Source organism: Littorina saxatilis, linkage group LG3 (genome assembly GCF_037325665.1).
Source record: "Littorina saxatilis isolate snail1 linkage group LG3, US_GU_Lsax_2.0, whole genome shotgun sequence".
Lineage (NCBI taxonomy): Eukaryota > Metazoa > Mollusca > Gastropoda > Littorinimorpha > Littorinidae > Littorina > Littorina saxatilis.
Window position 1 is genome coordinate 16,591,175 of NC_090247.1, and position 72,089 is coordinate 16,663,263.

General features: G+C 41.1%; 2 protein-coding genes and 2 long non-coding RNA genes across 4 annotated transcripts in view; 1 reads left to right on the forward strand and 3 right to left on the reverse strand.

Annotated features, from left to right (window-relative positions):
• The window catches only part of LOC138961740 (E3 ubiquitin-protein ligase TRIM56-like), a 20,982-nt gene extending 8,655 nt beyond the window's left edge, over positions 1-12,327 (reverse strand). Inside the window, exon 1 of the mRNA XM_070333411.1 lies at positions 12,219-12,327. The gene's annotated coding sequence lies outside the window, so the exon portion shown is untranslated. The remainder of the gene's footprint in view (positions 1-12,218) is intronic.
• A 14,904-nt stretch (positions 12,328-27,231) lies between these two features.
• On the reverse strand, positions 27,232-50,212 carry LOC138961743 (E3 ubiquitin-protein ligase TRIM56-like). Its single transcript, XM_070333412.1, has 3 exons — positions 50,033-50,212; positions 30,743-30,854; positions 27,232-29,901 (listed from the first exon to the last, which is right to left on the reverse strand). Exons 2-3 carry the CDS (start codon positions 30,759-30,761, stop codon positions 28,259-28,261), a joined length of 1,662 nt encoding a protein of 553 aa, XP_070189513.1. The 5' UTR covers positions 30,762-30,854; positions 50,033-50,212; the 3' UTR covers positions 27,232-28,258.
• On the forward strand, positions 33,133-36,910 carry LOC138961741 (uncharacterized). The gene is made up of 2 exons (XR_011454296.1): positions 33,133-34,607; positions 35,430-36,910. It is a non-coding gene; the product is annotated as an uncharacterized lncRNA (long non-coding RNA).
• LOC138961742 (uncharacterized) lies at positions 39,912-44,022 on the reverse strand. The gene is made up of 2 exons (XR_011454297.1): positions 42,222-44,022; positions 39,912-41,237 (listed from the first exon to the last, which is right to left on the reverse strand). It is a non-coding gene; the product is annotated as an uncharacterized lncRNA (long non-coding RNA).
• Positions 50,213-72,089: the final 21,877 nt, after the last annotated feature.

The window sequence follows — 72,089 nt, forward strand, 5'->3', positions numbered from 1 at the left end:
AACAACTACGACGACAACTACAACGACTGGGTTATGATGACATCACCAATGATTTAAAGGCCGTTAAAAAATCGTTAAAACCTATTTCTTCACTGATTCTTATGAAATTTTAAAGGTAGGTTTGTTGTCCCCAACTTATTTTCACTCCATACTTTTCCAGAAGAAAAACATAATTTTGGCAGTTAAAAACCGTTAAATTTCAATTCTTCACCGATATTTATGAAATTTTGTGGGTAGGTTCGTTGTCCCCAACTGATTTTCACTCTATACTTTTCCAGAAGAAAGACATAATTTTGGCAGTTAAAAAACGTTAAATTTCAATTCTTCACCTATCTTTATGAAATTTAGTGGGTGGGTCCGTTGTCCCAAACTGAATTTTAAGACATACTTTTCCAGACAAAAAACCTTATTTTTGGCAGTTAAAAACCGTTAAATCTCAATTCTTCATCGATATTTATGAAATTTTGTGGGTAGGTTCGTTGTCCCCAACTGATTTTCACTCCATACTTTTCCAGAAGAAAAACATAATTTTGGCAGTTAAAAACCGTTACATTTAAATTTTCACCTATCTTTATGAAATTTAGTGGGTGGGTCCGTTGTCCCAAACTGAATTTCAAGACAAACTATTCCAGTCAAAAAAACTTATTTTTGGCAGTTAAAAACCGTTAAGTCTCAATTCTACACCGATATTTATGACATTTTGTGGGTAGGTTTGTTGTCAGATTTGACATGATGGCAGAATTGAAAGTGTGAGATATCCTGATGTTTCACAATTTATGCTGCATAATTCAGCCCCATAGGCGCTTGAATTTTAGGTGGAGTTGGGTTTTTTTTCAGCCCAAACCAGTAACCCCCACATGGTTTTCATGTCCCTTTCTGAGAGACTTCAAGAAGTTTCAATTTGACGTCATGATTAGCCTGCCGCATTAGCAAGTATGAAAACACGTCATCGATGACACATTTTAAGACAGAGAGAGAGAGAGAGAGAGAGAGAGAGAGAGAGAGAGAGAGAGAGAGAGAGAGAGAGAGAGAGAGAGAGAGAGAGAGAATCATGTACACACAGATGGACGACTTCGCTTGGGGTATGTACTGCCCGGCAGTACACATCTACTTTATTATTATTAATATTTGTTGTTTAGAGCCTCTACGCTTAGTGATGGGGGTGGTTTTAGATCCACATCCCATTTTGGTACAATCCCATTTTGCCGCCGTCCCATTTTTTGCCCCATCCCATTTTCGCGACATTTCACAAGCCAAGCGTCATTTTACTAACATGTCATAACAATAGCGCGACATCCCATTTTGACACCATCCCATTTGGCCGCCATGCCGTTTCGCCGCCCCACTAGATCCACATCCCATTTTGGTGCAATCCTGTTTTGCCGCCGTCCCATTTTTTGCCCCATCCCATTGGCGCGACAATACACAAGCCAAAGCGTCATTTTACTACCGTGTCATAACAATAGCGCGTCATCCCATTTTGACACCATCCCATTTGGCAACCATCCCATTTTTGTTTTATTCTTCTTGCCAAGCCTCACACTATGCTACTATACTGCGTCATTCAACTAGGGAGACATTCCGTTTACGCAAAATCTCATTTTGCCACAATCCAAAATGTCGCGAAATAGGGATGGCGGCGAAATGGGATGACGGCAAAACGGCATGGCGACAACATGGAATGTGGCGCTAGTGGTATGACACGGTGGTAAAATGACACTAGGCCTGTGAAATGTAGCGAAAATGGGATGGGGGCGAAATGGGATAACGGCGAAACGAGATTGCGCTAAAATGGGAGGTGGAGCTAATGGTACCCGGCATGGTGGTAAAATAACACTTGGCCTGTGAAATGTCGCGAAAATGGGATGGGGGCGAACTAGGATAACGGCGAAACGGGATTGCGCCAAAATGGGACGTGGATCTAATGGTACATGACACGGAAGTAAAATGACGCTTGGCTTGTAAAATTTCGCAAAATGGGATGGGGGCGAAATGGGATAACGGCGAAACGGGATTAATAGATCCCTTGACTTTGGGGTAACGCGACTCTGTTACTGCTAGCTTTCCACTCGAAAGTCCACGCGGAATTCCGCGGGGACATGGCCTATTTGGTGTTCCATAGTGTTGGACCACCTTCTACAAATCGAAGAAAATAAAAGCTAAAGGCTATTTTCATTATTTCATTAAGAAGCTTGCTGAAAATAATCTATAACTTGCCCCCGAGAATAAACATAAAATCAAATAGTCTTCTTTTCGTGGAAGTTGAGAATTTAATTTATTTTCAGTCTAGATTAGCTTCTGTAGTTTCCTGTTTTGCTTCAAATAATGCTCTCATCAACCCGAAAAAGATAAATCTAAGGCATATATATTTATTTTTTTTAACATTTTTGTCATTTACACTTATTTATTTTTTACAAATACAACACGAGCAAACATTGAGGACATTATGAACGTACTACCTGCTTAATAATAATAATACAGTCAGATAATAATACAGTCAAACAAACAACAAAAAACACACAAAAAAACATCCAAGCAAAAACAAAAAAAGACATATATATATACACAAATCATCACATCTCTGCACAACCTAGCGTACTACCTAACCAACTCTTCATATGGGGACCATAATTCTACAAATTTGGTAATGTTACCAGCATTGAAACTGGAATATTTTTCTATTTCAAATCTGTATTTCAAATTTCTTAAAAATAGTTCTAACAGTGGCCTTGTCTCTTGTAACTTACTCTTATAAATATAAAACTTTCCAAACAAAATGATAAAATCCCAAACCGCATCTACCTTAACATTGTTCATACACCCAAACAAATCACATTCTTCTGTAAAAAGAACATTTGCGCGGTAAATACCACTTCTGTTTAACAAATCGTCCAAATCAGTCCAACATTTTCGACTAAGCGGGCAGTACCAAAATATATAGGAAATTGTTTCATTTTCATTTTTACAAAAGGCACAAAGGGGACTGTCAAAAATCTTTTGAACAAATAACCGGCTATAGCAACACCAAGAATGCGATGAGGCAATCTGGTCTTGAACTATCTTAACCGTGTGTCCTTAGTTGGTTTAAAACACTTATCAAAAATCTGTTTCCAGTTCAGGTTGTAAAAATACACATTCCATCTGTTCATGCCTGCAGGGTTATCATCAAATTTTGATTTCAAAAAAACTTCTTTAATTGCCTGTTTGCCTCTACAAATAATCTGCCACGGTTTATAATCCCTAAGGTATATTTGAATTAGTCTGACTTACACACAAAGTGGCATCATGTTATTTTGAAGTATTGGGGGCTTTTTCAAGTGTTTCGTGAAAGCCTTTTCACTGGTCCATATCAGGCGCCAAGTTGTGAATTTCATGTTTGCTTCATGGCTATCAAAGCTTATTCACTAATTAGGCCTAATGGTTAACCGAAGGGAAAAGAACTACCAAACACAAAATGAAACTTCATTGCAAGAAAACAAGCTAGTTATCAGCAAGAAACAAAACGTGGTCCATATTAGACAACCTTCCCCTACTCAAAATGGTGTGTCGTTCGTACAGTCATTCTCCTGACACACTCCGGGATGTTCCCCCGGACAAGATTTTTAACTTTTTAAAAGAGATCAAGATTTTTTACAAGATTTAAAGTACCAGAAGTGAAAATTATTAATTTTTAGAACCTTCTTTTACAGTGATAGATTTGAATGTAAATAGTCTGAAACGTAGAACTTGCCATATGAAGGGAAAAGAAAATAACTGCATCGGTCTCGAATAGCAGCTAGCATCTGCTGAAGAGACATTAAACCCCAAAAACCAACCAACCAACCATCCTGACAAACAGCTCGGTTTCGCTATCTTAGATTGAGCCAAGACTTTTCCTCTTTCCTTATCAAGTTTTGACTAAATGTTTTAACATAGAAGATGAATCAAGACGAGGGTCATGGTGTGTGTGTGTGTGTGTTAGTGTGTGTGTGTGTGTGTGTGTGAGTGTGTGTGTGTGTGTGTGTGTGTGTGTGTGTGTGTTTGGATGGGTGTGTGTGTTAATAAATGTCTTTGATGACGTCATATCCGGCTTTTAGTGATTGTTGAGGCGGCACTGTCACACCCTCATTTTTTAACCAAATTTACTGAACATTTGTTGAACTTGAAGCAATCTTCGACGAAGGCCGGACTTTGGGATTGCATTTCAGCTCGGAAGCTTAACAATTAGTTATTTAGTTTGCTCATTAAAGTTGACATTACAAACGAGTTTTCCTCACAGATGAAAAAATCACTGAATCTTGAATTATATATAGATACGTTATGTTTACTTGAAAAACGCGCTCAGAATAAAGGAAATAGGTCGATTTTAATTAATGTGTGCATGCTTCGCGGAGACGAGCGTGACCCGTCTCGGTCTTCGGGGAAGTTAAGCCGAGACTATCTGAATGCAGTCTTAGGGTTAGGGTTAGGGTTAGGGCTAGTCTCGCCGATGATTTTGTGTGTTATTGATGCCTACAGATTGACTAAAATGTGTGTATATCGCTTCACACAAACTTGTTTTAAATATGGGATCAGAACAATTCTCCACTTGAACACATACCGACAATGGATATCTCGACTGATTCCTGTGCAGATTTTGATTTCACACTGAATTTGTCATCAGTGGCCAGAGATTAATTCAAAATAAAAATTCTATTATGCACAGGAAGATGTCAGGATATTGATTTTTGGCATGTATCCGAGTAGCGTGATGATCTTATTGCATGCAAAAGCCTGACCAGAGGTGCGTTGCATAGAGCGTTTCGATCTGTTCGCGAAGAGACACACAGTTTTCATGTTGTAGGAAACGCTATGTTCGCGGCGAACTGTTCGCGGCGAACTCAATTCTACCCTCTCTACCTATTTTCAAGTAAATGGACCCATCTCTTCGCTGACAGCCGAGTCAATGCATGTATATTGGGGGCGATCATCCGAACAGTCGCTTTGTACTTGGAACAGCCCTCCCTACCCGCACTGACAAAAGTAGACGAGTCCAATCGCTTACAGCTCAGTCCATGAGTACATTTTAGGGGTGACGGTATGCAGTGGCCCTCAGGATATCTGTGTGTGTGTGTGTGTTTGAGTTTCGTACCCCACGTGGAGAAGCAGGGCCTTTCCTTTTCTTTTTTTTGGTGGTCAGATTTGACAGTTAGATTTCTTGTCGAGTCCGTGGAAACGCGTTGTGGTCTGCATTTCATTCAATAAAGGTGAATGTTTAGGAGTAAAAAGCCCGTGTGCGCGGGCTCTCTCTCTCTCTCTCTCTCTCTCTCTCTCTCTCTCTCTCTCTCTCTCTCTCTCTCTCTCTCTCTCCTCTCTCTCTCTCTCTCTCTCTCTCTCTCTCTCTCTCTCTCTCTCTCTCTCTCTCTCTCTCTCTCTCTCTTTTGATAAACTTGTGGGTAACAACAAAGATGTTTCAAAAGTCTGGCGCGCCCTGAACACGTTTTTAAAAGGCAACTCCTCAAAAAATAGTAGTATTCCTCAGAATATAAAGGCCAACGACTTTAACGATTATTTTTTGTCCGTTGCTGAATCACTGGTAGATTCTCACTCAAAATCTCCAGGAACAGAACCACATTCCTGTTGTGAACGCTTGCAGATGTTCTGTGATGAAAAATTAAGAAACACGGATGCGTTTGTTATTCCGATAATGGCCATCCATGAAGTTGGCCAGTACATAGCAAGGTTAGAAAATAAAAAGTCTTCCGGACTTGATGAAATAAGTAATAAATTATTAAAATTGTCTACTCCTTATATAGTAGAGTCTCTGACTTATGTTTATAATTTATGTATTCAACACAATGATTTTCCAAAAGAATTTAAAAAAGCGAAAGTCATACCTTTGCCAAAGAAAAAAGGTTCTCAAGACTTAAATGATTTTAGACCTATATCTTTGTTATCTGTATTATCTAAGCCTCTTGAAAGGCATGTTCAAAAACATCTGGTTACTTATTTGGAGGACCACAATCTCTTGCATCAACTTCAGTCTGGTTTTCGCTCTCAACATTCATGTAACACTGCCCTTGCCAGATTAACTGATTCATGGTACTCATCCATCAATAGGTTAGACATTTCTGGTGATGTTTTCTTGGACCTAAAAAAAGCTTTTGACCTCGTGGATCACGAGATCCTTCTACAGAAATTAAAGTGTTATTTGAAAAGTTCTAGCACTGTCGCTTTTTTTTACTCTTATCTTAAAGAGAGGGTTCAATCTGTATACGTACACGATACGTACTCTTCTCAGGGCACTGTGAAATGTGGAGTGCCACAGGGGTCTGTTTTAGGACCTGTATTATTTTGCATGTATATAAATGATTTGCCCTTGTACCTACAGTCCGAATCTGTTGAGTGTCATATGTTAGCAGATGATACTACCTTACATGCAACAGGGAAAAGCCCTGCACAAATTCAAGACAAATTACAACAGAGCCTAAACGATGTTTCTGAGTGGTGTTCTGCAAATCGTATGCTTATTAATCCAGTTAAAACAAAGTCTATGATAATCAGCACTCGCCAAAAACATCAACTTTCAGAAATGACTCTGAGTCTGTCCCTAAATGAGCACTCCATTGAGCAAGTAGCTGAGCACCGTTTACTGGGACTTACTGTTGATAATAATCTCAAATGGCAGACTCACATCAATGGAATCTGCAAAAAAATTGCTAAAAACCTGTTTCTTTTGTCAAAGTTACAAAGCATTATTAATCTAGACACAAGGAAACTATTTTACAATGCCCACATAAAACCCCATATTGATTATGCTTCCATAGTATGGGACGGGTGTAGTGAAGTTCACTTGAAGAAGCTGAACTCGCTCCAGCGTAGAGCTGCTAAACTAGTTCTGCCCAGTCCATCTCTTTCTACAAAGGAAAAGATGAAAAGTATTGGGATGTTAAGCTTAAAAAAGCAGCTTTTGTATAATAAATGTTCATTTATGTATAAAGTCGTCTATAAGGACGCCCCAACATATCTTATACAACTCTTCAAATCATCTCCGTCATATTATTCAAACACTCGAAATAACCTTGCCTTGTCAAGGCCCCGCATCGATTTGTTTAAAACTAGTTTTTCTTATTCTGGTGCGTTCCTTTGGAATTCACTACCTGTAAATATCAAGTCATGTCTGTCATTATCTTCTTTTAAAAGACAGCTCCGAAAGCACCTCTCTAACGACTAAGTCGGTGTACAATTTGTGCGAGTGTGTGTGAAAGAGAAAGTGTATAGTATGCTTCCATTAACAAGCACACTTTTGAATTTTTTATTTTTATTTTGTTATACTTTTCCCCACATAATTTTGTTTTATTTGATTTTTTGTTTAAATGTTTTCATTCTTTATATTTGTTCTTTGTTTCATGTGTGTATTATAGTAGGGACTAGCTGTAAGAAAGGACCATATGGACCTAATGCTATCATCCCTCGGTAATAAAGTTTTCGAGTTCGAGTTCGAGTTCTCTCTCTCTCTCTCCGTGTCTCTCTCTCCGTGTCTCTGTCTTTCTCTTTCTCTATCTGTTCGTCTGTCTGTCTCTCCTTCCCTTTCTTTTTCTTTCTCGATCTCTCTACCTGTCTCTCTTTCTCTCTCTCTCTCTCTGTCTCTCTCTCTTTCTCTCTCTCTCTTTCTCTCTCTCTTTCTCTCTCTGTTCGTCTGTCTGTCTCTTCCTCCCTTTCTTTCTCTTTCTCGATCTCTCTATCTGTCTCTCTCTCGCCCCCCTCGCCCTTCCGCACACACGCGCGCGTATACACACACACACACGCACACACACACAAACACACACACACACATACACACACACACACACAAACACACACACATATATGTTTACATACACACATACACACGCGCGCACTCACTCACTCACACACATTAACATAAACCAACAGTGATACACACATAAACACAAACAAGCACGCACACACACACACACACACACACACACACACACACACAGCCATTGCCATACGCACACGCAAATACACCCAGACACTTCATTGCACGCAGATATGAAGGTGGGGGAGGGCAGAGAGAGAGAAAGAGAGAGAGAGAGAGAGAGAGAGAGAGAGAGAGAGAGAGAGAGAGAGAGAGAGAGAGAGAGAGAGAGAGAGAGAGAGAGAGAGAGTTCTTTTCCTCTTTATGCCTCATCACAATAACACGCAAGTGTCACTATCTGCACACATTCTTCTCGCTCTGACTTTTTGTGGACGTCAGCCTTTTAAAACTTGACTCTGTCCGATCTCGTGAAAAAAGCAGACAACGCGATCTTGCAGCAAATACAAAATGACACATGCAGTAGCGTATTTTACTACCAAAACACACACAAACAAAATAATACACCCACACAATTCATTACACGGAAATAGGAAGGTGGTGGGGAGGGGAAAGAGAGAGAGAAAGAGAGAGAGAGGGAGAGAGAGAGCCGAGCGAGACAAGAGACAGAGACAGACAGAGACAGAGCAGAGAGAGACAGAGACAGACAGAGAGAGACAGACAGACAGACAGACAGAGACAGAGCAGAGAGAGACAGAGAGAGAGAGAGGAGAGAGAGAGAGAGAGAGAGAGAGACAAGAGAGAGAGAGAGAGACAGAGCAGAGAGAGACAGAGAGAGAGAGAGACAGACAGACAGACAGACAGACAGACAGACATAGACAGAGCAGAGAGAGACAGAGACAGAGACACAGAGAGAGAGAGAGAGCCAAGAGAGACAAGAGACAGAGAGAGTTCTTTCTCTCTTATGCCTTATTATGGGGGCGAGGACGCCCCCATTCTATACGGATAGTTTAGAGGTTGACCATGGGCAGCGCCATTTTGTTGTGAAATACGTCATCAGTTTGTGTACACAGGAAGTTGTGACATCCGTCACCCTATGGGAGGGGTGAAGGCAACATTGTTCATCTGTAGAAAGTTGTGAAATCCGTCACCCTATGGGAGGGGTGACGTCAAAATTGGTCATCACAGAGTTTGTGTAACACAGGAAGTTGTGAAATACGTCACCCTATGGGAGGGGTGACGTCAAAATTGTTCAACAAAAACATGATATGTCGCATTGTGCAGGGTCAACTGCAACAAACTCAAACCGAGCCATTCATACCTAGCTGTATTTGAGTGACTTATATACCCGACATTTTTATTTCTTATTTTTAGCACAGGTGTAGGAAAAATCATGAACCAAAATGTTATTTATTTTCTAATTTAACATTTTTTTTACAAATATGACCATGGTCTTTTAAACATACAGTGACATTAAACATTGTTATGTTAAAAAAAAGAAAAAAGAAAAAAAGCTTTTGTGCACAAATCAGAAAATACATTGTACATTTTACCTACAGGCCAAACAGTGTCTGTTGGCGGCAAAGGGCCCAGCAAGTTGCTATTTTTAGATCGATTAAAAGTTGTCAAGAACAGGCGCTTACATTTGGATGTGTCCACTGATAGTAGGTTTGGTTGTGATCAATCAGAATGATGTAGGAATAAAAATGTATGACAGTTTGGTATGATGACATGTAATTCAAATATGCTGAAATGTAATATTATACATGATATAATATTATTATGGCTGTTGCCATGACCATGAACCCCAAGAAAGGTTTAATGTTATGTAAAATCAAAATACCAAAATCAAGCACCTACTGCGGCTTGGACCTAAATTAGGATGGACACGCAACTCGCTCAGCCAGCCAGCGCTGCGAGACTTACAGCGGCCAACTTCGCCGCGGCGCGCTCATTGGCTCAGTATTGAACTTGCGTCAAGGCCGATGCGCGTAGATTCCCAGAATGTTTACTTTCGGTTAGATTCTTCGACAGCATTCGCAGAGGTGACTGCCGTATTGTGTACCGCAGTCAGAAGTAATTTATTACTTTTGGGAGTTTAGTAACGTGATATCAGTTTTCAATTGTTCGTTCACTTATATTGCTTTCAGATTTAACACACAAGAAACAGTAGCACGGTTTTCGTTGCGAAAATGTGCATTGGCAGTGCTACGCGATCGAATTGTGTATTATGTACACGCGGTGTTCTTCTGGAAAAGTCGTTCAGCCCGCGAGCGGTGGGATGGGGGGGGTTCACATGGTTTGTTTGTTTCAGAACCACACCCATATACACACATTTCACATGTAAACCATTTGTCCGCCCCCTGTCGATATTTATCGACTAAGTTCCTTGTTCTCTCTTATGCCTTATCACAATAAGCCACAAGGGTCACTTTCTGCACGCATTCTTCTCTCTCTGAATGTTTAGGGTCGGCAGCCTTTTCAATCATAAGTTCGATCTCGTGAAACAAGCAAGACACACACACACACACCCTCACATACACATGCACATATATTCACCCAGGAACACACACACACACACACACACACACACACACACACACACACACACACAACCTCAACCCCCCCCCCCCCCGACACACACACACACACATCCACACACACGAACATAATACTTTCACACACACACACACACACCACCCTTAACAGACACTCATATACACTAACGCACACACGCACACACACACACGCACACACACCCACTCACAACACACACAAACAAACACACACTCAATCAAGCTAACACTCTCGCACACACACACACACACACATGCATTTATTTATAAAGGAGATTTCTATAGCGCATAACTAAAAGCAGGCTATGCACACGTGCACACACACAAACACACATACACACACACACATGTATACACACACACCCACACATGCACACGCACGCCCTCACTCACACACATTAGCATACACGCACACACACACACGTGCACACACACGTACACACACACACATACACACACATATACACAAACACACATAAACAAGCACAAACACAGAGACACTCACACATACACTAACGCGCACACACACACATGCACACATACACACGTACACACACGCACACACACACACACAAACACACACGCACACATACACGCACACGAACACACACACTTACTACACACACGCACACACACACACATGATACTCGCACAATCACACGCGCGTGCGCGCGCATACAAATACACACAGACACACACACACACACACACACACACACATGTATGCACACACATATATATATATACACACACACACACATGCCCAACCACAAACACATACACATACACACACACACCACCCTCAACACACACACACACACATACATACCAACGCACACACGGACAAACACACACGCGCGCGCGAACACACACACAAACATGCACTTACATACACCCAGACACATACACACACACTGACACATCCAGACGCACACACACACACACATACACACACGCACAACCTTATACACACACACACACTCACACACACTCACACACACACACACCACACACATAAAACACACACTAACACACACACACACACACACACACACGCACACACACGCAAATACACACATGTATGTATGTGTGTTTGCGCGCGCGCGAGTGTGTGGGTGTGTATGTTTGTGTGTGTGTGTGTGTGTGTGTGTGTGTGTGTGTGTGTGTGTGTGTGTGTGTGTGTGTGTGTGAGAGAGAGAGAAAGAAAGGGAGAGAAAGAAAGGAAGAAAGAGAGAGAGAGAGAGAGAGAGTCAACCGGAAAGCTCAGTACAGTGCAATAGTTTTTGGCGTGCCACCTCTCAGGTACGTTACAGAATGCTCCAGAATGCTCCCCGCAAACCCCCGTTTCCTAGACCATTCTCGGCGAGCGTTCGCAATTGTTACGCTATAGTACCGAGCGCTTGCTAACGCTCGCGAGCGCCACAACAAAACTATGCGTTGCATAGAAAACATTCGCAAACGTTCTGTGGCGCTCTGCCTATGCAACGCACCCCAGAAGCACATGAACCTAATGGACACATTTCTATGATGTTTAAAATGTAAATTCTGTAAGATGATATTTCAAATAAATCATTTTTGTTCGTTAAACACCTTTGATGACGCTATATCGATCGACATTTTTGGTCAGTCAGGACAGGCTCAGACATTTCAGTTTATTTTTGATGTTTAGGTCAATACATTGACACACATTTGGATATTGTTGTACAGGACTTGTTTATTAATTTCACACACACACAAACACACACACACACACACACACACACACACACAAAACACACACACACACACTCCTCTATTTCCTCCTCCTCCTCCTCTTCAACATCCCAGACAGCCACTTACTGACACATTAAGATCAATAATCTTACCTGTCTCTTTCGCGACTTGGAACAGTCAGTAATCATCTCGAGTCGACACCACTGAGTTATTTCAGCGGTCGACCCTCTCCTCAACAGCGACAGTGCCCGTATGACGCTGCTCACCGCAGCTGTGTTCGTGGCTAGCCTGTTTGTATGACGGCTTACTAGCGCCAAAACTAAAAATTAGTAATTAACCCGTGAAAGTTACTAATTCTCACGAGAAAATTACAATTATGACGTGTGTTAATTACTAATGTTCAAGTGTTAATGTCTAATTTTCAGTTTTGGCTTGCTTCCTGACGGCTTACTAGCGCCAAAACTAAAAAAATAGTAATTTTCACGCGTTAATTACTCATTTTCATGTGCCTCGTGACTGTGGGGGCTCAATGCGCATGCGCGACTGTTACACCGGCCAGAGCGAAACATCCTTCAATTCCAAACTTTTCTGGTCCTAGTTCTTTAATCCGATGCAAATTAACAATAGGAGCTGAGCGCATGTGTATATAACCGTGACATACAACTGTCTGTCCGGCAACTTGTTGAATTACGAATTCTATCAAACGATATTTGTGAAAGTGTGTGAGTCTCGACCGAAGAAATCCGTCTGCTTGTGGTCGGACCTTTAGCACATGTCCGGCCGGCCGCCATTTTTCCTCTCTCGGTTCGAACATGTTCGGATCGATTGTCCTTCACTAATACACTTCAAAGCAAATTTATGAGTGTGGTAGTGAAAACAAATAATTATGAGGTACGGCTGTCTGCCCGACAACTTGTCGAATAAGGAATTATATTGAAAGATATCTGTGAAAGTGTAAGACCACAGCCGATCAAAAGTCCGTCTGCTACGAACAGCTTCGATTCGAAAGTTTTCGGGGTCGATTATTCTTTTCTAAGATACCCAAAACAACGTTAAGGAAAGTGCTATTGCAGAAAACTGTGACATGCATCTTCCCGTCGGATAATTTGCTCGATAAGGCCTTCTAATAAAAAATATTTCAGAAATAGTGTGAGAGTGATGTTTGCCGGACGTTGAAGCCTCTCAGTGCTGACTCTTAAAGTCCGACTACTGTGACCGAAAACGAGGCAAAAATGAAAATTAGTAATTAACACTGTTATTTACTAATTTTCACGTGAAAATGGTAACCCTTGGTTTTGGCACTAGTAAGCCGTCATATTTTTGGATAACTGCGTGCAGTCACTGTGGGAGGCCTTACTGCTGTGTTCGCAGCTCGCCTGCATGAATGTGTTGTATGACTGAGTCGGTGGCGATATACCAGATATCACTTCTTGGTGCATGCTTTTCTATCCTTAAAGGCACAGTAATCCTCCCGTAAACCACCACAGATACTGTCAGGCTTTTACACACATTACAAACACCCTTCCATTCGAACGCTCACCAAACGGGAACATCCTAGGTGCCCTACGTAGAGGGCCCCAAAGGGTTTAAAACCGTGATCGTGATTGGCGTTTTTTGACCTTTCTGTGACCGTGATTGCCGAAATTTCCATTTCTGTGATCGTGATGGGACTTTGCCCGTGATCCGTGATGACAAACAAATCAAGTCTCGTGATCGTGATCGTCATTTGTTTTCGTGATCGTGATGGGCATTATTGCAAAGCATTTTATTTTCAACGTACATTTTTCACAGCTGTATTACACTCTATGATCCTCTAGTCTATTCGGTAAGGAGCCAACCCCGATTGAAGGGAAGCAACAACACATTCAGAAATATGATTTTGAGAGCGATTGCTTCCCTTTAAAAGAACCAATTACACACTGACAAAAAGAGATCCAATCAGAAGGCAAATTGCAAAAGTCTGCCAAACTTCATCCAATGGAAGGGCTTCGTGCAAAAGTTTTAAATGCAATTCGAATTCGAAGATCAAAAATGGCGTGCAGCGGTACTGTCATCGAACTTCTGTTATATTTTGTGGATTCAAGCCAGACCAAAGCAGGCGGCGAGAATGCCTTCCTTGGTGGAAAGGTCAGGCTACGGGTCGGTCTTTCTGAAGACGAAATATCAAGGTATGTTGATCTATGTTGCTCTATGACTGTTCTGAATGTAGGCAAAGATCTTGAAATTTGTTCAAGATCTTTGAGTTTGAGTGAGATCATTGACATTGTCGACATTGCCACGTCCGGCTGTCACTCGCTCAGTGTGACCTCGACTGGCTCGAGATCGAGTCTGCGTTTAGCCAAAACCGAAACTAGAAATGTGTTTTTCATCCCAGCAACGTGGACACGCTTGGCATATATTCTAATTGTCGCTTCTTTGCATTAAGCTTGGATTTATTTTAGCGCCTGTAAACTTTAATATCAACAATGGGTTAAATTCAGAAACAATGGCGGGGAGACGCGCCAGTTTGGGTCACTTGATCCTCATGTCAAAGACGATCAAAGTCATGTTCGTTGGGGATTTTGTCAGGCATGCTACTTTTCCGGTAATTGCCGGAAATCCGATAAAGCCGTTTTCAAAATCCGGTAAAGTCAAATTTTTTCCGGTGAAGTTGAAAAATTTCCGCAAAAACGATCCGTGTGAATATCGCGCAACGCGACCGGGCGCCGGTCTCAATGAAGCCAGCGCACAGTAGTGTTGTTTTCACCAGTTTGGAGGTGTGTTGAATGGTGGTGAGGGGAGGCTAAAATGGGATTTTTAACAAGATCACAACACTATTACAACCCCTAAAATGATGCCCAGAATGCACCAGATTGCACAGATTTTAACCGTTTTTTGAAAAAATTTCCGGGGGGGCATGCCCCCGGACCCCCCTAGTTGGCTCGCCTGCTTCGCAGGCTCAGGCTTGTGGCTTCGCTACAGGTACTGCGCGCTTCTTTCAGGTAAAACCGTTTTTGGCCTGTAGCATTCCTGTTTTTTATTCAAGGCCATGGAACCAGGCGATGGTGTACCTCAAATTGTACGGCAAAGTTGAAAATAAAGAACCCATCACACATACATGTACTTTAATTTCAATCCACCCAATAGTTTTTGAGAAAATGGGTTTACAAGATTTAGCTCTGGAAATGTGAAATTGTGCAAGTATATATCCATGTGAGTGAGGGTGTGGAGGTTGAATGTGTATGAGTGTAGAGAGAGAGAGAGAGAGAGAGAGAGAGAGAGAGAGAGAGAGAGAGAGAGAGAGAGAGAGAGAGAAAAAAAACCCAATGAAAACAACATTCTTGTTACTGATTACAAATCATGATATGTATTTCTATGTGTGTATGAAAGAGAATTCAAAAAATAATTATAAAAAAGTGCAACAGTTGTCACTTTGTGTTGAATAAACAATAGATCCAGAGGAGCGAATTACTGTGTGGTTGTGTTTACTTTGACACGTGCTTTCTGTACATGCAACTTTTACCGTGACCGTGATTTGCCACTGGTGTTCGTGATCGTGAAAACAAAAATCAAGGTAACTGTGATCGTGAAAGCGAAAATTTCCCTTCCCGTGATCGTGATGATACCCCCCCTTTGGGGCCCTCTACGTAAATAGCTAGCAATTTTCAAAGAATTAATTTTGCGGATTGTCTGTCAGACAATCGGACGGTGCTTTTTTGGGCTTCTGACCTGACTTTTGAAATATAAATAATAAATTGACAGCTTGTTATACAAACATTCTTAAATCATAAAAGAAATATTTTTTTCATCAAGACAAGATCAAAACAATACGAAGTTTTGAAAGTTTAAAAAAAGATAGCCCGGAAACAGGGTCACGCAAGGTCGTGGTTCTCGAAGCTGCTTGGCGCCAGCCGGTTCCTCTGAACCGTTAACCGCCACTGGTCTAGTTTACAGCCGTTTCAATGTTGCACTTCAGATTCAAAGGTACACACTAACGTGCTATTGCAGATAAGCTTACAGAGATTTGCATTGAAATGACAAACTGGCGGCTAAATTGTGAAAAAAAGGGAAACTGGATTACACGGGTTCACGATGGCTCAGAGGTAAGATAAACCACGCAAAAATAAATTCTTTGAAAATTGCTCGCTCTTTACGGAGGGCACCTAGAATGTTCTCAAGCGGTGAGTGTTTAAATGAAATGGTGTTTGTACTGTGTGTATCTGTGATGGTTTACGGGAGGCTTACTGTGCCTTTAACAGGCCAATAACAAAAGGTTCTATGGACTAGCTTTTTGTTTTCTCCATAACTAAACGTTCCGTGAACTAGCTTTTGTTTTATCTATAACAAAACGTTCCATGAACTAGCTTTCGTTTTCTCTATAACAAAACGTTCCATGAACTAGCTTTCGTTTTTTCTATAACAAAACGTTCCATGAACTAGCTTTCGTTTTCTCCATAACTAAATGTGTTCTTCGTTTTCATTTTCTTCAGCCAAGTTTATCTGCGATGAAAAGGCTAACAAGGTATGGAATCCTGATTGATCAGACTAAGGGCCTATAACCCACCTAGACTTATGTGGAGATAGGAGCAAAGCAGTTACTCCCCATGAGCAGTAAAGACTGTTAGCGCTTGGCGTTTTGAGTTGTGTGTGTGTGTGTGATTTGTTTGTTGTAAGTTTATCATCCAGTGAAGCTCGGCTTCGTTCATTTCTCTGAAGTAGGAACGTATTTTCCTTTGCTTTTATGACTCTAAATTGTTAGACCTTTCCTCTCTTTCTATGTGGTGCAATACTTTTGCCGGCCACTGTTCAGGTGGTTTGACCCGGATAGTGTACAGTCCCAATAGTTTCATGGAGACACGCACCTTTTTTTAGGATGGTACTCGCACTCTGATATTTCTAATTTTCTATGGCAGATGGAGTCCGGTCCCTGAAATCACCTGTCCACTGCATAAACCATGGATGCGAATCAGCCCCGCTTCATGTGCTGGTATTGTTCCGAAAAATGTGAAGAATTCATCACCGCTATCGATCATGCTTTATCATTACACCCCACTGAAAATGTGAAGCTTCGCATTCTTCGGCTTGACGATAAAGCCGGGTTATTTAGATATTGTTCAAAAGACTTCGAAGTAATTCCAAAGACAGTAGCAGAGGGATACCACATTGTTGGCCATAAGAATGAAACTATCACAATAGAATGCAAAGCCGACGAATGCAAAACTGTCGAATGCAAAGCGGACGAGAACAAAACGGACGAACCAGCATCAAATTAGGACAGTGATGAATCAATCGATGTGAATGATGCTTCGTCTGCCGGGATCGGTGGGGGGTGGTAGCCCGCTACCGTGGGGGTTGGGGGTTGCAGAGAAGCAAAATTTGGAGTTATCGGATCGTAAAAAAGCACAAAACATTGGCATTAAAGGTGGTGGGGGGCAATAAAAACATAACAAAACAAGAGCTGAGACATTCACCTAATATAACTTGATATTACGGGCAAATTTAGAAGGACAATGTCCCATGGTGCACAACCGCTGGCAATCAAATATTGTCGCGACGTGCAACCATGCTCTTCCATGGTGTACAAACGTCAAACTGTTTGGTGTCTTTACATATCCGTAAAATATGAAGTAACCATGTAACATTAGCTAATAAATAACCCAATGGTCAATAAATAATCATTGATTACATCTTAATTGTCTGCAGCTTTGTCCGAAAGCTTGATTTTTGGTGGTGAAGGTTGAAAGTCAAAATGTACAAAAATGCGCTTGAACAAGTGTAAATAATCACAGTTCAACATTCACACGTAAATGCAATCAATGAAAAAAAATCGATGATGTGATGCTACAATACCTAAGTTCAAAGTGTAAACAAAAGTTATATGATAATCTACTAATTAAGAGAAGAGATGTGTAATTTTGTGGAGAAACTCACCTCGCGTGTCCTGATCCCGCGGCTTTTAGTCGATGCAACCGTTTATACGGCGTGAGTATGCTTTGGTACAGATTTGGAAGAACATTTTATGAAAACAGTACCACTGGTACTCGTGATTATGGACACGTAGTGTTTTCGGTACCCGCTCTTTTCATTTCCCTTGTGTTATTTTATTTTTTCTGTCAGAAGACAGACAGATATAAACAAGCACGCACACACACACACACACACACACACACACACGCACATATAGACACAGACGCTTCCTCTATCTCTCTCACTCATTCTCTATCTCACTCAATATCTCTCTCACACATTCTCTATCTCACTCAATATCTCTCTCTCTTTCACTATCTCCCCTCCCCCCCCCCCCCCCCCCCCCCCACACACACACTTTATGCGCCTATCTGCCCTGAATGAACCCAGGACTTGAATGCAATTGTTCAAGCCTGAATTAGGTTGTACGCTTCTGTGACCTTTAATTGTTGCACACACTCTGTCATTTTCTACTAAACGCTTACTGCAGCGGCCGGGTCACCCGCTGTGAATGAGTGAAATTACGTTTCAAACGAAGACAGTGTTACGATAAGAAAGTTTCATATGAGTAAGTCTAGCCGGAGATTGTTTGTGAATTTAGCATCCCCCCCCCCCCCCCCCCCCTTACTGGGACCGGTAGTCACCTTTCCCTTCCAAATCCCATTTTCTTGTTTCAATAAAGCTAAACATTTTGATTACCTAAACACACACAATGTAAGGTGACAGTTGACTTTGTTTTTCTAATTTTGAACATGCCAAAATCTTAAACGAAATGAGGAGGAAAATAGCTTGTTTATCCCCGAGTACGCTAGTACTTGGGCTCAACAGACTTTAATTGTGCGTGTGTGTGTGTGTGTGTGTGTGTGTGTGTGTGTGTGTGTGTGTGTGTGTGTGTGTGTGTGTGTGTGTGTGTGTCTGTCTCGACTTAACAGCTTATTGCTGGGAAACTACTGGGAGCAGTTCGTTCAAAAGTTGATACACTAACTTGATAATAGGTCCGATTGATCGTATTAAAACTTCATAATGTTACCTGGGACCTAAATGCGAATTAAACCACAAAAACGACTTGGCGGTGGGAGGAATTCACACGGAGCAAGAGCCAGCCAGGCAGCCTGATAGAACAGCCAGCCAGGCTTTGCGCGTTGTGTGTTTGAATAATTTGATTTTTTGTGTACCCCTTTTTCTACCAAGCGTTGGTTGCTCGGTCGCGACTGCGGTGGTTTAGAGGTCGCGATTTTGTGTTTTGATTCTTTTCATATTAATTTGTATTTTTTCTTATGGTTTCCTTTGTTTACGTATGTTTCAGTCTTTTACCTTTACTTTACATTAAAGGCACAGTAAGCCTCCCGTAAACCATCACAGAGCTCCCCGAGCGTCTAAATACAGTACAAGCATACTTCCATTTGAACGCTCACCGAACGGGAACATCCTGGCTGCTTTCTGTCGAGCGTGAGACATTTTCCAAGAATTTATTTTCGTAGACTTGTTCCGTTAACAACAACGGCGCCTCGTTTTTGCGCTAGACCTAACTTTTAAAATCTAAATAATAAATTGACAGCTTGTTACACAAACATTCTTTAATCATAAAAGAATTCGTTTTTCATCAAGACAAGATCAGAACAATTCGAAGTTGTGAAAGTTTAAAAAAAGAAAAGCCCGGAAGCAGGGTCACGCAAGGGTCGTAGCAGACGACGGCCGGTTTATCAGTGCAAATCGCCGTTCCTCTCAACAGTCAAAAGCCATCGCTAGAGTTCTTGTGAACCACAGCCGTTGTTTCGTGCATAAAAAAACGTGCTATTGTAGATAAGCTCACGTCGAGTCGCATTCAAATGACTAACTCTGACGACTGCATTGTGAAAAGGGAAAACGGATGGCTCAGGGGTAAGATAAACCACGCAAAAATAAATTCTTTGAAAATTGTTCGCTCTTTACGGAGGGCACCTAGGATGTTCTCAATTGGTGAGTGTTTAAATGAAAGGGTGTTTGTACTGTGTGTAAAAGCCTGACCGTATCTGTGATGGTTTACGGGAGGCTTACTCTGCCTTTAAAGAATTTGGTAAAACTGCCTGGGGCGTGATAAATGCAAGAATCCGCGAGCCAGGACAGTAAAAGAACTTCGTGGGCCACCAGTTCACCAGTTATGAAGAAGGTCGGCAGTATATTTTTCACTGTGATCAAATAAAAGAGAAAACCTGGCACATCCTCGACTCGCATGCAATGTATTTATATAGCAAAGGGAATGCCTGTAATTCACACAGAGCAATCACTTGGTCTTAAACGTGCACAAGACAAAAACTTTCATATTGGGGGAGCGAGCCAGTCTGAAGAGTACTCGGGTCTAGCGCGAGCGTTTTTTATTTCAATGCTTGTTATTCTCTCAGGTGCCAGGAGAATACGTTTACTCCATTGGCATTACACTACTATGACAAGAGCGCTTACTTCCCTTCGGTTATCAGATCTACATGCTGCACTGAGAGGCTTATTGTTGATAAAACTGCTACATAGATAGCCAGCACATTTAAAACTGGTGTCCTGGCCCCATAGGGTCAGGGGCGCGCATGTGCTCTTGTGTCCTGGATTTACAGAAGTGTGCCAAATGTTGGTATCGATAAACTATGTTTTACGTGCAATGTGTCGGTTTGAGGACCTTGGTATACACGCAATGGCCACAAGTTCGTTTGTTTTCGGTCAGAAAAAAAGTGCAAGTCAGGACGAATGTAAAATAACATTAAGGCACACTCTTCTCGTGAAAACAGTTCGGCTGACCATCTCAGATATAGCCGGCAGTTTACATGGAATGAGACTGTCCCTTCAATTGGACAAATACCAACAATTAACACCATGCCTGTTTGACGACGACGACGAGGATGACGCCTAACACAGCAGCTTTTACAACATTATATTCAAGAATTCGGTTTGGCGAATATCCAATCAAATCACATATATCTTGATATGATAATATATCTCCCGAACGTACAATGTCAGTTAATACCAATACACCTCGTTGTATCCAACTCTCAAAAAATAAAACGTTGCCAAGTGCTATACGTTATGCATGCATTATTCCATAATAAAATCGGCCCGATTGTCCCACGATCGTAGTGGTTATTATCCAGCCAATATTTTAATACTGCTTTCCAAAAGTGTGATTTCACTAGGTCTAACCCTTTAAATCTTGCACTGTTTACATTCGATAAGAAACATTCAAAATGTTTTCCAAAACGCAAATACATCCAAAATGATGTATTTGCGTTTTTTAACCCTGTTAGTTCAGTCCAGAGGGCGGAGTCCGGTATATCTTTTAGACACAAAGTCAGGTTGGTTGCTCAGACCCCGGAGGACAACTTAGAGATGACAACAAATACTTCCATACTTGGTTGGGACCCTCCCACAACCGTTCGGTACTCAGGTTGGGACCCTCCCACAACCATTCCCAAAGAAGCAATGCTGTAACTCTAAGTGGGAAGTCCGGTATACCCTTCAGACACAAAGTCAGGTTGGTTGTTCAGACTCCCCCCGAACCTCAAACTAACAGCTTATATACCTTCCATGAACAATGAGAAAGGACTGGAACATACCTATTTTCAAACCATTTACTAAGGGAAAGAACAAATATGATTTTAGAGTGTGAATCTTAATTCCACACCGTTTCAATACTAACTTAGATAATATAGTCTGCTCTCTACGCCTTCTCTTCTTCTCCACTCTATATACTTTAAGAAGAAAATTGCATATGGAGAAAAGACAAATTATTCCTGTAGCCGTTTTTCTCCACAATATTCACCAAGCAGCAAGAAAATATAACCACCCTGAATAGCTCATTGGGTGCAATCGCGGCTTGTTTTGGCTCCTGTTTTTGTGTGTGATTGATAAGTTGAACACTTTCAACTGCACAACTCCGGTGCGGTCAACATAATAAAACATAACGCATTTAGAGTAACCCAACTAACTGCTGTGTAGTTCTCTTTTAACGTAATTCTGCTGCCGTGCATTCCGTTCCTGGCTGCGTTGGCAGGCTGACAATGAATTTTGGATCTGCCCAAAATTTTGCATAAAAGCGCAATTTTGTTCAGAGCAAAACCTATACTGATGAATTTTCTAAGATTCTATACAGTGTATATGTAAACAAATCGAAAGTCAAATTATCATACCTGAAGAAGAGTGGACAACATAGAAGGGACACACACACAAACCCACAGAATTATACTTTGCTTGTAAACTGAACACATTACAACTTTGTACCATCTTTTGAAACTAAATGTCAAGCATGACACATTAACAAACGTGACATTATACAGATAAAAGTAATACAACATTTTATCACCGCCGAGGTTTAGTTTACTTTTAACCACAGTATAAAAATACGAATACCCCTTAACGTGCTAATGTTAAACTAAGGCGCTTTAACTACCCTACCCCTTTTCCATTTTGACAGATAACAAGCTTCTAGTCTACGCCTGAGAAAAAGTATATAAAAGAGGCATTGCATGCTTTTATGTAAGTGCAAGGATTGCTTCCAAATAAGAAGAAAATGAAGTGTTAGTAAAGTTGAGCCCCTATTTATAAGATGATGTATGGAACTTGATAATGTGATATTAGACTTTTACACAAGATTGACGACTGAATAAATGAGTTAAATTGAGTAGAATAATCGAATGTGATGGTTTAATACCTTGTTGTAATCTTCTTCTTTTTTATTTTTTTTATTTTTTAATTTTAATTTTATTTTTATAAATGCTGTCTATGTTTTTAATTTGAGACTCGTAAATGGCGCGAACAACCTATTATAGTTCTGACGCCTGTCTTCAGCTCGCACCTTTTCGTGATCCGCGAACTTCGACCAATGTTTTTACATTCACGTTGACTCGGCGTTAAACCTGTTCTTATGTTGTTAAACAGTGGGATAAATTACACGAATTGTGTAGCTTATTGAGTAAGTTATATTTGTGTTGCAAAATAGGGTAATTTGCAGCTGTACTTATGTTACTTGGTGGATTGGCAACATTCTTTAATTGCGTTACACAGTGGAGGAAATTGCACCTTCATCTATGTCACTTGGTGGCTTTGGTAAGATCCCTTTATTTGCGATATACATTCGGGTTAATCTTTAGGTTACTTGGTACTTTGGAAAACATTCCATAGTGCAATACAAGAAAGAGTAAATTGCACACCTGTCTAGGTTATTTGGTAAGTCAAATAACATTCCTTATTTGTGTTAACAGTAGGGTAAATTGAATACATGGGTAAAAGAAAGATTGATAGAAAAGCTTTGTCTACTTCACTTGTTAAGTTTAAATAACATTCCTTGATGTGTAAACAGTAGGGTAAATTGAATACATGGGTAAAAGAAAGATTGATAGAAAAGCTTTGTCTACTTCACTTGTTAAGTTTAAATAACATTCCTTGATGTGTAAACAGTAGGGTAAATTGAATACATGGGTAAAAGAAAGATTGATAGAAAAGCTTTGTCTACTTCACTTGTTAAGTTTAAATAACATTCCTTGATGTGTAAACAGTAGGGTAAATTGCATTCGTATTTATGCTACTTTGTAAGTCAAATAGCAGTGCTTAATTTGTTAACATGAGGGTTGATTTGCAGACCGATATAGGCTGCTCAGTAAATTAAATATCATGCCGTATTTGTATTAAACAATAGGGTTAATTGCAGACCTATCTATACTTGGTGAGCTTAAACACATTTTGTGTCAATTATTTGCAATAAAGCAAACATCACAACTATATCTACGGTTAGTTTCTCATTTATGATACTCAGTGAGTTAAGGTTTATGTCGGAACAGCTTAGGCTACTAATCAGGATAAATATGGAAACCTTCGTATGATAACAAAGATTATGTTCCGCTCATAGCACTGTCAAAGCAAAGGTTTACCTTTTTTGTCGCAACTAAGGGTCTTTATAAGCAGTCAAAACATTTACACACCTATCCCACAGATATACACATATTTTAGTTCTGCCAGCGAAACTTTATGCGGTTTGTCAGTTCGGATCCCCCGCCAAAATATAATTTCCATTTCCCGTGATCACGTTCTGGGGCTAAATAATGTGTGATGTATGCCAACATGGGCCCAACTAACACCTTTAAGGCACTACTAGCTGGCGGCGGGTACAGATTTCATGATTTTGTTATTCTGGCATATATCAATATTTCTCAATCCAATTTGGTATGTTTATGTAAAATTGACTGAAATTTAAGATGAAAGTGTTAGTTTGTCTCTAAACAGCACACAACAGTCCCAAAAAATAATATAATGTATTATGGTAAAAAAATCCCATGCGCAAAATACACACAGTCACTCCCTGATATTTTCATAACCTATCACTGTAAGTCTTTCATTTTACATCTGAACATCAATAACTGACCACACTGTAGTATGTACCAGAACTAAAGCTGTACTCTACAAACTTTTTGTGATGCGGGCCTACCTAAATACCCAAAATAAAGCTACATATAAATATCTTGCAACAATTTGAAAAATATATTTCTACTAGTACTAGGGCTAAAATTCTGGTACATACCATAGCTATGGAAATGCTTAGTAAGTATGCACAATTTCAGGCAGATTCATTGAACAGTTTTGAAAATATCAAGGAGTAACTGATTTAAAACGCTGATTTTTGACAACTTTTCAACACAAAATCTCAGCCTATCTGTCTCTGTTGAATTAGTATCCCCCAGCCTGGTAAGGGAAACCCTCTGCCTCAGTATGCTGCTCATTTAGTCTCAGTCTGGTCTCTCTTCTGGCTCCATGTGAGGCTTTCTGAGCTTTTCTTTGAGCGTTTTTAATTCGCTCACAACACTGTACATCAATTTCAATTTCTTTTCAGTAGTTGTGGGCGTGGCACTCGAAATTGGGGCTGTGTTTTCATTCTCAACAACAGGTATCGAGCGCGCGAAGATTCGACTCACAACTTGTAGGCCTATCGTGTTCGACAGCTTCGTCGGTGATTGTTGCCTTTTTTGCAGCTTTGCTGTGTTGATTCCCACGGAATGTTCGCTTTGTATGTGTATTTTGGCTGTACTTCCTATCAGAAGGCATGATTCTTGCTAATAACAACTAAAACTTTCAAGATTTACCAACAAACACGCTCAAGAATGATTCAGCGATCACAACAGGAAGTGACAAAACATAGCGGTAGTGATTATTACCGCAAACTACTGTAAACATAGCCATACGACCGTAACACAAGCGAGATCAAGTATCTATCCACGAAAGTACGCAATTTGACAAGGCAGAATCTTCAAAACATGCCTGTTTGAGAGCAAATATCTCGAAAAGTATTCATAATATCAGAAAATAATAGCTGCACGATAAAATTCAGCCATTTCTACATATATATGGACTATTCATAATTTTGAACGAAATAAATCGATTTTTTTTCACAAATCCAGCTAGTAGTGCCCCCTTAGGGGATGCTTGCACCTGGAAGTGACAAGCACACTTAATTTAATGATACCAGGTGCTTCCATGACTTAGTCTTCTTGTTCACTTAGACAGCTAAGTACAGTGTAATTACGGTGTAAGGTGGGCATGAAGGCACTTGTAATGTGTAAGTGCTTAAATGTATACTCAGTTTTTGTGGCTTTCAAATTGTCAAGCAATAATACAGGAAAAGCGGTGTAGCTCTGGTAATAATAATATATTTAAATCAATAGGCTTAATGTGTACGTGTGATTATAACGATGCATAATTTTAGATAGAGTTTAATTATAAAATTCTTGTTTAATTGCACGGCTACATTTTGTGAAAGCAAAAATAGTAAATGATTTTTTCAAAGTGGTGTTACGTACATGTGCGCGTATGTGTGTGCGTGTGTGTGTGCGTGCGTGCGTGTGTGTGTGTGTGTGTGTGTGTGTGTGTGTGTGTATGTGTGTGTGTGTGTGTGTGTGTGCGTGTGTGCGCGTGTGTGCGTGTGTGCGCGTGTGTGTGTGTGTATTAGGTCGTGACATCAGGGACGTTGCATTCGATATCAAATGTCATTTGGAAAACCTGTTCAGGCAAATGTGAGCTAAAACCGAATTAAGGCTATCTTAACAATCACAGAATCTGTGTAATTGCAAACCCCCAGTTGACTGAATTGCAATAAAATGTGTCTTTTGACTCTCTGACTCGCTCACGTAGAAGGGAAAGTTCTTTCAACCAAGCGAAACAACTACGTATGATCTTTGGAAATTGTAAATGCCGCGTAGTCTCCCTTTATTCACCCTGCCGGGATTTGATATTTAACAGAATGTCTTTGTACTGCACTATTGTAAGAGGCAATTCGACAAACATACAGACAGGCAGACAAACAGAAGCACACACGTACACACACACACACACACTCACACACACACACACACACACATACACACACACGCACACACATACACACACACACGCACACACGCACACACACACTCACACACACACTCACTCACACACACACACACACACACACACTCACACACACACACCCACACACACACACACACACACACACACACACACACACACACACACATTACCATCATATTCTCCTCAACACTGTCTTGAACAAAAAAGAACCAATTATCTTTCAAACCTGTGATTCACTCGTTTATTTGTAATTTGGGCACTTGGTTACGCATTCATGTATTTAAGCCTTCAGTGAGCACACTTTTAAACAAAAAGTGAATATAGCTGCTGCCTTCTTTCCAGACAACGCATCACTGCAAGCCATCAGTCTCGTGTGCCGTCGCGATATAACCTTGAATGGTTGAAAACGACGTTAAACACCAAATAAAGAAAGAAAGAAAGTCTCGTGTGATCAACGAAGACAACGTTCAAGACATAAGTCTTCCACCAAACGGATGTTACCAGGATTTGTCAGGAAGATTTAGCCCATTTTGGGGCAGCGTGACCTTTCCCCCACCGTGAACAAGTTTGGCAGCTCTGCGACGTTTTCCTCCGTGCTTTCAAACACTTATAATCGTGTTGCCGATTGCCTATAATGATGATCTTCCACAACGACTATTGGTTCCTCGATTAACCTTCAAGAAATGTGTTTTCCTCTTTGGTTTTGTTGTTGTTGATGTTGTTGTTGATGATGTTGTTGTTGTTGTTTTCTTTACTAAACATCCTTTTGCTGCCACCCCCCTAACCCCCGCTGGCCGGCTATAATTATAAGCTTTACGCAATGGCTGTCGCCAGACAACACGTGGGATGTATAAAATTAATGCGTTTAGTGGTCATGTACAAATGTCCGAATAAATCAATCAATCAATATGAAGCTTATATAGCGCGTATTCCGTGGGTACAGTTGTAAGCGCTTGTTGAAGAGTTGTCAACACAAGACTAACAAAGAAACTAACGTCTTCAGACGGACACGAACCCTATCACACACTAGCAAACCCTGGTAAACAACTGGATAAAATGATGTAAGGTAAGAAATGAAAGCTGTGACCCTCAAAAACAAGCAACACATAACAACATTAAAAACATAAAACATAAAACGGGGATAAGAATATTAACTGTGTTTTTTCAAGCATACGAAATTACCGTGGTTGTGCATATAGAAAATACAACATTATTTACATTAAAATTTATAATAACATTACCTAATACAAAAAAAAAACTATTCAGGACTGAACACCTCAATGCATAGCACTCTCGCCATTAAGATGTAAACAACTCATACGAAAAACCCACGGTCAATTCATCTCAAAAATCAACTACTACAACAGGAGCAATGTACAACTATATACTCGAAATTATCAGCAGCATAATGATCGCAGAATAGAAAATGTAGTGTTTGTTTTAAGAGTGTAATTAAACATTGTTTAAAACTCTTCCTAGCACTGACGGTTCTTACGTTTGGTACATGGAACAATCTGCGGGAAAGCAAACGTTCGTAGAAGTGAGCAAGTACACTATGTGTCTTGTAACTCGCAGTCACCCCAGTCTTTTGCACCACTCTTCTTTCTTGCAGCGCAGTCAGTCATAATCTTGCACATTATCATGACTCTGTCCAGACCATTTTGATTATTGATTCCCAAACAACTAAACCACCAAACAAAGCCAAAAGTTTCCACAGACTTAACATAAAACTTCTGTAAAGAGAGCATGAATCTATGAGTTCACACATGAAGTGATCTTAGTTTCAGTATTCTGCTTCTGTCTGCCAAGCAGACTGGAGCGACTGCATCTACAAGCCCATCGCCGATATTTCATCAGGCAAGTTTTGCCCTTGTTCCCACCCTGTCTTCTTTCACGACAGCAACATTTGGATGGCGCCAATCTCACTGGTAATCTCGCTGCAGTAACTTTTTGTGCTGACGTTTTTTTGCTGTCCGGGCGCTGCCCGCTTTTGACGTTGTGTCGCTGCAGTATAGCCTAATTCAAGTGGCGTGCTATCTCGATCCTCTTGCGAGGGGTGAGATCTGGTCACGTGACCAATGAAGTGAGGAATGGCGGTCTTGATGGTGGTCAAGGGGTCACTGTGTGAACCAGCATGATGTGCGCCGCAACCTGGACATCCATTGTTACCGTTATACATCCTGCGGTAGTTCTGGAAGCTCGCGTTGGCACCATAACCATAGTCACTGGCACCACTGCCGTAACCATATTTTCTGGTGTTTCTGCCGAAACCAGCGTTGCATTGGTCTCCAGGCGGATTTTTAGCGCCGCATTGTGGACAGCAGTCCAAATCTTTGTGGTACTCGCATGAACAGCCATAGCACTGTGCCTTTTCCTCAGCTTCTTCAAGCTGGATGACTGTATTCCATTCTTCGCTGGTGAACGACTTCAGCTTGGAGGCCGGTACAGCTGATTCCATTGTTTGTGTCACGTCAGCGTTCCGATGTGCAATCCGCAGAAGATTTTTTTTTCTGGCCGTTCTTGCCACTGGATGAGTTTGCATGCTACAGTACGCCTGGACGGAACCACCGTACGGTAGGGCACAAGCCTCATCGCTCGCAACGCCGAAAAACTGCTTCATTTCGTTAGGGATTTCCAAGACATCTGCGTCACATCCGCTCTCAGCAACGCGCTGCGCATGCTCCGTGAAACTAATAAAACATGTTAATTCTTGAGTCATGTGATCTATGCACTGCGAGGCAACGCGGGCCGCATCGCTGGCTTCTTGGCTGAGCTTTTTTTTGGCCTTTGCCAGGCTCCCGTCAATCTCTCTTTTTAGCTCCTCCGCGCGTCGCTCAAGTGTGCTTTCCATTTCCTTCTGGTTTATCTGCACTGCCGCTGTGTGACTCGTGGCGGTTTGCAGCGCTGCTCTCAACTTAGGCTCCAGGTTGCTGTGCGCCCTGTTGGTGACTTGAAGAATCAACGACTTCGCCTCAGCGCTCTTTTCCGACAGATCGGTGCTGATGTGACCTTCGTGCGACGTCAGCTTGCAGTCTCGGCAGATGACAGCAGAACATTGGGTGCAGAAAAACCGGATCTTTTCGTCTTTGTGGGTTTTGCAGAAGCGCTCTTTGCTGACTGTCAGGCCGGGCAGGCTTCCCGAGGCCTGTTGAAGGTTGAGCACAGTGTGAGACCTGGTCGCCTTGATGGAGGCGTGGATCGCCGTGCAGGCGTCGCAGGAAAGCTGGTCGCAATCGCTACACTTGTGGCTGGCCGAACCTTTGCCGCACATCTCGCACGTGCTAACTTTTTCAGACGTGGATCGCTGACCTTCGACCTCAGCCTGGATGTAGAAATTGACTTGGAACTTATCCACGCCCCCCGCTGGGATCTGGACTGAGGTCCTGCAGGTCGGGCAAGGGAACGACCCGGACTTTCCACGTTTGTGGACCAGTTGTTTCAGGCAGCCCACACAGAACGTGTGGAAGCACGGTAGGATTCTCGGTGACGTGAACACCCCCAGGCACATGGCACATTCGCGATGACGGGATTGTGCTATAAACAGAACAATGAAAGCAACATATGATTTTAACATAAAGAAGACCAACACATACACAAGCATAGCCAAGCTTGGCTGTGATTGTCTGATATGATTTGGATTTTGCGATCCGGCCACTGAGACAAACTTGATCCTTGAATCTTTGGTTAATCAAGTTTCCCAACGATAAACTCAGGAGACTGAACTTTTACATAGGCTTAATCCACATGTTTATTTTAACACCAATGGTCGATAACAAAAGGTTTTCTTCTGGAATTAGTCGCTGCTACCTGAAAAGTACCGGCACGGTTGGCCTAGTGGTAAGGCGTCCGCCCCGTGATCGGGAGGTCGTGGGTTCGAACCCCGGCCAGGTCATACCTAAGACTTTAAAATTGGCAATCTAGTGGCTGCTCCGCCTGGCGTCTGGCATTATGGGGTTAGTGCTAGGACTGGTTGGTCCTGTGTCAGAATAATGTGACTGGGTGAAACATGAAGCCTGTGCTGCGACTTCTGTCGTGTGTGTGGCGCACGTTATATGTCAAAGCAGCACCGCCCTGATATGGCCCTTCGTGGTCGGCTGGGCGTTAAACAAACAAGCAAACAAACAAACAAACAAACAAACCTGAAAAGTGCATCTCAGCTCGTTTACTTGGTATTGTGTATCTGTTGGATTGCATACAGTGAGAAGCTGCTAGCTTGATGTTTGTAGAAAGTACACATTTCTCTGTGAAACTTCGCCTCCCCCAACCCGCCCGAATCCCAACCCGTTTCTAAAAGAGAGAATACAGTCGTACGTCGTTGCATCTACGTCTATGTTGGTGCTTTCTGTTGGGTAAGGACTGTGAACCAGCCACAAACCTGGAAGCAGCGAAGCCATGATGCATAGTGTAGTCGGATGTTCCAGGAATCGACCAAGGCTCTACCAAGACTGCAGACCTGTATCCGCTTCCAGAGGTACGATTCCTGTCGGCTGAATAAAAAAAGAGAAAAATGAACAAAACAGTTTTTTTCCCTTTGATAAATATGCACAACACGCTGTTACACAGCCCTGTTACAGCGTGTGCACGATAAACATATATTTGGGTCACGAAAAGCTAAACTTTCTCTTTTACCCTTGTTTTTTTTCTCGCAATCGTTCAACTTTGTATTTCTTTTTTCTCCTACTTCTTAACTTGTATTCATTTTTCTTCATTTCAAAGCTTTTGATTGGTGTATGGAAGATCGAACTAATCAAAGGGTTGCATATAACTGTCAATTATTTTCAGTACACGATTTCCGATAATTAACCATTCTATGTTTAGTAACATCGGCTTTTGTGAAAAACCCAAGTTCTGTTCAGCCAACTAATTGATACAATGAAATAAAGTCATCTAGAGTCTAGAACATACACATTGAAAAATATTGTAAGGTGGGAGATTATGGCGTCACCTTGCGACGTCCTTTTGCAGGCATGGTGAGACTTTAGCGTCAAAAGTTGTTTTTCTCAAATTATCTTCGGCTGTCTGTCTATCTCTCTGTCTATCTCTGAGAAGCGTAGCGCTGAGTTCAATAATTATTTTAAAAATGTCCTCTATAAATCTCTTAGCGCACTGTGATTGTTTCAACAACGATATTGTCAGTTACTACAAAAGATTAGAATGTTTGACAAGGCACACTTTCTGCGGGCGAATGGATAACTGTGGACCGGTCGAGTTAGATCTACCGTAAAATCCCTAGTATAAGCCCACCCCCCCCCCTGTGCACAGATTTAGGGCAAAATTGGGGGGTGGGCGTTTGCTAGGGATAGACCCCTTTGCACAAAGTAAGTTTTGTGCTCAACCGTGTAATTGAGTGAATACAAACCCAGAAAGCATGTAAGTTAGGTCGTGTGAGTAGAAGTGAAGGAAAAAAGAAAAAAAAGGACTTTGAGGCAAAGAAGGCCAACCATGAGAGAGAGAGAGAGAGAGAGAGAGAGAGAGAGAGAGAGAGAGAGAGAGAGAGAGAGAGAGAGAGAGAGAGAGAGAGAGAGAGAGAGAGAAAAGGACTGGCTCTTCTGAAAACAACACGAGCATAGTCATTCATATAAATTTATGAGTAAAAAGAAAATCGCCAGACCTTTGCAAGGACAAACAATAACAACACAATTCCGGGAAAAAGAAACTTGATGAAATGTCGAAATGTCAACACCAATGAAGCCCTTTCTTTCTGTACAGGGAAGAAATTACACGATCGTCTTTGGAAATGAAACGTTAACTGAACTTGGATTTTGTCTTCAAAAGGCCCAATCTTTCTGAGAAAGAAAAACCCACAAACTTAGGAAAAAAAAGAGAAGAGAAACTCGAAAAAACATGAACGATGGGTGGGAGTGAGGAGAGGGGACAAAGAATAAGAAAAAAGGAAAGAAACACGAAAAGGTAAAGAAGGGGAAAAAGATGACTTTTAGAACAGTCTGCACAAATCCTGGTGAAAGTGAGCCTATAGTCTCTTTGAAAAAATCAGGGTGGGCGTTTGCTAGGTAGTTACCCCTGTGCACAACTTTTGGCCCAAAGTGGGGGGTGGGCGTTTGCTAGATGGTGGGCTTATGCTAGGGATTTTACGGTACTTGTGTGTGTGTGTGCGTGCCGGCTTTGCCATGCCTTGCAAGCTTCTCGCAACAGTTGCAAATTTCGGGGGTATTGACGGTTTTATCGCCGACCATCAATTTTTACAATTTGATGACCCTCTGCACCGTTTTATCGATTTGCAACTAATAGTATGAGTTACAGTTATGCTTAATGTACCTGTAAGCATATAGTTTCACTTTTATATTAAGATTATTGTTGGTAGAAAAAAAAACACCGGTGAGGAGGGGGGGGGGGGGGGGGGGGGGGGGGGGCGAGAGCGTTTTGTTCACCGCGCGTCTGTACATTTGTTTATCATAGCTAGCTGAGGATCGTACTTTCCTGTTCTGAATTATAGCCGCATGCAGTTGAGTACGCACTATCTCTGTCACAGTTAGCTAAGGGAATCTAGCACAGTGCTTTGAAACCACGTATTACACAAAAAGGCCACCGACATTCCCGACTAGGATAGCACACACTGAATGTGAAACACACCTTCTGGCGCCTTGCCAAGAGGCGACAGTCCTGGACGTCACAATCTAGACAACACGGAGTAAAGTAGGGGAAGGTTGCCTAATATGGACCACTGCCTGCACGCACACAAAAGTAAACAAATTAATTAGAAAAAGGAATGGACACGGACTGTCAACATGCAAGTTTAAGGGGATGTGCGGGGGTGATTTTTGAGCTTTTGGGCAGATTTGGGCATTTAGACATTTTGACTGTTTGGAAAACTGTGGTCATTTTTCTTTCAATTTCTGCCGTTGATGTTGCATATACATGTTTTTTTTGTGCAATAAAAATAAATTCAATACACCAACCCTCGCCTGATTGCGTTCATTTGTCTTGAACTTGCCTTATTATTGCCGATTTTCAACACCTTGATCAGCAAATTTGAGCAGACGACAGGGCGAACACTGCATGACGTTGCTTGCTACATAGCCTCCCCTGTTTGCATGTGACCGTTGTTTCGTTATTTTCCGGACTACTTCGGCTCTAACGGAACATTTTCAATGTAGGTCAATCTACGCCAACTTCCTTATACGGAGAGTATGACGTATGATGTGATCTTGATTCGTTCAACCGGGGTCACGTGGTACAACAATGGCGCTTGTTTACAAGCAGTGAAAGTACACGCTCCTGTGCAAAAATGGTTCGCACCAAGCCATCAACAACCAGAGGAGCCCCAAAATCTACGAAAAAGAGGACAGATCAAGTGAAGAATCAATGGAAGGCGAAGAAATCAGCGCAATCAGCTTCTGTGCTGGCTGACGTGGCAGAATTAGTGCCGGTTTTGGGGTCGTCTGCTAGTGCTACATTTTCCGCGTCGATTCCTTGAGTCGATGAAAACATTCTCGGCACGAAGACAAGAAGTGAGTTCAAAAAAGAATCGTATGAGAGGTTTGTGTCCGGTGGAGTTGACACAAAGTCATCTGCTGCTACTGAAACCCTGGTAAAAACCCAGAGGGGTGTTGTAGACTTTGCCGAAGTAGACAGTATGGTTGCAAGTCTGTGCTGTCCACAGTGTAACAAGTGCTTGTCTCTTTGCACAGACTCCAGACCAACAAGTGGCTTGGCAGTATTTGCCCAGGTGAACTGTTCTTCGTGCGAAGAGCGTGTATGAACAGTATCTTGCGACAAAATTTAAGGCCAAGACAAAAGTGTTCGACATGAACAGACAGGCAGTGTATTCCTCACTTGCTTGTGGACTGGGAGCCACCACATTCAGAAATTTCTGTGAAAACATGGATTTAGCTGGACTTCACCACAAGACCTTTCATAGTCATACTCATGCCAGCCAAGTATTCACACAACTGGAGAAATTCCGGAAGCATGTGTTCAGTGACACTGTTGCATATGTTCGAGAAGTTCATGCAAGATACTGTGGCACTACTCTTGGTGTCGACGACACCCTGAACATTATTGTGAGCTATGATGGCACCTGGCTTACTCGTGGACACTCTTCGCACATTGGAGTTGGGTGTGTTGTGGACTTACTTACTGGACTCTGTGTTGATGCCCATGTCATGTGTACCTACTGCCAGGTGTGGAGTCTACGGGGCAGAAGCTGTTTCAGGAAAAGCCAGAGGAGTATGCGGCCTGGCTCGTGGACCACTTAGACAAGTGTGAGGTGAACTATAAAGGTAAATTATATCTGTTTGCACAGACATATTTGAATAGAGTTTATTTCAAATTTAAGCAACTTACTCAAATAATATATAGCAAATTACAAGTAAATGTAATAGTGATGAGTGGATATTATTTTCCATGCATTCCAGTGAAACTGAAAACCAAAACCAAAGGCATGGATGATGGATTAAAAAAAAAAGCGTCATAAAGACAGATCATCAATTTATGATAATAATAATGAAAGTTGTAACACATGCGTAAAAATCCAATTTGTATCTTGAATAGTTCAGGGCATGGGGGAGTGCATGTGTGTGATGAAAATAATAAGAAAACACACACAGATAGATAGACAGACAGACAGACAGAGAGAGAGAGAGAGAGAGAGAGAGAGAGAGAGAGAGAGAGAGAGAGAGAGAGAGAGAGAGAGAGAGAGAGAGAGAGAGCTGTATCTACAGCATCAAGAGAGATTCACAAGTCTTCAGAATCAACGGGCTTCCCAGAACTGAGGGAGCTAGAATAGTGGTCAGGGGATGGCAAATAGTACATGTATGTGTGGCACAATACAAGTGTATTTAAAAACGTTCAAATGGTATCAATTAATGCATTATGCTTAACGTTTACAATCTAACAATGTTCAGTGCACCTATACCTGCTGCTAGAAATTTAATATTCAGTAATTTGGTAATTCCATGTTTATTTCATTTTTTTCCGCATTAATTATAATTGAAGTATTAGCTGGACAATGACTGTGAATAACACATGCGCGCACACACACACACACACTTAAAAAATACTCTGTTTGCAAATTACATTTCTTATTTTGTTCTTGTTTGCAGGCTCATCAGGATGATGGAGGTGGAAGCAGCCCGTGTCATATGGCGTCGATCGGTGAACACCAACAAGCTTCGCTACACAACACTACTGTCGGACGGTGACTCCAAGACTTTTACATAGCTCAACGACATCAAGCCCTATGGTGAGGATATTCACATTGACAAGGAAGAGTGTGCGAACCATGTGAGTAAACGACTTGGTACAGCTCTTAGAGAGTTCAACTTTGGACCTGCTGCTGCTGCCGACTCTGCCCAGTTCTTCGGATTCTAGACTGGACATCACATGAAGAGGCTTGGAGCAGCCAGGATGCACAAGAGGGTGCGGAACAGTCTGAAGGCTGTGAGAGACAAGCAAAGTAAAAGGAGAGACAAAGTGCGGGCAGCCAAGTCAGAGAGACTGGAAGAACTTGTTCATGCAGCTGGAAGGTGGCCCTGCATATGCTGCAGGCATGTTCTAAGTTTTGACTAAATGTTTTAACTTAGACGGGGAATCGAGATGAGGGTCATGGTGTATGTGTGTGTGTATAAAGTGATTCCGAGGAAACTACTGGACCAATCTTGACAAAACTTAACGAGAGTTCCTGGGTGTGATATCCCCAGATGTTTTTTTCCATTTTTTGGAAAGATGTCTTTGATGACGTCATATCCGGATTTTTTTAGGCAGTTGAGGCAGCGCTGTATCACCCTAATTTTTCAACCAAATTGATTGCAATTTTGGTAAAGCAATCTTCGACGAAGTCCGGACTATAATATTGCATTTCAGCTCAAAATCTTAAAAATAAATTAATGAGTTTGCTTGTTAAAGTTGTCATTAAAATCTAATTTTTAGTAACAAATTAAACCTTGACTGCATTGCATTCCTCATTTTTTCCTGAATTCAAAAATATATAGAAATGTCATGTTCACTCTAACAATGTGCTCATAATTACAGAAAATAGGTTTAGTAAGTACTACATATATGGTCTCATGCTTTGCGGAGACGAGCGTGATCCGTCTCGGTATTGTTAGCCGAGACTATCTAAATGTATCTCGTAGTCTTGGTGATGACTGGTTTGTGGTGTTGATATTTAAGTTTCATACCGATTGACTAAATGTTTTTATATCGCTTTAGGCGACTTGTCATTGTTATTGTGGTTAACATTATTCTCATATATATTGTGGTTATTGTACGCGTGCAATTGATGACTTGGGTACGTTTCGTAATTTGGAGCTAGCTTGTGTGTGTGTGTGTGTGAATGTGAGCGAGTGATCGAGCTTTTTTTGGTGTGCATGCTGTGATTGGGAGTGTGTGTATGCATTGTTTGTAACTCGGAACAAACAATTTTCCAGGTGTACTGCACATGTTTGAAATAACTTATGTTTTATGTCTTCCCTAACTTTTAAACGGTGTCTCTAAGGTGTGAAAAACATTCCTCAGTGTGGAATTTGGTGATACATGTATGTATTTTGGGTTTAATTACAACTATCAATGGTTTCAAAACAAATTGTGTGCGTTTTTGCCTTTTCCTCAGTTTGCATGTTTTGACATTTGGGAACAACATGATTTCAAATCTACTGGTTAGATTTCTGTGAAATTCTGCATACTTGTACTTTTACATACTATCTACAGAGTTACCATTTGAATAATGAATCGGAAAAGAAATGTTGGCTTTACGATTTTTTTAATATTAAATTTTACGCAAAATTTCAACATTATGATAAAAAAATTTTTTTTTAAATAACTGTAATACTCACAGAAAAAATAAATGGTAAATCTGTAGATATGATCTAAATCTATATTTATGCAAAATATTGGACAGAAATCGAGCATTTGGATATGGAAAAAACGGTTCCTAAAATCCAATATGGCTGCTGTTTACTTTCCTGTTTCTATAGCAACGACATACACAATAAACAAACACATTAACGTTTCTTAATTCAGAGACCATCAGTATTATAACAAAAGCGACACAAACAGTGCTGATCATCATATATGGAAAATAGCGATTTGGCCCTCACATGGCCTTAATAGGAGGTAGGGGAAGGTTGCCTAATATGGACCACTGCCTAATATGGACCACTTCATGCTCTGACAAAATAACGTCGCTAGAGCGCTCAACACAATGTCATTCTCTGTACTCACCCTCTCTAAATACCTTGCACATGTCAAAACAAAAACACAAACCACAAAACCGTTAGGCTTTTTATCTTTTTACATTTAGTCAAGTTTTGACTAAATGTTTTAACATAGAGGGGGGAATCGAGACGAGGGTCGTGGTGTATGTGTGTCTGTCTGTCTGTCTGTCTGTCTGTGTGTGTGTGTAGAGCGATTCAGACTAAACTACTGGACCGATCTTTATGAAATTTGACATGAGAGTTCCTGGGTATGAAATCCCCAGACGTTTTTTTTCATTTTTTCGATAGATGTCTTTTATGACGTCATATCCGGCTTTTTGTAAAAGTTGAGACGGCACTGTCACACCCTCATTTTTCAATTAAATTGATTGAAATTTTGGCCAAGCAATCTTCGACAAAGACCGGGGTTTGGTATTGCATTTCAGCTTGGTGGCTTAAAAACTAATGAGTGAGTTTGGTCATTAAAAATCTGAAAATTGTAAAAACAATATTTGTTTTATAAAACTTCTTCTTCTTCTTCTTCGTTCGTGGGCTGAAACTCCCACGTACACTCGTGTTTTTTTGCACGAGTGGAATTTTACGTGTATGACCGTTTTTTACCCCGCCATTTAGGCAGCCATACGCCGTTTTCGGAGGAAGCATGCTGGGTATTTTCGTGTTTCTATAACCCACCGAACTCTGACATGGATTACAGGATTTTTTTGTGCGCACTTGGTCTTGTGCTTGCGTGTACACACGGGGGTGTTCGGACACCGAGGAGAGTCTGCACACAAAGTTGACTCTGAGAAATAAATCTCTCGCCGAACGTGGGGACGAACTCACGCTGACAGCGGCCAACTGGATACAAATCCAGCGATCCAAAATTACGTTCATCTTATTCTTCATAATTTTCTGATTCCAAAAACATATAAATATGTTATATTCGGATTAAAAACAAGCTCTGAAAATTAAAAATATAAAAATTATTATCAAAATTAAATTGTCCAAATCAATTTAAAAACACTTTCATCTTATTCCTTGTCGGTTCCTGATTCCAAAAACATATAGATATGATATGTTTGGATTAAAAACACGCTCAAAAAGTTAAAACGAAGAGAGGTACAGAAAAGCGTGCTATCCTTCTCAGCGCAACTACTACCCCGCTTTTCTTGTCAATTTCACTGCCTTTGCCATACGGTCTTGCTGCGTTGCATTGTGTTCAGTTTCATTCTGTGAGTTCGACAGCTACTTGACTAAATGTTGTATTTTCGCCTTACGCGACTTGTTTTCTCACTTTTGGCCGCGTTCATTCTAAATTCGACGCCTAAACCGGACTCGTTTCTGTCCACAGCCAAAGCTGTTATCACACAAAACTGGCTATATACGACAGCTAAGACTTTATTTGTTACATTTTAGCAGCGCTGACTCCGAATTTCTACTGCAAACAAAAAGTGATAGCAAGATATATCTAAACTCTCCAAAGTACGTGTGTGTTGCCTTATATGGACCACCTTCAACAAATCGAAAAAAATAAAAGCTAAAGGCTATTTTCATTATTTCATTAAAAAGCTTGCTGAAAATAATCTATAACTTGCCCTCGAGGATAAAAACAAATCAAATAGTCTATACCTGAGGCCAAAAATCCTGGAACGCCGAAGAAGAAGAAATAGTCTTTATTTTCGTGGAAGTTGATAATTTCATTATTTTCATCCTGTTTTAGATTAGCTTCTTTTGTGTCCTGTTTTGCTTCAAATAATGCTCTCATCAACCCGAAACAGATAAATCTAAGGCATATTTGAATTAGTCTGACTTACACACTGAGTGGCATCATGTTATTTTGAAGTATTTGGGGCTTTTTACAGTGTTTCGTGAAGGCCTCTTCACTGGTCCATATCAGGCGCCAAGTTGTAAATGTGTCTTTATCCCCGAGTACGCTAGTACTAGGGCTCAGCAGACTTTAATTGTCTGTGTGTCTGTCTCGACTTAAGAGCTTATTGCTGGGAAACTACTGGGCGCAGTTCGTTCAAAAGTTGATACACTAACTTGATAATAGGTCCGATTGATCGTATTAAGGTATTAGAACACACCTGAAAGTACGCTGGAGTAGCCTCCCTTCCCGGATTTAGAACGCGTTTCGTGTCGTAACAGATTATCCACTTATTAGCAAAGAAACTACAATGGGAAGAAGGATAACTTCCTCATTGGGCATGCTTAGAAATGAGAATGGCTAAATACGAGTTATTCCCCTTTTCTACATGCTGACCAGGCTGTCTCCTGCTTTGTCATGACGAGTACAGTCGATCTTTCTCATGCTGTGACTTGCTTTATTTTCACATTTTCGGTATTTAAAACAGCAAACACACACACACACATAAACTGAAGAAGTTTCCATTCTGATTCGGTTATTTTATTTGGTGCTATATGTTTGCTTCACATTGTTTCTTCTTTTACATTGCTAAACACATCCATAATGCATGCATGGCTCATTCGAAAGAGGGCAACTGAATAACTGATACCCAATAGCAATAAATACTGAACAACTGAACAATAAATAGCAATAAATGATGACAGCGCCAAGTTTTTAAGTACAAAGTGAAATCATGTGACTGGACAAAGGCACAATTACAAAATACAAATAAAAAAATCGAGGCTCATTTTAAATTAAGTTCTCAGCTCATGGGGAAGCATAAGGTGACCCTAGAAACCGAAATTAGGAGACCTCCCGCCCCCAGGGCAGACTACAAAAAAAAAAGGGGGGGGGGACTAATTTGTGAAAAAGTATAAAAGGAATCGAAAACTGTATACATGTATTTAGTTAATACCCCAAAAATTGTATAGTATATACAATGTCAGACCCTAAAGAAAGTTTGTTAGTCTTTGCTTAGGCAAAACAAAGCAAAATAGCCTGTTTACGGTATCCCGACCAACCCTATTTTTCTAGACCAACCCTAGACTTTTTTTTTTGGCATTTGGAAAAAAAGAAAAAGAAAAAAAAATCAATTTTGTTCCTGTTTTTTTGCAAAATAATTTAAAAAGATGGTTATAAAATTTTTTTAAGAAAAGCCGACCTACCGACCCTCTTTTTGTGTGCCTATGTTACTGTAAACAGACTAAAAGGTACATCAGAAACAACACACCAGGGAGGGTCCAAAATTGTATCAAAATATAGATGGTAGGGAATTCAAAATAAAAAAGACAATAGACAAAACATGTACTTCGGCTCATAGAGCCTTCTTTAATTTTTGACTCATTAAGTCCATGCTCCGAGAGTCCTTTTTTTAATTTTGAATTGCCTACCATCTATTTTTTTTATACAATTTTGGACCCTCTTTGTACGGAGAGAGTTGGCAATTGTTAATCACATTCTCTCATCTCATTGACTCTCCTTCAGCTCCTTGGTAACATGCGTTCCCGTCTCTGCCAGGATTGGACACAGCAGCAGATAACCGGTAAATATGTAACAGGCATAAATGGCAAAATAGCTCGCCTCGCCTGATAATATATGAGACAACTGTTCTACTACAAAGTCTTTCTTGGGAGGCTTGGCTAATTTACTCGCTCGTTTTACACGGGGTTCCATCGTTTTCTTTTCTAATCGGAAAACCTTGCTCCTCAGTTTGTTGACCTTCTGCCAAAGTTCCGCTTCACGAGGGGATGGGGAAGATGACGACTTTGATGCTTTACATCCTATGTCCTCCAGGATCGCCTGAATGTCATCTAAAAAAGAAAACACACATAAAATAACATAACCATAACAAGTTACAACCTGGAAGAAATTAAAACACGTGTAATTAAATCACAAAATGAAAATAAACAATAGCGTAGGAAGGCAGGCCAGAAATGAAGTGTATTAGCAACTATGGATACGATGTGGAACAATGATGGAATTGACCTTGTTTGGTACTGAATGGGTGAGGCCATTAGAACTGTACCCACGGAATACGCGCTATATAAGCTTCATATTGATTGATTGATTGACTGATTGATTAGGACAACAGTACCAGGTAAACTCCTCACACACCATGCCTCTTTCTTTCTTTCTTTATTTGGTGTTTAACGTCGTTTTCAACCACGAAGCTTATATCGCGACGGGGAAAGGGGGGGGGGGGGGGGGAGATGGGAATAGAGCCACTTAATTGTTTCTTGTTACACCATGCCTCTAACAGGATATGTTTCCCATCTTTACGTGTTGGAACTACAGGTACAATTTCATCCATCCATGCATCCGCCCTATACAGCTTCTTCTTCTTCTTCTGCGCTCGTGGGCTGAAACTCCCACGTGCACTCATTTTTTTTGCACAAGTGGAATTTTACGTGTATGATCGTTTTTACCCCGCCATTTAGGCAGCCATACGCCGCTTTCGGAGGAAGCGTGCGGGGTATTTTTGTGTTTCTAAAACCCACCGAACTCTGACATGGATTACAAGATCTTGTGCTTGCGTGTACACACCAAGGGGGATAAGTCACTAGCAGGTCTGCACATAAGTTGACCTGGGAGATCGGAAACATCTCCACACTTAACCCACCAGGCGGCCGCGACCGGGATTCGAACCCTCGACCTTCCGAGTTAATAGACCGACGTCTTACCACCCCGCCACAGCGCCCGTCACCCTATACAGCAATTATCAACTATGTAATGGATTGGATGGGTTTAAACATTTTTTGATGTCAGGGTGTTCTTCATGGTTAAAAATCTCTTACCTGGTTGAACAATTTGTGCATCAGGCGACAGGTCGGTGCTGGCTTCATTTGTAGCTACCCTTTGCGATGGTGGCTTCCTCCCACTAGCAACCTGCAAATGCACAGCTCTTTAACTGACAAACTCACAACCAACACCCAGTCACAATGAAACAATTCTCCCAATTTCATGGCATTGGTCTTAGGCCACACAAAAAAGTGTATGTTTCTCGTAAGGCAAAACAAAAAATAATCTGTTTACAGTATCCGGACCGACCCTATTTTTTTCCCACCGGCCCTAGACTTTTTTTGGGGCATTAAAAAATGAAATTAAAATATTCAGATGGCTAAAATACAAAAATAAAAAGCCGACCTACCGACGCTATTTTTGGGGGGCCTATGTTACCTTAAACAGACTTTTTTTGTGGCCTAACATGACTAAAGGTGGAGATTTTTTTTCTAAACTTTTTTTTTTAAACCATCTTTTTAACTTATTTTGTTGAAAAACAGGAAAACAATTGATTTTCGAATACCCCTTTTATTTTTGAAAATGCAAAATAAAAGTCTAGGGTCGTCGGGAAAACATAGGTAGGGTCAGGTGACCAGAAACATACAACTTTTTTGTTGTTGACGCCGACCCTATACTTTTTTTGCCATTTGGGGCTGTTTTTTGGCAAAATAAGTTCATCATATCATCATAATCAAGACGTCGATCCAAAATAAGTAACTTTTTTTTGTTGGCCTTATCATTTTTTTGCGCTAAATGCAAACAGGCATTATTTGATGGGAACAATGCTGGTTTTTTTCAATTCTTACATCAGCCTCAAACTTGTCATTACTCAACCTGCATTTAATAGTGTGCTTCATTGGTTTGCAAAAACCTAAAACCAATAAATAAATAACCTTCGGTGGTGGATTGGGCACTGCAAACAATGTCGGGACAGCATTCCACACAAGTGATCCTCTCTGCAGGATTGTTTTACTGGTTGGCCTCAAAGTGATCAGTACAAAGCTTGAGACCTTGAACATCAGCTGGCTGCAGCTTTTCAAAGTCCTCTCGCCTTGTGAATTGCATCCATATTCTGCACCTAGTTTGACAATAAAAACAACAATGTTATTGTTAAACTAAGCAAAAAGGAAAGACAAAAAATAAATCAGATCTTCAGTCTAAATCTAACGCTCTGCCTGAACGCAAAACGGATGAGTGATGTACCTTTGTACTGTAGTTTTCCCGTAAGCAAGGTTTGATAAAGATTTCGGCAAATATGATCACGGGTAGTTTGTCATCAAGTGTAAACTGTTGTTTTGTACTGACTGCTGACTCACACTCACAGTCGTAAGTACAGTGTACACAGGCACAGATACACACGCAGACACACGCGTACATAGTACAGCTAGTACAGAAATCTCAGGATGAACCGATCCATGCTATGTTTGTAATATTTCATTTGCATATTAGTTCTATAAATACTGTAGTATCATAGCAGACAAAAATGCCCAGAGACAGTTGGCTTATCTGAGTGAGTTGACTCGAGCCATTGCATTCTCATTCTGAAGAAGGTAAACCTGATGAAATAATCACTGCACAACCCACCTTTTTTCTTCTTTAGGGAACTTGTGGAAAGTTTTCCCGAAGCAGCTCTGTTTGTAACGGGCGTTCTTGCAACAAAAAGCCGAGCACAATTTACCACCACCTCGCACGCGATCGGTACCTACGCGATCCGCCATTTTGTTTTCGCCGTCAGCATGTGACTAGGGACGATAACCCACAAACACTTTTTCGCATTTTCTTCGCAAGTTCCACGTCTTCCTTATGTACAGTGTTTGTTATTAGCCATATCCGTATGCAAAATAATGAAATAAACATCAGGAAATGGCAGAAGTTTACAACTATCGACATTTTCTATCAGTGCAATAAAAAACAATCGCTAGAACTTGCATTTACGACATGTCGTGCGTGAGAACGTGTCAGTAAACAAGCACTTCTCTTGCCTGGCTGAAGAACCCTACGAGTCAATCTAAAACAGACGACAAGTAATGGAAAGCAGTCTGCGGATAAACATAACAAACTGCTGATGAAATAGTGTGTTCATCCCTGCTCTGGATAAAAGACATCGGACTGAAATGACAGCGTGGCAGCGTTCACGCGAAAATAATTTTTTCAGATTATCGCTTCTACATTTTATTGCACGTAGGCTACTTGCCACTTGGGGCAGATCTGAATTTCACACTGGAAGATGACAAATCGGTCTTGTGAGTTGAGAACCACATGTTCTTTGCCGACAGAAATCACGATGGGACAAGATGCAGATTGTGTTGAAGAGATGTTTGCAGATTATCGCATCTAAATTTTATTGCTCAGATCAATGCACGTAGTTGGGGTAGATCTGAATTTCGCAAGGGAATGACACATCGGTCTTGTGAGTTGAGAACCACATGTTCTTTGGCGGCAGAAATCACTATGGGACAAGATGAGGATTGTGTTGAGGAGGTTAATACTGACTGACTTTAGATGAAGAGTTTCTAGACCTGGTTTTTGTAGAGAGGCATCATGATGATATCCTGTGGTTTTTTTTTAACGTTCTTAGTGAACGTAACCTTACTATGCCCGCTGTGACATTCACGAGGATTATTGTGATTATTGGACAATCGTGTGCCTGTGCTGGACTTGCAGGAAGACAAACGGAGTCGGAACGGTATACGTGCTGCAAAGTGTGCACGCCCAGAGTGCAGTGTGAACCGAGAGTGAGTGTGTCATTGTGTGGAAGTTTTGCTTGATTGATTTATTCATGATTTAATTTGCTTTTTGGTTCAATAGAAAAATCTGTGTACGTTATACTTTGTATTTTGTGGTGTGATTCGCCCGAGTGCGAGACCCCCATCCCCGAACGCCTGGCAGGGCCGGATCTGGGGGGGGGGGGGGGGGGGTCCTGGGTTCCGGACCCCCCCCCCCCACCACCCCCTGGCCATCTGATGTACCTCTCAGAGAAAAAAATAAAAAAATATGTGGACTTTTTAAGCTCTTCCCCCAACTCCCTTAGTTTATTTGGTCTTCTAAAACTATTTCAAATTATGAACAACATCAATTTTGATTCCCAGTTGCAAGGAAAGACCAAAAAATGACCTCACAAATGCAACATTTCCTCGGCTTCTGGGAGGTTTTGCCGCCCAGACCCCCCAAAGGGGCGTTTCCCCTGCACCCCACCGGGGCCTCAGCGGCCCCTGGACCCCTGCCTTCAGTTGGACCCCCCCCCTCAAACGAACTTGGTCCGGCCCTGTGTGGGTAGAATTGTATACTTGTGTGAGTGACGTGAGTGTGTAGATGAGAATGTGAAAGTTGTTTTGGACCCAGACACACACAGCAGACTTCAACGCAACAGCTCCAGTATATTAGGTATTACTCTTAGCTAAGTTTCAGCCTGACAAAGAAATTCGAGTGACACAGCTAATGGCTGTACTTGTTATTTCTCTATTAAAACAAATGTATCAAGATCTTCAGGCCCAAAAAAATAAATTGTCTGTTTCTAATAACATGGCTAAACAAAATAGGGTAGGTAGGTAGGGATTTTTTAATTTTTTTTGCCAGGATAGAATACTTGATAATAACTAAATGACACAAAGAGACAAGACTCGCTATAGATAGATTTATTAAACAAAACCACAAATGTGACAAAGGATATAAAATGATTGTTTTACCTGGTCTGGAATCTTCAGTAGTAATTGCATAAAAAAGTCTGATATATCAATTATCATGTTAACTTTTTTTTTAAATAGGTGCGTTAAATCCTAGTCGGTTTGTTTTTAATGGACTAAGCAATCAACCCTTGGACTGACAGAAAAGATGTACTGTATTTTAAAAATGTCCAGTTGCTTAAAATTACTTATTTTTCTAATTGGAAGAGAATATGCACTCTTTAATTTGTGTTCAAATGGGTAGGGGGGGGGGGGGGGGGGGTAGTAAAAGGATCACAGTTCAAGATTGTGCGCGACAAGAGGTGTGTTTCTTTTAACTGTGATGAAGAGGGATAACTCAACTTGGTATCTAACACTATTTCTGAACACTGTAACCACTTTAGCACTTTTAATTTATTTTTTCTGTCTTCCAAACTTCTAATTCAGCTTCAAAAATGAGAGAAAAAAAGGTGTTTTTTTCTGAAGTCAACAACTAAATCACTATGTTGGATAGTCTATTTTGCTTCCCTATTTATCGTCTTAAGTTTTTGATCATCTGATTACTTTGCTTTTCTATTTGGAAGATAATATGCACTCTTTTCTGAAAAATGGGTAGGGGGTGGGGGTAGTAAAAGCATCACAGTTCAAGATTTTGCGTGACAAGAGATGTGTTTCTTTTTACTGTGATAAAGAGGGATAACTCAACTTGGTATTTAACACTATTTCTAAACACTGTAACCACTTTAGCACTTTTAATTTATATTTTTCTGTCTTCCAAGCTTTAAATTCAGCTTATAAAATGAGTAAAAAGGTGTTTTTTTTCTGAATTCACCAGTTAAATCACTCTGATGGTTGTTCTATTTTGCTTCCCTATTTCTGTTCTGAAGTTTTTGATCATCTGACTACCTTGGTTTCCTATTTTGAAGATAATATGCACTCTTTTCTGAAGAATGGGTAGGGGGTGGCGGTAGTAAAAGCATCACAGTTCAAGATTTTGCGTGACAAGAGGTGTGTTTCTTTTAACTGTGATAAAGAGTGATAACTCAACTTAGTATCTAACACTATTTCTAAACACTGTAACCACTTTAGCACTTTTAATTTATATTTTTCTGTCTTCCAAGCTTTAAATTCAGCTTATAAAATGAGTAAAAAGGTGGGTTTTTTCTGAATTCACCAGTTAAATCACTCTGTTGGGTGTTCTCTTTTGCTTCCCTATTTCTGTTCTGAAGTTTTTTTATCATCTGATTACCTTGCCTTTCTATTTGGAAGATAATATGCACTCTTTTCTGAAGAATGGGTAGGGGGTAGGGGTAGTAAAAGGATCACAGTTCAAGATTTTGCGTGACAAGAGGTGCGTTTCTTTTAACTGTGATGAAGAGGGATAACTCAACTTGGTATCTAACATTATTTCTCAACACTGTAACCACTTTAGCACTTTTAATTTATATTTTTCTGTCTTCCAAGCTTTAAATTAAGCTTATAAAATGAGTAAAAAAGTGGTTTTTTTCTGAATTCACCAGTTAAATCACTATGTTGCATGTTCTATTTTGCTTCCCTATTTCTGTTCTTAAGTTTTGATCATCTGACTACCTCGCTTGTCTATTTGGAAGATAATATGCACTCTTTTCTGAAAAATGAGTAGGGGGTGGGGGTAGTAAAAGCATCACAGTTCAAAATTTTGCGCGACAAGAGGTGTATTTCTTTTAAAATTGGTGAAGAGGGATAACTCAACTTGTTATTTAACACTATTTCTGAACACTGTAACCACTTTAACACTTATAATTTATGTTTGACTGTGTTCCATGCTTCAAAATGGGCTTCAAAAATGGATACACAAGGTTTTTTTTCCAAATTCACCTGTAAAATCACTATGTTTGATGTTCTATTTTGCTTCCCTATTTCTCTTCTTCAGTTTGTGATCATCCGATTGTTTTTTGTTAACATATTCACAATACAATATCACAAATTCTTCAGTAGGGTTTGCGTGAAAAAATCTCATACCTATGCTCAAACTTCAGTCGTTATCTCAAAATGTTGCGCGACAAGCTCTATTCATTTTGTTTTTTCCTGATAAACAAAACACTGAACTAACATAAAAACAAACCTTTAAAACTGCCTAACCACTTTGAAATATGGCCTCAGGTGTGTTCTCCAGCCTTAAAACTTCATAATGTTACCTGGGACCTACATGCGAAATAAACCACAAAAACGACTTGGCGGTGGGAGAAATTCTCGGAGCAACAGCCAGCCATTGAGCTGATAGAACAGCCGAACGCGTCACACAGTGAAGAGAAATATAGCGTCATAAAAAGATTACGTCACGGTCAAAAGTCTTTGACGTCAATTAATGCATCATGATGTCATGCCTCCCTGTAGTCTTTTTCTCTCGCGCAGTGTGTGTGTTCATGTGTGTGTGTGTGTGTGTGTGTGTGTGTGTGTGTGTGTGTGTGTGTGTGTGTGTAAGAAAGAGAGAGAGAGAGAGAGAGAGAGAGAGAGAGAGAGGGAGTGAGGGAGAGAGAGTGTGTGTGTGTGTGTGTGTGTGAATGTGTGTGTGGATTTTCACTGTGATCAAATAAAAGAGAAAGGCCAGTCACCACGCACATCCTCGGCTCGCATGCAATGTATTTATATAGCAAAAGGAATGCCTGTAATTCACACAGAGCAATCACTTGGTCTTAAACGTGCACAAGACAAAAACTTGCATACTGGGGGAGCGAGCCAGTCTGAAGAGTACTCGGGTCCAGCGCGAGCGTTTTTTATTTCATGTTTGCTTCATGGCTATCAAAGCTTATTCGCTCTAATTAGGCCTAACGGTTAACTAAAGAGAGGACACAAAATGAAACTTCCTCGCAAGAAACAAGCAAGTTATCAGCAAGAAAGAAAAAGTGGTCCATATTAGCCAACCTTCTCCTACTCAAAATGTTGTGTCATTAGTACAGTCATTCTCCTGACAACAGCTCGGTTCGCTATCTGAGATCGGGCCAAGACTTTTTCTCTGTTTTGTTCTTCTCCTTTTTACATTTAGTAAAGTTTTGACTAAAATTAATGTTTTGAGGTTATTGTGTTTTTAAAGTTACTGTGTTTTTGAGGTTAATGTGTTTTTGAAGTTACTGTGTTTTTGAGGTTAATGTGTTTTTGAAGTTACTGTGTTTTTGAGGTTAATGTGTTTTTGAAGTTACTGTGTTTTTGAGGTTAATGTGTTTTTGAAGTTACTGTGTTTAGAGGTTATTGTGTTTTTGAAGTTACTGTGTTTTTGAGGTTATTGTGTTTTTGAAGTTACTGTGTTGAAGTTACTGTGTTTTTGAGGTTAATGTGTTTTTGAAGTTACTGTGTTTTTGAGGTTAATGTGTTTTTGAAGTTACTGTGTTTTTGAGGTTAATGTGTTTTTGAAGTTACTGTATTTTTGAGGTTAATGTGTTTTTGAAGTTACTGTGTTTTTGAGGTTAATGTGTTTTTGAAGTTACTGTGTTTTTGAGGTTAATGTGTTTTTGAAGTTACTGTGTTTTTGAAGTTACTGTGTTTTTGAGGTCATTGTGTTTTTGAAGTTACTGTGTTTTTGAGGTTAATGTTTTTGTTGTTACAGTGTTTTGTTGTTACTGTGTTTTTGTAATTGTTGTATTTTACTTTGTTGTTGCTGGTTGGGTACCAATATTCAGCTTTATTTGCGAAAAATACATTCTGTGTGAGCGTTTGATTATCAATCTGTCTGTATGACTGTCTATCTGTCAGCCTGTCTGTTTGCGAGTGCATGCGTATTTGGAGTGCGATTCACAGAAACCTAATAGACACATTTCTATGATGTTTAAGATGTACATTCTTTTAGATGATATTTCAATTTTTTTTTTCTCGTTAAACGCCTTGGATGACGCTTTATTGACCGACGGTTTCGGCCAGTCAGGACCGGATCAGTCTCGGTGAAGACATGTCAGATCATTTTTTATGTTTAGGCTGACATATTGATACACATTTGGATATTGTTGTACGGGACTTGTCTATTGAATATTTCACACACACACACACACACACACACACACACACACACACACACACACACATGCACACACACACACACACACAACACACACACACTCCTCTATTTCCTCCTCCTCCTCTTCAACATCCCAGACAGCCACTTACTGACACATTAAGATCAATAATCTTACCTGTCTCTTTCGCCACTTGGAACAGTCAGTAATCATCTCGAGTCGACACCACTGAGTTATTTAGCGGTCGACCATCTCTTCAACAGCGATCTTAGCTCCAGTCACCAACTCATGTCCCAAATAGAAATAGTTTCTGAGAGGACGTAAACTCCCCCTTCTAGTTCAACAGCGACAGTGCCCGTATGACGCTGCTCGCCGCAGCTGTGTTCGTGTCTAGCCCGTTTTGATAACTGCGTGCAGTCACTGTGGGACTATGGAAAGCCGTTTGGCTCATAACCTATACGCGGGAAAACGCGTGTAAGAAATAATTCATACGCGCGTAAGAAATAATTCATGCGGGTGTAAGAAGTATTTATAACACGTGTATGACTTATTTTTGTAATAAATACTTTTATGTTTTACACGAATTATTTTTTACGCGCGTATGAATATTTTTTACGCGGGTATGAATTATTTCTTACACGTGTATGAATTATTTCTTAGACGAGGTAGCAGTTATTTAAGCTAGCAAAATCGAACTTGCCCTGCAGTCACGCAAGGTCGAACCACTTTCCCTGCCACCAAGGTGGACGTTTGGCAAAAAATGTGCACTACGAAAGTTGTCTCTATGCAAGTCGTACATTTTCCGATTCAAGTTTAACTGCACCGCTGATTTCTTACACGTGTATAAATTATTTCTTACACGCGTATAGGTTATGAGACATACGGCTTTCCATACGGGACAGGGCTTACTGCTGTGTTCGTATCTCGCCTGCATAGATGTGTTATATGGCTGAGTCGGCGGCGCTTTATCAGATATCACTTCTTAGTGCATGCCTTTCTATCCTTGGCACAAAGGCAATTAACAAAACGCCCAATAAACTAGCTTTTGTTTCTTTCATAACTAAAGGTTCCATGAACTAGCTTTTGTTTTCTCCATAACTAAGGTTCCATGAACTAGCTTTTGTTTTCTCCATAACTAAAGTTCCATGAACTAGCTTTTGTTTTCTCCATAACTAAAGGTTCCATGAACTAGCTTTCGTTTTCTCCATAACTAAAGGTTCCATGAACTAGCTTTTGTTTTCTCCATAACCAAAGGTTCCATGAACTAGCTTTTGTTTTCTCCATAACTAAAGGTTCCATGAACTAGCTTTTGTTTTCTCCATAACTAAAGGTTCCATGAACTAGCTTTTGTTTTCTCTTTAACTAAAGGTTCCATGAACTAGCTTTTGTTTTCTCCATAACTGAACGTTCCATGGACTAGGTTTTGTTTTCTTCATATAACTAAACGCTCCATGAACAAGCTTTTGTTTTCTCTTAAACTAAACGTTCCATGAACTAGCTTTTGCTTTCTCCATAACTAAACTACTTTCCATGAACTAGCTTTTGTGCGTAATTGCGGCATGATTCTTCCCTGCTCCCGCACGCTTTGTTTGTATATGCGGCATGATTCTTCCTTGCTCATGCACGCTTTGTTTGTATATGCGGCATGATTCTTCCTTGCTCCTGCATGCTTTGTTTGTATATGCGGCATGATTCTTACTTGCTCATGCACGCTTTGTTTGTATATGCGGCATGATTCTTCCTTGCTCCTGCACGCTTTGTTTGTATAATTATGCGGCATGATTCGTCCCTGCTCCTGCACGCTTTGTTTGTACAAGTATATGCGGCATGATTCTTCCTTGCTCCTGCACGCTTTGTTTGTATATGCGGCATGATTCTTCCTTGCTCCTGCACTCTTTGTTTGTATAATTATGCGGCATGTTTTTCCTTATTGCTGCACGCTTTTTGTGTTTGGTTCGGCTAGGTTCCTTATACTGACTCAGCTTTTGTTGGTACCATTCTCATTTCGGGGCATTTGATGAAGCACGTTTGTTTTTCTAAAGCGCTATGTGCGTATTTGTTTTGAGAGGGAGACAGGAGGGGGGAGACAGTGAGAGAGAGAGAGAGAGAGAGAGAGAGAGAGAGAGAGAGAGAGAGAGAGTGTGTGAGAGAGAGAGAGAGAGACTGAGAGAGAGAGAGGGAGAGAGAGAGAGATAGAGAGTGAGAGAGTGAGATATATATATATATATAGAGAGAGAGAGAGAGAGAGAGAGGGAGAGAGAGAGGGAGAAAGAGAGGGAGGGAGAGAGAGAGAGAGAGAGAGAAAAGAGAGAGAGAGAGAGAGAGATAGAGAGTGAGAGAGTGTGTGAGAGAGAGAGAGAGAGTGAGAGAGAGAGAGGGAGAGAGAGAGAGTGTGAGAGAGGGAGGAAGGGAGAGAGAGAGAGGGAGAGAGAGAGGGATAGGGAGAGACAGAGACAGAGAGACAGAGGGAGGGAGGGAGAGAGAGAGAGAGAGAGAGAGAGAGAGAGAGAGAGAGAGAGAGAGAGAGAGAGAGATGTAATATTACTACACTAAGTGAGTACAATAGCATTATATGAATTGTTAATTGTGAGTTGCAATTTGTACTAATATGGTATTGACGTGAAGAATGTGTATTGATTTTTTTAGGATAAATAATAAGTCTGTATCCTCTAAATTCTGTGTGTGACGTGGATTGAGTTAGAGTGAAAGAGTCAGTTTAAATAGATAGGGCAGAGCACGCATTAGCACTTTAAAGCAACAAAAGTAACTTCCCTAATTCCATATTCCACTTCATGACAACAAGCAAAATGTGCACCAGTGGTTATACGAATTTGAATATGTGGCAGTGTATGTATCAATCATTTGTCTGTAGACATGCGAAGTCATCATTATTTTCACGGACATGAACACTTCTATGACGGGGTTTCCAGAATATTGCCAATTGGAGAACACCTGCACAAATACCTGCTGCAAACAGTTTAGTACAGGGTGACCCCCCTAAAAATACAACCCTCTAAAACGCTCATAACTTCTACATCTGTTGAGCGAATCATTTTATATTTATGGGAAATACATTTCAGCCTTTGCACGACCTTTCCACAAAGTGGCAATTACACAAATCAAAGGGTCTGACTTTTGTACACGTTCTAAAAATGTTTCCAAATTCGGCGATCGACTCAACAAGGTTTGACATTGAGCGGTAGCACTACTTCCTGATCTAAACACTTTAGACTTTTACCTTTTGGATTATCTGAATGTCTGTGTATACACAAACACCCCCTCACCCCTTAGATCATCGGTGACCTGAAGAAAGCAGATACAGCTAGGTACAGGGCATTTCCTAGTTTCCGTGCCATTGACAATTTCGGAGCTGTAATTTGGAAAACAATTTAGAGTAAAGGTAAATGTCGGACCATTTTGCCTACAGACTCGAAACTTTGTAGAATGGTCATGGACGAACTGAAGTTCATTCACAACAACTATGAAAAGTTGCACTTGCGCAATGTCGCGCAAAGTGCATCAATGACATAGACGCATTCATCTATGGGAAACGCCCTGATCCTACCTGTATAATGCTGTATTCAAGTGACTGATTGTCGAATGTTGATTAAGGTATACTATGTCATTCGATTTACACCAACGGAAACAATCTGGGTTAGATTGGCTACCGCTCAATTTCAAACCACGTACTGCTTAGTCAATCCCCGAATTCGGCCACTTTTTTTTTTAAATTGCACAAAAGTCAGACCAATTTACCTAAAACAAAATAATGGTCACTGTATGGACGGGTCCCGCATGAGCTAAAATGTATGTATGTCCCCCAAGTATGAAGTGTTTCGGCCAACAGTTGTAGAAGTTATTAGCCTTTTTGAGGGTTGCATTTTGTGGGGTTCACCCTGTATGTAGGCGTTGTATTCTAAAAGTGTCAAAGCGTTCCACCTGGTCATTGCTGAAATTCGGCGCTTTTTGTCATGGGACCCCTCATAACTGACGCAAAACTCTCCGCTTTCGCTCGGGAAAATCATGTACACTGTACCTAGTACGACACAGCAAGCCATGTAGTATTGTTTATTAATGAAACTCAGCAAGCTAAGGTGCATCATAGCTTAGGCCACCTGGGCTCGATAATTACAAGAACTTTTCTTACGACACGAGTAGTAAGTTCAATTTGGCAGGCTAACGGCTCAGTTTTGTGTAAAAATAGTAAAGTGTTATATGCATGCTTGCTTGCGCGTGTGTGTGTGTGTGTGTGTGTGTGTGTGTGTGTGTGTGTGTGTGTGTGTGCGTGCGTGCGCGTGTGTGTGAGTGTATGCGTGTGTGTGTGTGTGTGTGTGTGTGTGCGTGTGTATGTGTATGTGTATGTGTATGCGTGCGTGTGTGTTTGTGTATGCGTGTGTGCGTGTGCGCGCGTGTGTGTGTGTGTATGTGCGCGCGTGTGTGTGTATGTGCGCGCGCGTGTGTGTGTGTGTGTGTGTGTGTGTGTGTGTGTGTGTGTGTGTGTGTGTGTGTGTGTGTGTGAGTGTGTTCGTGTTTGTGTTTTGCTCGTTTGATTTTATCCAATCAAGAAGTTTTAAAATGTCAAATAAAGTTATGCATAGAAGAACAAATAAATTTTGTCAGAATAGGTTTTCGTAGTAAGACATTAAGCCCCGTTTTGGGGAGACCTTGCCTTATTACATTCGCAAGTACAACAACAACAAACACAAACAACAACAACAACCACAATCACAATCACACACAACTACAATAATAACAATAAAACAAAAACAACAACAAAAACAACAACAACAACAACAACAACAAAAGAAAACAGCCGTTATTCGTGACAAAAATATAAAACAATACTTCTTAACTAAACATTTGCAAACTGCAATACCACACCGGTGACACTGTGACGGTTCCCCTACGCTTTGTGTCCGGTGCCCTGACCCTTTGTGTTCGGTTCCCACTCGGTTCCCACACGCCAAAATTCGCGGACAAAACATCCATTTATGGTAGTATTACGCAATGTTGCTCTCTGAGAATGGTCTTGTTAGATCTGTGAGTGTTTACACTACATGCCTAGGTGCTGTTGGATTGAAGGTTTTTGATATTTTAGCCGTTATTAGGTAGAATGCCTTCCACTTTACTGCAAAACTGCATAATTCGTAGCATCGGCAAGAAATATCCTACCAAAAAATGCCTGCTTGGAACTGTCGTTGGTCCAGCACAAAGTTCAACATGTCTGTAGCAGACAGCCCAAGTTTCAAGATTGTAGGGCCATCCAAACAGCCGTAATAATAAAAACAACAAAAGTAGTCAGTGAAATTGGCTGTGTTCGGTCCCCACACACTTTTGTGACGTAGGCGTGACGGTTCCCATAATTCATTGTGTCGGTCCCCACTTTCTGTGTCGGACCCCACTTTCGATCTAATTTCTCTGTGACGGACCCCACAACCAGCCTATTTTGTGTCGGTCCCCACACCTTCTTGGATTTATGACTTGCCGGTTACTTGTATCATTGTATTCATTGAATCTAATTGTCTCGGAGTTATTTTTCAGCAAAAACCGGCAAGGCAGCACCTTTTGTGATACCAAGTAAGTCAGATGACATCAGTATGTGTGTGTATGTGTGTGTGAGAGAGAGAGAGAGAGAGAGAGAGAGAGAGAGAGAGAGAGAGAGAGAGAGAGAGAGAGAGAGAGAGAGAGTGAGAGAGAGAGAGAGAGAGAGATTGACACCTTTCCAGATCACTCCGGTTATGCGACACTACCGCGAGCGTCACTACCGCGTGTCACACTACGGCGAGTACGACACTACCGCGTGTAACACTACCGCGTGTCACACTACCGCGAGTACGACACTACCGCGAGTATAACACTGCCGCGTGTCACACTACCGCGCGTACCACAACCGCGAGTACCATAACCGTAGAGAGAACGCATGCAAACTTACTTCTTGTGAGTTTGTGTTCTAACGGCTTTGATTGGAAGCAACCCATTCTATATGTATTCTGATAGTGTGTTCTGATCGTTTTGAGTTCTTGGTTAGCATGACAAACATTGAATTAGTGTTCAGAGAACAGACCAGGCCTTTTTGTTTTATATTTCAAGGAAACATTTCAACCTTTGCCTTCAGCCATGGAAGTCATAAAATGACACGCGGTAATGTTATACTCGCGGTAGTGTGACACGCGGTAGTGTTATACTCGCGGTAGTGTCGTACTCGCGGTAGTGTCGTACTCGCGGTAAGTTCTGTTTCCGTACCCGCGACAGCGGCACCGACAAAAGAAAACGCGCGCAAACGCGTGACGTGTTTCCGTACTTGCGTTTTAAACATGCGGTAAAATCTGTAAACTCCCGCGTTGCCGCGCGACAACGCGAAAAAATCGCTCCAGGACCCTTTCAAAAAAATCGCGTCGCTTGCCGCTTGTCGCGCCGCTAACGCGTCGCGCGTGTGGAAACACTCCTGGTCATTTTCTATGTGCTTGATTTTCGTCGCACCGCTGGAAAAACGCTATCGCGGGTACGGAAACACAACTTTAGTGTGAGACGCGGTAGTGGTACTCGCGGTAGTGACGCTCGCGGTAGTGACCAGCACCCGATCACTCCACATAAACGCTGGTTCTGGTTGCATTGTGCCGCTGACATACAGCTAATAGGATTTTTACACCCCCGGTATAGGGGTGTGTATAGGTTTCACTCGATGTGTTTGTGTTCGCAAGTAGATCTCAAGAATGAACGGACCGATCGTCACCAAACTTGGTGAACAGGTTCTATACATTCCTGAGACGGTCCTTACAAAAATTGGGACCAGTCAAACACACGGTTAGGGAGTTATTGGTGGATTAAAATTATACAAGGCCTGGTATAGACGGACACCCCCGTTGGTCAAAGGGAAATAACCATTCTCACTGCCACCAACTGAGAAGGTTATTTCCCTTTGACGGGGGTGTAGTTCCTATCGGAGGAATTTCTTGTTTTAATCCTTTTGTGGTATTGCTGATGATGCTGAACATGTATTTTACTAGTTTACCAATATGTATCTTTGACCCTGATAGCCTACGAAAACGGAGCAATCATAGCCCAACATTGGCCCAATGCTGAATTTATTGGCGCGGTGTTGAGCCTTAGTCGGGCCGTTGTCGTAGGCTGTCAGGGTTTATGTAGCCTTGTTCCATTGTATTCTGACTGTCATAAAGTAATTAATTTTAAGAGAAAGCAGTCATGAACACAAGGAGCTGGGAAAAGTTGCCTCTTACAACAAGCGTGAATAAAGACACATACTTGACACAGGCAAGTACTCTTTTTTTTTTTTCAATCACCACTAGAAGTCCCTGGGCAGCATTTTGCTCTGAAAACTGAATCTCACATACGACAGGTGGATCTTTTATTTTAAAAATGTGCCAAATTGCATATCTCCAAGGCCTTAAGACTAAGAGTAGATATTGGGAAGGCCAGTTCAAGAAGGTGTGGGTGGATCAACACATAATTTGCTGGTATACTGGGAACCGTCCCAGAGATAAATAATGTTATATATTATTTGTGGCATAAACTAATAAAGTTAGTCTCTCTCTCTCTCTCTCTCTCTCTCTCTCTCTCTCTTTCTCTCTCTCTCTCTCTCTCTCTCTCTCTCTCTCTCTCTCTCTCTCTCTCTCTCTCTCTCACACACACATACACACACATACTGATGTCATCTGACTTACTTGGTATCACAAAAGGTGCTGCCTTGCCGGTTTTTGCTGAAAAATAACTCCGAGACAATTAGATTCAATGAATACAATGATACAAGTAACCGGCAAGTCATAAATCCAAGAAGGTGTGGGGACCGACACAAAATAGGCTGGTTGTGGGGTCCGTCACAGAGAAATTAGGTCGAAAGTGGGGTCCGACACAGAAAGTGGGGACCGACACAATGAATTATGGGAACCGTCACGCCTACGTCACAAAAGTGTGTGGGGACCGAACACAGCCAATTTCACTGACTACTTTTGTTGTTTTTATTATTACGGCTGTTTGGATGGCCCTACAATCTTGAAACTTGGGCTGTCTGCTACAGACATGTTGAACTTTTTGCTGGACCAACGACAGTTCCAAGCAGGCATTTTTTGGTAGGATATTTCTTGCCGATGCTACGAATTATGCAGTTTTGCAGTAAAGTGGAAGGCATTCTACCTAATAACGGCTAAAATATCAAAAACCTTCAATCCAACAGCACCTAGGCATGTAGTGTAAACACTCACAGATCTAACAAGACCATTCTCAGAGAGCAACATTGCGTAATACTACCATAAATGGATGTTTTGTCCGCGAATTTTGGCGTGTGGGAACCGAGTGGGAACCGAACACAAAGGGTCAGGGCACCGGACACAAAGCGTAGGGGAACCGTCACAGTGTCACCGGTGTGAATACATGCAACTCAAATTAGAAGGAATTACCTTCCAAATAAATTCAGATAAATGCACCAAATTGTGACTGTCACCAGCTTGTGTGTTTTGCAAGATGGTCTGCAGTAGCATAAGATAGACGTGCTGGACGGAGATCAACATGATGCCCCACAAGAACCTCAACCGATAGGCCTGGAATCAGATCATACAAACTATATAATACAGAATATTTATTACCACAATCCGGTATTTGTCCTGACATTGTGGTTACGATTTCATTCAATCCAGCCTAGCAAACCATAACACTTGCATACAAACAAATACATATTAACATATTAACCGAAGCAACGATATCAACTAAAATGCAGACACAAAGTATATTAACATCATCACTTCCGTATGCCATGAAGGACAAAATGTGAACCTAAAATGAGTTTAGGCCAGGGATCGCGTTTACGCACGATTTTTGCGTATTTGACGCATTTTAAAAGTCGCTGACGCGTTTTTTTCGCCGCGCCGCGTAAGCCATACGCAAAAATATTGTAACTTTTTCTTGTCTTCACGCAGCGCTTTTGCTGATTTAATAATCACCCGATCCTGAAACTGACTACAGGGCTCGAGAAGTGACGACACACATGAAATCTGCGCGTCAAAACTAAAGTCCGTTTCTTTTTGCATCGAAGTATCGCAAACGAACGTAACGAGGGTATTACCAGATAATGTCTTGTCGGATAATGAAACAGACATTAGCTGCTCTCCCATCTCGCGCTTCCAAAAGGCGGAAAGTGTGTCTAGTCGTATTAGAGCGGGAAACAAACTCGCAAGGCCCGAAGGTTGGAGACAGCAGGGGTGTTATTCGACAGGCGTGCGCGGAGTTCGACAGGAAAACTCGCCGTATTTAGGTAAGGAGTGTCTTTAAGTCTTTCGTGCGTGTTTTGTTTGTGTCTGTACGTGTTTTCGTAGTACGCAAAAATATTGGTCCGTGACGCGTTTTTTTCGTTTCGTTGCGTATGACTTACGCGTTTTTTAAAAAGCTAGCGCGATCCCTGTTAGGCTATCTGATAAATCCTATCAACTGTGTCAGCATAAACCCCACGTTAACTGAAATGCAATTTTATCCCCGAGTACGCTAGTACTAGGGCTCAGCAGACTTTAATCGTGTGTGTGTGTGTGTGTCTGTCTCGACTTAACAGCTTATTGCTGGGAAACTACTGGGCGCAGTTCGTTCAAAAGTTGATACACTAACTTGATAATAGGTCCGATTGATCGTATTCTTCTTCTTCTTCTTCTTCTTCGTTCGTGGGCTGAAACTCCCACGTACACTCGTGTTTTTTGCACGAGTGGAATTTTACGTGTATGACCGTTTTCACCCCGCCTGTAGGCAGCCATACGCCGCTTTCGGAGGAAGCATGCTGGGTATGTTCGTGTTTCTATAACCCACCGAACTCTGACATGGATTACAGGATCTTTTTCGTGCGCACTTGGTCTTGTGCTTGCGTGTACACACGGGGGTGTTCGGACACCGAGGAGAGTCTGCACACAAAGTTGACTCTGAGAAATAAATCTCTCGCCGAACGTGAGGACGAACTCACGCTGACAGCGGCCAACTGAATACAAATCCAGCGCGCTACCGACTGAGCTACATCCCCGCCCCTGATCGTATTCAAACTTCATAATCTTACCTGGGACCTAAATGCGAAATAAACCACAAAAACGACTTGGCGGTGGGAGGAATTCACGGAGCAACAGCCAGCCAAGGCAGCCTGATAGAACAGCCGAACGCGTCACACAGTGACGAGAAATATAGCGTCATAAAAAGCATGCGTATCGCATGCGAGACGATTTGCAAAATCGTATGCGTATTGCTTTGCGCGTTGTGTGTTTGAATAATTTGATTTTTTGTGTACCCCATTTTCTACCAAGCGTTGGTTGCTCGGTCGCGACTGCGGTGGTTTAGAGGTCGCAATTTTTGTGTTTTGATTCTTTTCATATTAATTTGTATTTTTTCTTATGGTTTCCTTTGTTTACATATGTTTCAGTCTTTTACCTTCACTTTACATTAAAGAATTTGGTAAAACTACCTGGGGCGTGATAAATGCAAGAATCCGCGAGCCAGGACAGTAAAAGAACTTCGTGGGCCACCAGTTCACCAGTTATGAAGAGGGTCGGCAGTATATTTTTCACTGTGATCAAATAAAAGAGAAAGGCCAGTCACCACGCACATCCTCGGCTCGCATGCAATGTATTTATATAGCAAAGGGAATGCCTGTAATTCACACAGAGCAATCACTTGGTCTTAAACGTGCACAAGACAAAAACTTTCATACTGGGGGAGCGAGCCAGTCTGAAGAGTACTCGGGTCCAGCGCGAGCGTTTTTTTAATTAAATCTTTTGAGTCTTTAACCCGTTCACACCCAGGCCTTTTTATTAACAGCGGAAACAAATCAAGGGAAACAACCATGACTGTACGATCTTCGGGTACGGTAAATACCGCGTAGTCTCCCTTCATTGACAAGGCCGAGACTTTGTTAAACACGGAACTTCTAACGGTTTGCACATCTGCATCAGATCGGCAGACACACTAGTGAAACCTTAGATACACGAAAGGCAGGAAAACAGAGAGACAAATCGATAGACAGACAGATCTAGAAAGACAGAATCCAAAACAAGTACGTAAGTTATTGATACATTTAATCTATAACAAAATAACAAATAATTACAATCAAGGGTACTGTGACCCAATTGACCTTAAAGGCACAGTAAGCCTCCCGTAAACCATCACAGAGCTCCCCGAGCGTCTAAATACAGTACAAGCATACTTCCATTTGAACGCTCACCGAACGGGAACATCCTGGCTGCTTTCTGTCGAGCGTGAGACATTTTCAAAGAATTTATTTTCGTAGACTTGTTCCGTTAACAACAACGGCGCCTCGTTTTTGCGCTAGACCTAACTTTTAAAATCTAAATAATAAATTGACAGCTTGTTACACAAACATTCTTTAATCATAAAAGAATTCGTTTTTCATCAAGACAAGATCAGAACAATTCGAAGTTGTGAAAGTTTAAAAAAAGAAAATCCCGGAAGCAGGGTCACGCAAGGGTCGTAGCAGACGACGGCCGGTTTATCAGTGCAAATCGCCGTTCCTCTCAACAGTCAAAAGCCATCGCTAGAGTTCTTGTGAACCACAGCCGTTGTTTCGTGCATAAAAAAAACGTGCTATTGTAGATAAGCTCACGTCGAGTCGCATTCAAACGACTAACTATGACGACTGCATTGTGAAAAGGGAAAACTGGATCACACGGGTTCACGATGGCTCAGGGGTAAGATAAACCACGCAAAAATAAATTCTTTGAAAATTGTTCGCTCTTTACGGAGGGCACCTAGGATGTTCTCAATTGGTGAGTGTTTAAATGAAATGGTGTTTGTACTGTGTGTAAAAGCCTGACCGTATCTGTGATGGTTTACGGGAGGCTTACTCTGCCTTTAAAGTGGACAGACCAAAATGAACTTATAGAACAGAACATGAACTTATGCTTAGACTAGTATTGTTGTTCTCAGTCTTTGGTCAGACAGACAGACAGACAGACAGACAGACAGACAGACAGGAAAATAGAGAAAGAGAGAGACACACACACATACAGACGGACGGACGGGCAGACAGACAGACAGGCAGACAGACAGACAGACATTTTGAATGACTGACTGAGAAGTGGCGGACGATGACAGAAACATAGACATATACGGTGATATCAACACCAAGATGGGTTGACTAACTCTGTAAGTATGCTTTGGTACAGATCTGGAACAACATTTTATGAAAAAAGTACCACTGGTACGCGTGATTATGGAAACGTGGTGTTTTCGGTACCCGCTCTTTTCATTTCCCTTGTGTTATTTTCTTTTTTCTGTCAGAAGACAGACAGATATAAACAAGCACTCAAGCACTCACAAACGCACACACACACACACACACACACACACACACACACACACACACACACACACACACACACACACACACACACGCACATATAGACACAGACGCTTCCTCTATCTCTCTCACTCATTCTCTATCTCACTCAATATCTCTCTCACTCATTCTCTAACTCACTCAATACCTCTCTCTCTCTTTCACTATCTCTCCCCCCCCCCCCCCCCCACACACACACACTTTAAGCGCCTATCTGCCCTCAATGAACCCATCCACGACTTCAATGCAATTGTTCAATCTCGAATTAGGTTGTACGCTTCTGTGACCTTCAATTGTTGCACAAACTCTGTCATTTTCCAATTATCAAAACGCTTACTGCAGCGGCCCGGTCACCCGCTGTGAATGAGTGAAATTACGTTTCAAACGAAAAAAGTGTTACGATAAGAAAGTTTCATACGAGTAAGTCTAGCCGGAGATTGTTTGTGAATTTAGCATTCCCTCCCACCCCCCCCCCCCCTTACTAGGACCGGTAGTCACCCTCCCCTTTCAAATCCCATTTTCTTTGTTTCAATAAAGCTAAACATTTAGATTACTTAACAAGTCGCGTAAGGCGAAAATACAATATTTAGTCAAGTAGCTGTCGAACTCACAGAATGAAACTGAACGCAATGCCATTTATCGTAGCATCGTCAGTCCACAGCTCATGGCAAAGGCAGTGAAATTGACAAGAAGAGCGGGGTAGTAGTTGCGCTAAGAAGGATAGCACGCTTTTCTGTACCTCTCTTTGTTTTAACTTTCTGAGCGTGTTTTTAATCCAAACATATCATATCTATATGTTTTTGGAATCAGGAACCGACAAGGAATAAGATGAAAGTGTTTTTAAATTGATTTCGACAATTTAATTTTGATAATAATTTTTATATATTTAATTTTCAGAGCTTGTTTTTAATCCGAATATAACATATTTATATGTTTTTGGAATCAGCAAATGATGGAGAATAAGATAAACGTAAATTTGGATCGTTTTATAAATTTTTATTTTTTTTTACAATTTTCAGATTTTTAATGACCAAAGTCATTAATTAATTTTTAAGCCACCAAGCTGAAATGCAATACCGAAGTCCGGGCTTCGTCGAAGATTACTTGACCAAAATTTCAACCAATTTGGTTGAAAAATGAGGGCGTGACAGTGCCGCCTCAACTTTCACGAAAAGCCGGATATGACGTCATCAAAGACATTTATAAAAAAAATGAAAAAAACGTATGGGGATTTCATACCCAGGAACTCTCATGTCAAATTTCATAAAGATCGGTCCAGTAGTTTAGTCTGAATCGCTCTACACACACACACAGACACACACACACGCACACACACACACACGCACGCACATACACCACGACCCTCGTTTCGATTCCCCCTCGATGTTAAAATATTTAGTCAAAACTTGACTAAATATAACAAGTCGCGTAAGGCGAAAATACAATATTTAGTCAAGTAGCTGTCGAACTCACAGAATGAAACTGAACGCAATGCCATTTTTCAGCAAGACCGTATACTCGTAGCATCGTCAGTCCACCGCTCATGGCAAAGGCAGTGAAATTGACAAGAAGAGCAGGGTAGTAGTTGCGCTAAGAAGGATAGCACGCTTTTCTGTACCTCTCTTTGTTTTAACTTTCTGAGCGTGTTTTTAATCCAAACATATCATATCTATATGTTTTTGGAATCAGGAACCGACAAGGAATAAGATGAAAGTGTTTTTAAATTGATTTCGACAATTTAATTTTGATAATAATTTTTATATATTTAATTTTCAGAGCTTGTTTTTAATCCAAATATAACATATTTATATGTTTTTGGAATCAGCAAATGATGGAGAATAAGATAAACGTAAATTTGGATCGTTTTATAAATTTTTAATTTTTTTTACAATTTTCAGATTTTTAATGACCAAAGTCATTAATTAATTTTTAAGCCACCAAGCTGAAATGCAATACCGAAGTTCGGGCTTCGTCGAAGATTACTTGACCAAAATTTCAACCAATTTGGTTGAAAAATGAGGGCGTGACAGTGCCGCCTCAACTTTCACGAAAAGCCGGATATGACGTCATCAAAGACATTTATCAAAAAAATGAAAAAAACGTATGGGGATTTCATACCCAGGAACTCTCATGTCAAATTTCATAAAGATCGGTCCAGTAGTTTAGTCTGAATCGCTCTACACACACACACAGACACACACACACACACACACACGCACACACACACGCACGCACATACACCACGACCCTCGTTTCGATTCCCCCTCGATGTTAAAATATTTAGTCAAAACTTGACTAAATATAAAAACACACAATGTCAAGTGACAGAGTTTGTTTTTCTAATTTTGAACATGCCAAAATCTTAAACGAAATGAGGATGAAAGTCGCTTGTTTATTTCAATGCTTGTTATTCTCTCAGGTGCCAGGATATTACGTTTACTCCATTGGCATTACACTATGTCGTATGCCTTCAGAGCGCATACTTCCCTTCGGTTATCAGATCTACATGCTGTACTGAGAGGCTTATTGTTGATAACACTGCTACACAGATAGCCAGCACATTTAAAACTGGTGTCCTGGCCCCATAGGGTCAAGGGCGCGCGTGTGCTCTTGTGTCCTGGATTTACACAATTGTGCCACATGTTGGTACGAATTCAGTGTATCGATAAACTATGTTTTACGTGCAATGTGTCGGTTTGAGGACCTTGGTATACACGCAATGGCCACAAGTTCGTTTGATTTCGGTCAGAAAAAGTGCAAGTCAGGACGAATGTAAAATAACATTAAAGGCACACTCTTCTCGTATAGCCGGCAGTTTACATGGAAAAAGACTGTCCCTTCAATTGGACAAATAGCAACAATGAACACCATGACTGTTTGACGACGACGACGAGGATGACGCCTAACAACAACAACAACAACGACGATGACGACGACGAAGACGACGACAACGACAACGACAACGACAACGTACACGAAGAGGATGACGCCTAATAACACCTTCCACGGTATTTATTTTCTTTATTAAGGGAAGTTGACATTTGTAATCAGTGTTGACTCCATTGTAATATTCACGAAGAAAAAAAAAGGGAATTAAACGAGTTAATACACTTTGCCAACCTGTAAGACACTTGTCCGCCCTCCAAACGCCTTTGAAGAAAAGTGCCACACTAATGTCATCCTCATTAAGGCGTTGCACATAGCACATCAATCACGCTTCAATAAACATATTTCATTATAATCCACCAGCAATATGATAATGTCAACGGCCTTACGAATATTTACATCCGTATTGTTGTGGAGAACATGTGTGTTGACAGCAGCACTAGAGTGGTACAGGTTGTACACTGAGCACAAAAAGTTAAGGATCTTTTGTTAGCGGTATACCCTAGATGTTAAACAGCAGTTTTTGGGTCAGAAAAAGACGTGTATTTGAAGATCAGTCTTCCTTCTGCTCAAAAATATGTTTCGTGGATCTGAGCTTTATTTGGGTATGACGTCACAGGTCCTTGACCACGCCCACCCTAAAAAATGGCGTTTTTTGACGGCATGATCCACTTTCAACCGTCGAAACGGTGACTTAAACTGAATGATATTTTACAATGTTTACATCCCAACATTTATTTGGTGTCTTACCTAACAGTTCATACACATTTCGTTCAAATCAGTCGTGCAGTCAGGCTGATCCAGCGTGTAAAAGAGAGCGACCACAATCCTGAAAAACAGCAAAAAAATCCAGGGGTTTTGTGGTGTTTTTGCTGGGTAGCCGCAGTTGATATGCAATAAATCTAAAACTACAAATAGCAGCCTCTCCAAATTCCACAGAACGATGACAAAGACCCTCATCTGTATTTGCGTTAGTACTTAGAGAAAACAGATCCCGAGGATGGATGTTGTAACGGTTTTCCGTTAACAATTTGTAAACGTTCGTACCGTCCCAGAAACAAATGTGACATGCACGCAACTTTACTTAGCAAGAAATGATGCCATTACATGTGTGGCAAGTTTTAAAAACATTCTTTTATGGGCTCAAAATATAAAGCCTCATGACTTTTAAGAAATAAAAAGGAGAATCTCACTCCACTGCGCTGTTCTATTTTTAGACGATGACGTCTGGAAAATTCATATCAAGGTGGCTGAGTGGTTGGGACACACACTTTCCACTATTTAGGTTAATTGCACAAAGCTCAGCGATTGAAACTTAGTTTTCCCTTAGTTAAGATCTGCCATTAAGTGTTGTTGTTTTTTTAAAGTGTCTTTGGAACGATGTTATGGTGTGCAAGCGCGTGAGTTTATGCATCTGTCTGTCTGTGACTACGTGTGTGTTTGTATGTGTATGAGCTCAAAATAATTATACTTTTTGAGTTTGTGTGACTGTTCCCGTAGCTTGATGTTCACGATTTACGAATTAAGGGACAACCAAAAAGGCGTTCTCTCTGTGTCATAACGGACGGATAACGGTTATCTGCATAGTAGGCCCTTATGACCTCAAGGCAATGATCTTACATACTCTTAAAAACCTGGCGATGTTTATCTCCATAGCTCCATTTAGTAGCATTCCAACTGTCTGACTCGTCACAGCAAATGCCAGATTGTGACTCGCCGTTATCAAGACGACAATGAGAAAAACCCAGTGTTGCCTGCATCTGGCGTCATATTTTTGGAATCATATAACGTCATGTCTGCATTCTTCTGTCTTTTTGATTCTGTGTCTATTCTTTACTTATTTCACAAACAGCACAGCTCTGTTCAAAACACGTGAACAGTTATTTTGTGCAACTGCTACTGAGCAAGTTGTTCGCATGATCCGTTATACGTTAAGGCTATACGCATCCTATCGGAGGATGGGAAACAAAATTATAGAAAGTGTCATTAACAAAAGTTGGGCGAAAGACATCAGGGACAGTATTAATTTTTCACCTCTTTTCAAACGATAATAACTTTTGAGCCCGTAAAAGAATGTTCCTAAAACTTGGTACACATTTAATGGCACCATTCTTTGCACAGTATACAACATTGCGTGCATGTCACATTTGTTTCTGGGACGTTACAAACGTTTTCAAACTTTTAACAGAAAACCGTTACAACGTCCGGTACTGTTAGCTCTAAGCCGTCGCGATATAACCTTCGTGGTTGAAAACGACGTTAAACACCAAATAAAGAAAGAAAGTTAGCTCTAAGTACTGGAACGTATACAGATGAGGGTCTTTGTCTGTGAAATTTGGAGAGACTGTTATTTGTATTTTTAGATTAATTGCATATCAACTGCGGTTACCCAGCAAAAACACCACAAAAACCCTGGATTTGTTGCCGTTTTCCAGGATTGTGGTCGCTCTCTTTCACACGCTGGATCAGCCTGACTGCGCGGCGGATTTGAACGAAATGTGCATGAACTGTTAGGAAAAACACCAAATAAACTTGTTGATGTAAAAAGAAAATGAGATTTGGAAGGGACGGGACCGATGGTGGTGCGATTTCGAGGAGGAGAGGGGTGGGGGGTGTGTGTGTGTGTGTGTGGGGGGGGGGGTGCTTAAAAAGCAAAAATGTACAAAAATCTGAAAGACACTCATGTTTGTAAAATACGGCCCTTTGTTAATTAACCCGATGCACTTACGTGCCTCTGAATATCATACATTTGTATGTGTGTATGTGTGTACTTTTGTTCCGCCAGTGAAACACCCCAAGGGAAGACGAACAAAGGTGACGAAGGTCACTTAGTGTGCATATGCGTCATTTTACCTGAACATTAAATAGTTTCTTCTAGAAAAGTGCATGTACGGACGAGTATGTACACACACACACACACACAAACTCGCACGCACACACGCACACACACACACATACACACATACTCACGCACGCACACACACACACACACACACACACACACACACACACACACACACACACATACACACATACACACAAACACACACACACACGCACGCACACATACTCCCGCACGCACGCACACACACACGAGCTCAAACACACACACACACACACACACACACGCACACACACACACACACACACACACGCACACGCACACACAGCTGAGAGAAGTGACTTGGGTGGTGTTGGATGGGAGAGAGATGGGGGAGATAGCCTTGTGTGAGTCCCTCCCCCCCCCCCCCAACAAAAACAGGAACTAGAAGGGGGAGTTTACGTCCTCTCAGAAACAACAAAAACAATCAACAAAAACAATCCCCCTTGACACCTTTTATATGAACTTTTAAATTAAAATCATGCACACAGACGCTTCCTCGGCCGGGAGTTACAATTACATTTGTTTTTAATTTATTTTATTCTGTTGCCCCAAACTTACTCTCAAAAAGGCAGCTGTTGTACACCCATGCAGTAATATTGTAATTAACATTTATTAAGCAAAGCGACATACATATTAACGGCTCCGAGACTTTTTCGCAAATGACGGTCTGAATAAAAATATAATTCACATTTCTGTCTGAATTCGATGTAATGCACACTTTTCATAACTACCAATACGATCCCGCGACTAGGCAGTCTGGAAAGTCGCCCCGGCAATTATGTGGGTTGAAAAATTGCAACGACAATTATGGATTAATCCGGTAAGCGCTGACCAGGGGACAGTTATTAATCATGTGAGACGATGACAGACCGGTCTCAGTGTGACATGTATCATTCATGTCGCTTTCCGCCAGGTGAAGATGAATTAAACTTGATGAACGCTGGGTTTAGTGGACCTGGCGCCTTTATTCGTTTACGTATAGTGGAGGTCAGATATTGACCGGCGTATTGGAGTCGTGTGTGGTCATCTGTCAGCATGTCTGTCTGTCTGTCCGTCTGTTAGTCTGTCTGTCTGCAACTCTGTCTGCTACTCTCTCGCTCCCTCTCTCTGTTTTTTTCCCTCTCTCTCTCTCTCTCTCTCTCTCTCTCTCTCTCTCTCTCTCTCTCTCTCTATCTCTCTCTCTATCTCTCTCGCTTACTCTCTCTCTTCTATCTCTCTCTTCCTCTCTCTCTCTATTTCCTCTCTCTCTGTTACTCTCTCTCTCTCTCTCTGTTACTCTCTCTCTCTCTCTGTTACTCTCTCTCTCTGTTTCTCTCTCTCTCACTATCTCCCTCTCTCTCTCTCTTCCTCTCTCTCTCTCTCTTCCTCTCTCTCTCTCTCTGTTACTCTCTCTCTGTTACTCTCTCTCTCCGTCTCTCTCTCTCTCTCTCTCTCTGTTACTCTCTGTTACTCTCTCTCTCTCTCTCTCTGTTACTCTCTCTCTCACTCTCTCTCTCTCTCTCTCTCTCTCTCTCTCTCTCTCTCTCTCTCTCTCTCTCTCTCTCTCTCACTATAAATCTAAGTGTGTTTGTCTGACTGTCTGTCTCTCTCACGCGGTCTCCTTCCTGTTTTTACACAATACTTGTTATTTGTTTAATTTACAATTCAAAACCCTGAATTACAATGACAAGTTGCCTATGTGCTGGCGTTTGAATCTGCACTCATGGTAATATTCGTCCACCTTTCAGTGCAAATCCCCTTCCAAACTCTCCCCTCCCCTCACTTCCCCCTCATTCCCCAGTCCCTAACCCCCCTCCCCCCCCACTCCCCCCCCCCCCCCCCCCCCATTTGGTCTCGTCTCAACACCCCCTCTCATTACATTTCAAGTGTTTGTAAAACGTTATCAACTAAGCTTGCAAAGTGTCAAACTGTTTTGATGTACTTGAAATGGAGCGATAACATTCCTTTGCTTCGTGCACATTAGTCAACGTAAGTTGTCATTTGTGAAAAAGTCAGGGTCAGTGACTCTTGATTTTTGGCCCGGTGATGACACATCTGCAGTACATTTTAATCTTGTGTAAATAACAAGACTATTTTGTGTGACTCTAAACCATAGCTTTAGGCCTACATTTCAGGTGTTGGTAAAACGTCCCCCATGCTTGCCAAGCTGTGTTGACGTACTTGAAATGACGCGATGAAATTCCTGAACTTCGTGCACATAAATCAACGGAAGTTATCATTTGTGAAAATCAGGGTCAGTGTTTCGTGATTTTCGAGCAGAGTTTGACTGAAATGGGGTACATCTTTCTTGTTGAATAGCAAGACCGTGCACATGTGCAATTTTGGAACTTTAAAACATAGCCGTACATAACAGGTGTAATCCGAGATTTCGCGAACACCCTTGCAAATATCTCCAGTTTTACAACTGCCCCCCGCCGGAGTCTGATTGCTTGTCTAAATTTGGAAGATCACTCCCCCTTCCTAAAATTTACATTTCCATCACGTATTGCCATTAACTGTTTTTCTAAAACCGTGTATAGTGCATGCTGCCTTCAAGGAATTGACACAATAAGTGGAAGTCACTGATATCACCGTCATCACCATCACCATCATCACCATCATCACCATCATCACCATCATCATCATCATCGTCGTCGTCGTCGTCGTCGTCGTCATCATCGTCATCATCATTATTATCATCATCATCACCATCATCATCATCATCATCATCATCATTATCATCATTTTCATTATAATCATCATCAACATCAGAACATTATTTCATGAATCGCCTTGTTACTTAGTGATTACAAGCCTAAGCACTGCCATGATGCTTCTATGTTCAGATTACATTTTTATCATGTATTTTTTTTTCTTTTTTTCTTTTTTCTTTTTTTCTTTTTTCTTTTTTTTTTTTTTACAAATTACTGTCTTCGCTTGAGTTCAGAGGTGATCCAGTAATCACATAAAATGCTAGATGTGACACTGTAGTTACTGTAAGCTGTTCGCCTTTGTTGTGTCTTTATTGCAAATTACCCAGATTTTGCCAAAAGTCCACACCAACAAAAAAAGACTGCCGACGTTCCAAAAATCAAAATGAACAAACATTAAACCAGAATATAGCATCATTACCTTACTTATTTTATGTATTCCATATTTTGTCAATTTTGTATGGGCGCTTTTTTTCGCAGTGGAAACCACGGGACAGAACATTTACACCCTAAGAACCAAGACATCAAGATCCTATCCGGATTTTACGTGGTGTACCTTCTAATCCAAGTATGAAAGAAGTTTATGTCTGTAGGTATGCTATTCGCGTTGCTGTCTTTTATTCCAGTGAAAATAACAGCTGTTTAAGACTGATGAACTCTCACTAGTATGTACATCTGAATGGATATGTAGGACAAAAAAGGGTTTTCTTGTTCATAGGTCGTTTTTATGACAGACAACGTTACACGGAGATTTCACGGGATATATATTTTGATAACACCCGCTGTTATACGCCAAAAAAAGCATATACTTATCCTTGTGAATATCAAATGAAGAATCAGGACGTGGGCAGCACAACAAAAGTTCATCGCCTTGTGCCGAGCAAAATAACGACATCTCATATTTCACGCAATATTTTCTTCCCTTTGTGCTTCTAAACTTTCTTAATGGCTTGCTGTTTCGAGAGTTTGTGAAGGTGTAAGGTATAACCCTAACCGGATTTGTTTTCAGACTGATACTGCAGCTGTGTTATGTATACTTGTTAGCACTTATATGCTTAGTTATTGCGTGCATATATGGATATAACCTTGAACGGTTGAAAACGACGTTAAACACCAAATAAAGAAAGAAAGAAAGATTGCGTACATATACATGGTTTGTGCTGAGGAACGCGGTCTCTCCGAAACTACTCAGTTCTCTGAATACGTCAATACTTATTTTTATATGGGAGATTTATATGGCGCTTGACATTCTCTAAGCGCTTTACATATTAATTTCTGCCGTGTGAGATGGAATGGTTTACACTATATATCGCGCATTCACATCGGCCAGTAAACCTCAAACAATTTACAGTGACTATTTACTTTTCACGGCCTATTATTCCAAGTCACACGGGTATTTGGTGGACATTTTTTATCTACGCCTATACATTTTTGCCAGGA